The sequence below is a fragment of the Primulina eburnea genome, chromosome 7, assembly GCF_022965805.1.
Source record: "Primulina eburnea isolate SZY01 chromosome 7, ASM2296580v1, whole genome shotgun sequence".
Lineage (NCBI taxonomy): Eukaryota > Viridiplantae > Streptophyta > Magnoliopsida > Lamiales > Gesneriaceae > Primulina > Primulina eburnea.
This window is the reverse complement of record NC_133107.1, coordinates 20,196,452-20,268,540: the sequence shown is the minus strand read 5'-3', so window position 1 is coordinate 20,268,540 and position 72,089 is coordinate 20,196,452. Positions and strand designations below refer to the sequence as shown.

General features: G+C 35.5%; 1 protein-coding gene, 1 long non-coding RNA gene and 1 pseudogene across 2 annotated transcripts; 1 reads left to right on the top strand and 2 right to left on the bottom strand.

Annotated features, from left to right (window-relative positions):
• Nucleotides 1-34,378: 34,378 nt before the first annotated feature.
• On the bottom strand, nt 34,379-35,271 carry LOC140837295 (uncharacterized). The gene is made up of 3 exons (XR_012119280.1): nt 34,920-35,271; nt 34,767-34,840; nt 34,379-34,678 (listed from the first exon to the last, which is right to left on the bottom strand). It is a non-coding gene; the product is annotated as an uncharacterized lncRNA (long non-coding RNA).
• A 53-nt stretch (nt 35,272-35,324) lies between these two features.
• LOC140835768 (zinc finger BED domain-containing protein RICESLEEPER 2-like) lies at nt 35,325-37,002 on the bottom strand. The gene is made up of 2 exons (XM_073201178.1): nt 35,437-37,002; nt 35,325-35,330 (listed from the first exon to the last, which is right to left on the bottom strand). Exons 1-2 carry the CDS (start codon nt 37,000-37,002, stop codon nt 35,325-35,327), a joined length of 1,572 nt encoding a protein of 523 aa, XP_073057279.1.
• Nucleotides 37,003-63,062: 26,060 nt separating this feature from the next.
• Nucleotides 63,063-66,387, top strand: LOC140837309 (metal transporter Nramp3.1-like; annotated as a pseudogene).
• The last annotated feature ends 5,702 nt before the right edge of the window (nt 66,388-72,089 follow it).

Below are 72,089 nucleotides of genomic sequence, written 5' to 3'. Positions count from 1 at the left end.
TCCAGTGGCCATTTGGTTGACCATGGGACGATCTAGACATCCAGTGGTAGGGTATGAACCGTGGCTAAGGGCCATAGGCCAACCAAGATCCATACCATTCCACAAAACTTGAAACAACACATGCTGTCAAATGAAGGAGTCGAAGGGGGGTGCAGGGCTGTTCTTTCATTTTAATTGAAAACCGATTCACCGTGGACCAAGCCACCAAAAGGGCGACTTAGTCACGTCTTAAACATGCTAGGGAAGTGATCTAACCATGGCTATAGGCCCCTAGGGCAGCTAAGATCAGAATCATTTCCTTCATGACAGAAACTGAATTTTCGAACACCATTTCTGCATTTATGGGGAGCTTGCTGTCATTTCGACTTCCAGCAGGCGTGGGGCTGAACTAATGGATCGACACGGTCCTAAACCATTCTAGTACATGTCTAAGGGTCGCCTTGAGAGCCTGGAGTTGAACCATAACCTGTAGCAACTGAAACAGCAGCAAACGTGAGAGCACAAGGGGAAAACCGAAAATCTGCTTCATGGTTTTGAAATGTTTTGTTATGTATTTCGGTTTTTACATGAAAGGGGGATCATGAAACATAAAAGTATGATAGTATGACTTGATTGAGGTTTGAAAGAAATCTAGACATGCCTAGTTATTTTGTTTTGAAGAAAACACAAGTAACACGATGCGGCACGGCGGAAACGGAGTTTTGTTTCTTTCTAGTTTACTTGATTATTTTGCTGCTACTGCCTCACGATTTTCTGCTGGTTTCTTCTGGAATTTCGAAGGTTTGGTGTAGAGGATGCTAAGGAGATGAAGGGGGAGGTTTGCTAGTTAAATGTGTCAAGAATGTATTTAGATGGAAGTTGCATGTGAGAAGATTGATTGTCAAAGAAAAGAATTATTTCTTTCCCTAGGAATTCACGATTTGCTGCTGGCTCCTACAGGATTCTCAAATGTAGGGACGGAAAGAGATACTAAGGAAGGGAGGTGGATGATCACAATGGAAAATAAAAGGAAATCAAGGAGTGTATATAGATGGGAGGTGCAAGCAAGGAGTTTGATTGCAAATCAATTTATTTCTTTTCCTTCAAGCTGAACGTGAATCATGGAGTTGATGGGTTAGGTGATGGCCGAAGGTTGCTTCTAGAATGCAAGGTATTATGGTTGATTTAAGTTTTTAAATTCCTAAGGCTTTAACACTAATATATATATATATATATATATATATATATATATATATATATATATATATATATATATATATATATATATTAGTGAATTATTAGTTTAATTTAGGATAATCATTTTGCATGGCATGACTAATAATTTACTAACATGCTAGATTGTACATTTCTTAAATAAAATAGGCCTAGATTAACTTATCTAAATTGTTTAATTTAGGCTTTTAAATTAATTATTGGACATAAATGAATTTATTTACTATTTAACTTCAATTACTTAAATAAATCTCTAAACATCCTTTTACCTTAAAATAATTTATTCTTTATCTTAAATTAAGTCTAGGAACATTTTCTTATTATTAAATTTTTATCTCGATACTCCAACTCTGGTCCGGTCTCACTGAATTAACTGAAAAGAATAAAATTAAACTGCTGGCTAAAATAATTAACTTCAAAGAAAAGCATTTAAATATTCATGCAATGAAGTCAATTAAAAATTTAAAATACTAGAATTATGCATGGCTTATACGTAGTCTAATTATGGGTTCTAAAATAAATATGATCTCATAAACACATTCAATCACTCCAACTTCTCTTCTTCTCTAAAAATTATTCTTCATCAAATTTTTCGAAGAAAAAAGAAGATGGATTTCTCAAGGTTATTTTTAATTATTTTGGTTATCATACTCACGAGTCTTTTATTTATCGGAGAATATCCTCCTCGTATGTTTTCTTTATTTTTACAAATGCTTGTACTTGTTGTTTATCCATTACTTTGTATTGCAATATTCATTAACTAATAAAATGCATCGTAATTTTTTTTAGTACCACCATGTCAAATTTGACAAAGCTCGAATTTGTTGCGCTCGACATCACGGGAAAAAATTATATGCCATGAACTCTCGATGTCGAAATGCATCTTGAGTCATTGGGTCTAAGTGAGACAATAAAAGAAAATGGCATATCGACGTCACAAGAAAAGGCAAAAGCCATTATATTTTTTGCGTCGACATCTCGACGAGGGATTGAAATGTGAATATTTAATTGAAAAAGATCTCATGGCTTTGTGGAAAGGATTGAAAGAAAGATTTGAACATATAAGGGAAGTTATACTTCCGACCGCTCGTGATGAATGGAATATGTTAAGATTCCAAGATTTTAAGAAAGTCAGTGATTACAATTCAGCGATGTATCGAATAATCTCGCAGCTAAAATTTTGTGGACATGAGGTCACAGAATCGGAAATGCTTGAAAAAACATTTTCCACGTTTCATGCATCAAATATTACTCTACAGCAACAATATAGAGTACGTGGATTTGCGAGATATTATGAACTCATCGCCTGTCTTCTTGTGGCGGAAAAGAACAACGAGCTATTAATGAAAAATCATCAGTCCCGACCCACTGGATCAACAGCATTTCCAGAAGTAAATGCTGTAAGTAAAAATGAATTTAAACCTAGAAACCAAAATCAAATTCAAATACAAGGTTTTGGTCGAGGTCGAGGTCGAGATCATGGACGTGGACGTGGAATTGGCCGTGGTCGTGGTCGAGGCCGTGGTTTTGAAAACAATAGAGATAGTTATTTTTATAACTCATCTCAAAAGAGCGTCCCAAACCATCCACAGAAAAAGCATCATGAGAATACAAGTGTTAATGAAAATCACACTCAAAAATATATGAAAGTTCTTGTTTCAGATGTGGTACTACAGGACATTGGTCCAAAATTTGTCGAGCCCCTGAACACCTTTGTAAACTTTATAAAGAATCATTAAAGGGGAAAGAAAATAAGACCAACTTCACTGAACACAGTGACCGTTTGAGTGATTCAACTCATTTTGATGCTGGTGATTTTATGAATGATTTCTCTGGAAATGATCAATATGTTGGTGGGATAGAAATGAACAATATTGATGCTGCAGATTTTCTCAATGATTTCTCTGAAAATGAACAATATAATGGTAGAATATAAATGTACAATAATTTATTTTTCATGTATTCATGTAATAATATTTTATTGTACAATTATGATATGTGTTATATTTACATATGTATTGTCAGTAATTTTATTTCATTACATATTTTTTTGAAGTTCAAATATGGAAAATACTATGAGCAAAGCTGAAGTTTGCATACCCGATAGTGGTATAACGCACACTATCCTCCGAGATAAAAGATATTTCTTGGAACTAAAACCAACAAAAACAACGGTGAATACAATATCAGGTCCTGTAGACTTGATTAAAGGATGTGGTAAAGCACAATTTTTGTTACGTAATGGTACAAAATTTTTTATCAATGATGCTTTATATTCACCACAATCGAAAAGAAATTTGTTGAGTTTTAATGATATATATTCCCATGGGTATGATACTCAAACAATGAATGAAGGGAATGAGAAATATATGTGTCTTATCACATATAAATCAGGAAAGAAATATGTAATCGAAAAACTACCAATGCTCCCTACTGGATTGCATTATACACATATAAGTCCGATTGAATCAAACATGGTAGTTGATAATTCTTCAATATTAACTAATTGGCAAGATCGATTGGACATCCTGATTCAACAATGATGCGAAGAATTATAGAAAATACACATGGTCATCCGCTGAAAGACCAGAAGATCTTTCAGAATAATAAGTTTCAATGTAAAGCATGTTCTCTTGGAAAACTTATTATAAGACCATCACCAGCCAAATTCCAAACTGAATCACCAATGTTTCTTGAACGTATTCAGGGTGATATTTGTGAACCAATCCATCCACCATGTGGACCATTCAGATACTTTATGGTATTGATTGATGCCTCCAGCAGATGGTCACATGTATGTTTATTGTCAACTCGAAATGTTGCATTTGCAAGATTACTTGCTCAAATAATAAAATTGAGGAATCAATTTCCCGATTATACAATCAAGAAAATTAGACTTGATAATGCTGGTGAATTTACTTCCCAAACTTTCAATGATTATTGTATGTCTATGAGAATCATTGTTGAGCATCATGTTGCTCATGTACATACACAGAATGGATTGGCTGAATCATTGATTAAACGTCTGCAAATGATTGCTAGACCAATGATTATGAAAACAAAGCTCCCTATTTCTATATGGGGACATGCAATTTTACATGCTGCTTCATTAATTCGCATCAGACCAAGTGCATATCATAAATACTCCACATTGCAGCTTACATTTGGTAAAGAACCAGACATTTCTCATCTGAGAATTTTTGGATGTATTGTGTATGTGCCTATTGCACCACCACAACGAAAGAAAACGGGACCTCAAAGAAACGTTGGAATTTATATCGGTTATGATAGTCCATCAATCATTCGATATCTTGAACCTCAGACAGGCGACGTGTTCACAGCACATTCTGCTGATTGTCATTTTAATGAGGAAATCTTCCCAATGTTAGGGGGAGAACAGAAACATACCGAAAAAGAAATTACATGGTATGTATCATCATTGTTACATCTGGATCCAAGAACAAAACAATGTGAAAAAGATGTACAACAAATTGTACACTTGCAAAGAATAGAAAATCAAATACCAGATGCATTTGCAGACACAAAAGGGGTAACTAAATCATATATACATGCTGCAAATGCCCCTGCTCGAATTGAAATTCCAAAGAAACAAATGGAAGTTACTCATGATGTCATTAAACGCCTGAAGCGTGGAAGACCACTCGGTTCCAAGGATAAAAATCCTCGAAAAAGAAAATTCATAGAGAAACACGATGATCACAAAATAAAGAATGATGTTCCTGAAGAAAACACATAATTATCACAAAATAGAGAATGATGTTACTGAAGAAACACATGATGATGAAAATGTTCTGTCAGAACCACAAACTGACGAGAATCATGAAATCTCTATCAATTACATTAATACTGGAAAAATATGGAACCGAAAAGATATAGATGAAATTGATGATATATTTTATTATAATGTGGCAATCGACATCATAAATGGTAACGAAGATCATGAACCAAAATCTTTTGATGAATGTAAAAATCGGCAGGATTGGATAAAATGAAAAGATGCCATCCAGGTTGAATTAGATTCACTAAATATGTAACGTACCGTACTTTTCATACTCAAAATTTGCGGAAAAATTAAAATTTTCTTAAATACGAAAATAAAATCAATACGGTCGTCACTACATCATCCATTCACAATAAATGTTTTGCTAAAAGAAAGGTTTTCTCAAAACGTCTCGCATCAAACATAAAATCAGAGTAATTCAACTTTTGCATAAAACTTAAACATTGCGGTCCTCGGGTTTAGCCTCCCGCTCAGTCCAAGCCTGCCCCTTGGTCGCCACCTCCTGTTTCCTCATCAACATACTCACCTGCATCGATCAAGTCTAGTGAGTCTAAAGACTCAACACATATAAACTGGAATAACGAGTACTACGTAATAAAACCACAAGCAACTTTAAAATAGAACATACATACTTGAAATTGAATTTGCATACTAAAACTTGAACATACGTACATAACATAGACGTGCCATAACTTGAAACTTTCATAAACATTCTTGCATACTTGAACATACTTAAACATACATACTTCATCATTTTGCGTAGAGGATGTTTCAAAGCAAGTGACCCATACATAAATAAACGCCTGATCAGACAAACCACAGTACTGGGCTGACAGGGACGTATCCACTGCCACATACATGAGATCCCCGTTCATAATTTAACGGGCTGGTTGGTCCCCGTTCATAATTTAACGCTTTCCAACCATGATCTAACTCGTTCATAATTTAACGGGGGGGAGAGGTCCTCGGCCACGTTCACCGACTTCCAAACCCATTCATAATTTGGTCACAAGACATTTAGCATACCTCAAAAACTTAAAATATTTTCTTGCACGTCATACATACTTACTTGGCGTTGAAGGATTCATTGGACTTCGATCGGGACCGTCGCTGCTGTACATACTAGCTTGAATTTGCATACTTAACTTGCATAACTTAACGTAGAAATCATACTTACTCTCGAGTTCAATCATTACTTAGGACATTTTATAATTTCCCATGACATGACCTTGATAACCCTTGCACTAAACCAGGACATCAATCTTAAAAGCAACGATATTATTTTTCCCGAAAACGTGAGTACACTGACCCCGACCCCGGGCCCGTGTACAGGTCCGTCTACCTACTGCAAAGGGAATGCCCGGAAGAAAGAGGGCACGGACCCCGTGTCGGGATCCGGAGACAAGTCCGTGTCTGTGCGGTGAAAGGTGTCTCGAAGAAAAGGGAAGGCACGGACCCCGTGCCTGCATCCGTGTGAGGGTCTGTGCCCGTGCGCAAATTTGACACCGCGAAGAAAACAAAGGCACGGACCCCGTGTCAAGGTCCGTGTAGACCTCCGTGTACCTACGTGACTTAGAAGCTCGCGAAAAGTCTGAACCTGTTGTGCTAACTCCCTCAACTCGGTGTACAACCCAATAATCAACATCACGAGCTCATCTTAGGCTACTAAATCAATGACTCGAGCCTATACAACTGTCCCAAAACAACCATACATCACAATCAACCCAACAAAACCCGTGAACAATACTTTTTGACACAAAACGGTTTTATACGACATTCAATCTCCCAAGCACCTAACGACAAGAAACGATGCTTCAATAAATATCCCAACATCATAAATAATATACCTATACGCAGCAACGATCACCCGTCAATCCCCAACAAAGCTTGCAACAATTAAACTTGAAGAGCACATCAATATCATAACTTTTCTGAAAATGCAGTTTGAGCAGTCCCACGAAAAACATCATAACTCACTCAATTTTCATCCAAAAATCTCGAATTTTATATCAAATCGATGGCATCGAAAAGTTCTACAATTTCATAGTTGAAAGTTTTCTCAAAATCCCGACGGAAAAATCGCAGTATTTAAAAAGAAAGTAAAAACGTGATTTTAGATCTAAAATTAATTCAAAACTGATCCGAATCGTTTTCTGCTCAAACGACGAACGTCACACATATATTTTTACGCATAAAACAACGCGACACATAATATGACATGATCGATGCAGAAAGAACAGATTATACGTGCCTTTTGATATTTAAAAATACCGTAACGGCGTCACCGAAGTGGAGATAGAAGCGAGGTTGATCCGGGAGGAACGTGACGCGATTTTCTTGCAATAAAATCGAAAAAAAACCTGCTGGAAGGTAAAGGGGAAGGGGGCGGCTGCTAGGTTTCTTAGAAACCTAGGTTTTCTTCAAAAAGAATTGAAATAGAAATATGTTTGTGTGTGCGTTGTGAGTTGCCGTGTCTTAGTGTGTGAGTTAGGTGTGTGTAAAAGTGTGAGTGTGTGAGTTTAGTGGTTAATTATGGGAATTAAATTGCTTAATAATAAATTGACCACTAATTTAAAGTTAATCAAACACTAACTCCCTCAATTGCCTTAATTAAAATAACAAACCCACACAAAACGCTAGATTTAAAGGTTTTAAACTCTAAAATCACTAAATAAATAAATTAGGCTTTTAAAAATACTAAACTAAATAAATTATTTAAAATACCTCATCTTAAACTTAAAATAAAATACCACTCTTTAAATTGCTAAAAATCGTCACCGGTTCTTTCCTCGATCCCGCCTCGAGTAATCGCCTGAATAAAAAACGCGAAAAACATTTTAACATGCATCAATTAAACATAAATATTAAAATAATGCAATTTCTTAAATCGTGAACTAAAACTCAAATCAATGAATTAAACATGCATTAAAATCATTTAATAAAATACATAAGGAATTTAATAACTTGCACGCACGTGGTTCACGTGGACCTCAAATTTTCGGGACGTCACAATCTATCCCCCTTAGTTTGAATTTCGTCCCCGAAATTCGCTTATCCTCGATAATCCAAAAGTTAGATTTTATTTATTCTAGTATCCAAACAATCTACGCTACTGCTGCGCTACTCTGAAAAATATTTTTAAATCCTAGGTTGTCCTTACGTCTCTTCAATCCTAATTAAATTGCCTACCAAAAACCTCGCTTGCTAATCGCAACTTAAAACGACTTATGGTAACTTAGTTTTACTTTACTATGACCTCGAAATTGACTTTTCTCACCTTTCTCAATATTAGAAATGGAGGTTCAAACTTATCGTATCTTACTTTCCTTATATTATACCCATAATGTTCATCGACCTATTATATCAGCATTTATGCAGTTCAACCTAATGAATCTTAGCACCAAAAGTTACTGATCAACTTCTATCCTTGGTACTACACTCAAAAGTTAAACCTTATTTTAACCCGTAATAATATTGACCTACGATCCTTGAATCGAGTCTTTACCTTACGATACCAAAATTATGTAATTAGCTATTTTCAAGTACATCCCCAAATAATAAATTGTTGTTAATCTTAAATTTCGAGTACCGTTAATCCATAAAACCCCAAAATATACAATATCGATCATCTCCTTAAATAACAAAAACTTTCTAGAATCAATCACATGCTTAAACTGTTTTCTTTCCAATTACAATATAGTTGAGGCCTAAGACACTTGGACCTTCCTCATTGGAACGAATGTCTCACTTAGACGTATCCCCAATACTCAATTAATTCTAGCGTATAAAACTTAATAAGTTTCTTTTGTTAATGATGGACTAACTCTAATAAATCAACTCCACTTATAACCAATATAATTCTAGAGTCCCCATATCAAGCTTTTAGATTTCTTACTCAATAAAAAAAATCTTAATATTCATTCATTGATAACTTATGTTGAACACTACTAATTCCTTTTTTGTTTTTATTTCACCCAAAAATTTCGTATGAACAAATATCCCATAAATTTGAAATTCAACCTTACGCAACCCAATTAGTTTTGGGATAACATAATTTCAATACACATATTCACTTATTTTCAAGTTTCTTAATAACTTACAAAAATTTCTCAAGACAAGATGTCTACCTCAATTCTTATATGCGCATATCGATTAGCCTAACCATCGAACATACCCAACTTTCCAGAAAAATTAAATTCTAGCAAAGGTATAGTCCTAATTGTTAAGATCAGGATTGAAACTTACGACACATCAAAATTAATTTCCCAAAAATTTGCTAATTCAATGTCTAGTCTTATAACTTAGTTAACCGATCAACTTTACCTTAAATCTTCATTACTCTGAATTCTTAATTTGTCACATCATTATTTCACCTACGTTTAACTTTTCAAGCCTAAGGTTGATCCATCCAACAATGTCCCTGATTACCATTTCTTATAACCTTATAACCCAAATGTTTCGAGGTTCTAAATATCTCTTCGAGCATAAATCATTAAAAATTTCTATTTTTTAAACCGTTCGATCTCACTTACTGATAACCTAGTCTCCAAATTTCTGAAAAACTACAAAATTAATACTTATTTTCCTCGAAAATTATTGAATTTTTCCTCAATCTCGAAAATTCCACAATTACTCATAAGTCCTCGGCGTTCTCAATTTCATTTTATAGGTTTCTCGTATCATAAGGTTCAATAACCTTAAGTTTATTAAACCCAAAATTTAATTTTTATAACCCGTCTTACATTTCTATAAATACTTAAAATCCCCAGTGTTCCTCAAAAATTCGTATTTAATCCTAAAAAATTTCGAACTTTGCAATTTGGCCCTTAAAGTTCTCAAAATTTATATTTTTGGCCCTACAACTCTTCGAAATTTGCATTTTTGTCCCCAGAAAATTTTCGATTTAACCCCATTAACCTTACAATTCTCGAACTCAAAATTAAATCCAAAATTTGGTAAATTCAAAGATAATCCCTTAGAATTTTGTTTTGCACTTAGGTCCTTAAAATTCGCAATTCATGCAATTCAATCCTTAAATCTAACTAAATAGAGCATGCATCCTAAATAAATTCTACGTCTTTATACTTCCAGAGATCGTAGTAGTCTTCAAATCATTAATCCTTACATGAAATCCTCAAAATTAACTAAACTAGCAACCCCGAACCATCTATATTTTCTTAGATATCTACATGCCACAAAAGCATTCATAATTGTCAAGTTTAACTTATGACCCACAAGTAGAACATCGGTATTACTAACCAAAAATCAATATGCTCAAATCATTAATAACAATTCGTAACCAATAGTCAAATTCTCAAGCATGTCCAATACCACAAAACCAGCATGCATGAAAGTCATATAATTTCACATTCATGTCGTAACATGCAATAAAACTTTAAAGATCCATTCTCAAATCATAACAACAGACAAACCTGTACTCTAAAACGTATGTCGTGTAAACATACAGGTGATATAATTAAAACATGCACATGCTGAAATCATGACTTGATGATTACTACTTAAAAGACTTTAAAACTTACAGACTTGAGGTGTGACTTCGTGAGCTTCTTGCGACTGGCAGTAGGCATAACCCTTTACAAGAACACCGCTCTGATACCAACTGTAACGTACCGTACTTTTCATACTCAAAATTTGCGGAAAAATTAAAAATTTTCTTAAATACGAAAATAAAATCAATACGGTCGTCACTACATCATCCATTCACAATAAATGTTTTGCTAAAAGAAAGGTTTTCTCAAAACGTCTCGCATCAAACATAAAATCAGAGTAATTCAACTTTTGCATAAAACTTAAACATTGCGGTCCTCGGGTTTAGCCTCCCGCTCAGTCCAAGCCTGCCCCTTGGTCGCCACCTCCTGTCTCCTCATCAACATACTCACCTGCATCGATCAAGTCTAGTGAGTCTAAAGACTCAACACGTATAAACTGGAATAACGAGTACTACGTAATAAAACCACAAGCAACTTTAAAATAGAACATACATACTTGAACTTGAATTTGCGTACTAAAACTTGAACATACGTACATAACATAGACGTGCCATAACTTGAAACTTTCATAAACATTCTTGCATACTTGAACATACTTAAACATACATACTTCATCATTTTGCGTAGAGGATGTTTCAAAGCAAGTGACCCATACATAATAAACGCCTGATCAGACAAACCACAGTACTGGGCTGACAGGGACATATCCACTGCCACATACATGAGATCCCCGTTCATAATTTAACTGGCTAGTTGGTCCCCGTTCATAATTTAACGCTTTCCAACCATGATCTAACTCGTTCATAATTTAACGGGGTGGAGAGGTCCTCGGCCACGTTCACCGACTTCCAAACCCATTCATAATTTGGTCACAAGACATTTAGCATACCTCAAAAACTTAAAATATTTTCTTGCACGTCATACATACTTACTTGGCGTTGAAGGATTCATTGGACTTCGATCGGGACCGTCGCTGCTGTACATACTAGCTTGAATTTGCATACTTAACTTGCATAACCTAACGTAGAAATCATACTTATTCTCGAGTTCAATCATTACTTAGGACATTCTATAATTTACCATGACATGACCTTGATAACCCTGGCACTAAACCAGGACATCAATCTTAAAAGCAACAATATTATTTTTCTCGAAAACGTGAGTACACGGACCCCGACCCCGGGCCCGTGTACAGGTCAGTCTACCTACTGCAAAGGGAATGCCCGGAAGAAAGAGGGGCACGGACCCCGTGTCGGGATCCGGAGACAAGTCCGTGTCTGTGCGGCGAAAGGTGTCTCGAAGAAAAGGGAAGGCACGGACCCCATGCCTGCATCCGTGTGAGGGTCCGTGTCCGTGCGCAAATTTGACACCGCAAAGAAAACAAAGGCACGGACCCCGTGTCAAGGTCCGTGTAGACCTCCGTGTACCTACGCGACTTAGAAGCTCACGAAAAGTCTGAACCTGTTGTGCTTAACTCCCTCAACTCGGTGTACAACCTAATAATCAACATCACGAGCTCGTCTTAGGCTACTAAATCAATGACTCGTGCCTATACAACTGTCCCAAAACAACCATACATCACAATCAACCCAACAAAACCCGTGAACAAGACTTTTTGACACAAAACGGTTTTATACGACATTCAATCTCCCAAGCACCTAACGACAAGAAACGATGCTTCCATAAATATCCCAACATCATAAATAATATACCTATACGCAGCAACGATCACCCGTCGATCCCCAACGAAGCCTGCAACAATTAAACTTGAAGAGCACATCAATATCATAACTTTTCTGAAAACGCAGTTTGAGCAGTCCCACGAAAAACATCATAACTCACTCAATTTTCATCAAAAAATCTCGAATTTTATATCAAACCGAAGGCATCAAAAATTTATACAATTTCATAGTTGAAAGTTTTCTCAAAATCCCGACGAAAAAATCGCAGTATTTAAAAAGAAAGTAAAAACGTGATTTTAGATCTAAAATTAATTCAAAACTGATCCGAATCGTTTTCTGCTCAAATGACGAACGTCACACATATATTTTTACGCATAAAACAACGCGACACATAATATGACATGATCGATGCAGAAAGAACAGATTATACGTGCCTTTTGATATTTAAAAATACCGTAACGGCGTCACCGAAGCGGAGATAGAAGCGAGGTTGATCCGGGAGGAACGTGACGCGATTTTCTTGCAATAAAATCGAACAAAAACCTGCTGGAAGGTAAAGGGGAAGGGGGCGGCTGCTAGGTTTCTTAGAAACCTAGGTTTTCTTCAAAAAGAATTGAAATAGAAATATGTTTGTGTGTGTGTTGTGAGTTGCCGTGTTTTAGTGTGTGAGTTAGGTGTGTGTAAAAGTGTGAGTGTGTGAGTTTAGTGGTTAATTATGGGAATTAAATTGCTTAATAATAAATTGACCACTAATTTAAAGTTAATCAAACACTAACTCCCTCAATTGCCTTAATTAAAATAACAAACACACACAAAATGCTAGATTTAAAGGTTTTAAACTCTAAAATCACTAAATAAATAAATTAGGCTTTTAAAAATACTAAAACTAAATAAATTATTTAAAATACCTCATCTTAAACTTAAAATAAAATACCACTCTTTAAATTGCTAAAAATCGTCACCGGTTCTTTCCTTGATCTCGCCTCGAGTAATCGCTTGAACAAGAAACTCGAAAAATATTTTAACATGCATCAATTAAACATAAATATTAAAATAATGCAATTTCTTAAATCGTGAAGTAAAACTCAAATCAATGAATTAAACATGCATTAAAATCATTTAATAAAATACATAAGGAATTTAATAACTTGCACGCACGTGGTTCACGTGGACCTCAAATTTTCTGGACGTCACAAAATAAACGTAATGTTTTTGGACCTATAGTCCTTACACCTAAAGGTGTAAAACCTGTTGGATACAAATGGGTTTTTATTCGAAAGCGAAATGAGAAAAATGAAATAGTAAGATAAAAAGCTCGACTTGTTGCACAAGGTTTTTCTCAAAGGCCTGGAATTGATTATGATGAAACGTATTCTCCTGTGATGGATGCAATTACGTTTCGGTATTTGATTAGCTTGGCGGTATCTGAAAATTTAGAAATGCGTCTTATGGATGTTGTTACAGCTTAATTATATGGATCACTTGATAGTAATATATATATGAAAATCCCTGAAGGATTTAAGATGCATGAAGCACAAAGTTCAAAACCCAGGGAATGTTATTCTGTGAAATTACAAAGATCATTATATGGGTTAAAGCAATCAGGTCGAATGTGGTATAATCGACTAAGTGATCACTTGATGAAAAAGGGATATGTAAATAATTCAATATGCCCTTGTGTTTTCATTAAGAAAACAACATCCGGATGCGTAATTATTGCTGTATATGTTGATGATTTAAACATCATTGGAACGAATAAGGAAATTCAAGAAGTTGTGTCGTACTTGAAGGAAGAATTTGAAATGAAGGATCTTGGAAAAACCAAGTTTGTCTGGGTTTACAAATTGAACAAAAAGAATGTGGAATGTTTGTTCACCAGACAAATTATACAGAAAAGATCCTTAAACGTTTTAATATGGATAAATCAAATCCTTTAAGTACTCCAATGGTTGTTAGATCATTAAACATAAAAAAGGATCCATTCCGACCATGTGAAGAAGATGAAGATATTCTTGGTCCAGAAGTACCATATCTAAGTGCTATCGGTGCCCTTATGTATCTTACAAATTGTACAAGACCTGATATATCTTTTGCCGTAAATTTGTTGGCAAGATTTAGCACATATCCAACAAAGAGACACTGGAACGGAATTAAACATATATTCCGTTATTTACGAGGAACGACAGACTTGGGACTTTTGTATTCAAAAGATGCTAATCCAAGTATAATTTGTTATGCCGATGCTGGATACTTATCTGATCCACACAAGGCACGTTCCCAAACTGGATATGTTTTTACTCGTGGAGGCACTGTAATTTCTTGGCGTTCACAAAAACAAACGCTCGTAAAAACTTCATCAAATCATGCCGAGATTATTGCACTACATGAAGCAAGTCGTGAATGTGTGTGGTTAAAATCAATGACCCAACATATCCAAATCTCATGCGGATTATCATTCGACGAGAAACCTGTGATACTATATGAAGATAATGCTGCATGTGTTGCTCAAATGAAAGAGGGATACATAAAAAGCGACAGAACTAAACATATTCCTCCTAAGTTCTTCGCATTCACCAAAGAGCTAGAGAAGAATAAATGTATTGATGTTCGTCACATTCAATCAAGTGAAAACTCATAAGATCTCTTCACAAATGCACTTCCTACGTCAATATTCAGAAAGCACATATATAATATTGGGATGCGCAATCTACGAAATTTGTGAAGAATTGTTCGTGTCAACATGAGGGGGAGTTACGTGACTGCACTCTTTTTCCCTTGCTATGGTTTTTATCCCAATGGGTTTTTCCTAATAAGGTTTTTAACGAGGCAGTATAAAAACACATAATGAAGACAATCATTATGATCATCATCACAAGGGGGAGTGTTGAAAAATATATTTAAAATGTGTGTATTGAATATTTGAATGTTGAATATTTGAATGTTGAAAATAAGAGTTGTAAATATTGAAAATTAGTATGTGATGATGTAGGTAATGATGTATTTTATTTTTGGATTATTTGTAAAGATTTCCTATAAATAGATCTCTCATTTGTGAAGAAAATCACAATTGAGTAGAGAGAAAAATATTATAAAGTGTGTAGTTTGGTAAATTTTGAGAGTTTGAGATTTTTACTTTTTACCATAAATTTTTACTTTTTTTACAACACATTGATACTTTTTATAAATTAATTATTCTCTTAAACTAAAAGAAAATTTGCATGAAATATTCCTTTTCATTGTTACAAAATTATCTATTGAGCTTCGAATTTTATTTTTACAGTTTCCTTTGGAATTTCGATTTTACTTTTTATGAATCTATTCCTTTGATATATAGAAAAATATTCATATTTTAATATTCGATAAATTTATAACTTCTCTATGACTCTGTCCGATTTTGACCACTGTGTTAAATAAATAATTTTTAAAAATTAATAAGATAAAAAAATTAAAGACTATTGTATAAAAGTATGCTCTCGTCAGTTTCATAAATTAATAAATCTCTAGGGATTAATTGAATGAAAGTGGCAAACTAAACATAAGAGGTCAATCGGTAGAGGTGTGGATCATCCATGTGTCAAACAAAGGAGACGTGGATCACCTACAGCGGTGGTAAGATGTTGTGCTTACATAGCATTTTTTTTAAAAGTTTTTTTCCTTTTTTTCCCACTTATTTCTCTTTTTTTTTCTCTATTGTTTTCATTCCATTTTTCTCAATTTTTTTTCCTTCTTCCACAAACATTATTCACACAGTTTTATATAAAATAATATAAACATTTTAATTCTTTTATGTTAAATTAATAATTTTACAATTAAAAATTACTATATTAAATTTTTACATGTGAAAAACCGTATTATGTTTTTTGAATTTAATGAGTATTATTAATTTTCTTTTTGTAATATCCCAAGTTTTTATTGTGCTATGATCAATGATTTCATGTTTTATGGTTATGGGATATTCATATATTGATATGGTCAAGTTTTAGTGTTGTTTATAGTTCATGTTATTGTCAATGGGTTAGAGAAATTATAGGGGCCTAGTTGTTGATGAATATGGGAATGGTCAAGTTTTGGTGATAGTTTTATGCTTGATTTTTAGAAGGAGTTTGGTTGTTAAAATTCATAATAATTGAGTGGAATAAGAAAAGGTTGGATATTAATTCAAGAAAAGTCATTTTTTTAGGAGTTCGGGTCGGGCGTCGCTATGCGGTGCAGCGCAGCAGCGCACCCGCGCTGCCTCTGCCGAGACAGCAGCGCACCCGCGCTGCCTGTGCGGGCAGCGCCCGCACCCGCGCTGCAAGGAGGCGCGCGGGTGAGGCGCTTCATATATTTGGCCGAAAAGTGTGGTTCCGAAATGCGATTTTAAGGTTATGAATTGATTTTTATATCAAGGTATTTAGAAATATCTTCATTCTTCATTTTTTCCATTTCTCTCATACGTAACTCTCTTTTCTTCTCCAAAATTCTTTCTTCTAAATCTTCTCCAAGTTCAAAGATTTTGAGGAAATCTTAGCATCTCCTAGTCTAGGTGCTAGCTGCAAGGTAAAATCTTAATTATTTATGGGTTTTGTGAAGAATTGTTGGGTTGGATGGATGCGTTGACTTCATGGATCTAAGTATATATGATGTTAATTCATAGTTTTTATGGTGTTTATTGTTGTAGGGATTCTATTGAGGTCATCTTTGCAATCAAGTGTTGATTGGGTTGTAAGTAGAAGCTATTTCTTGTGCTCACATGATATATATGTATCCAAGCCATGTTTATTGATGTCTAGCTTCTTTTATGGTTATATTATGCCATATTCATTGTTATATATTCAAAGATCCAAGAATTCTATTGATTCCATTGTTAAAGAAGCTAGCAAACTATTGTGCCTATCAAGTGTTTGATGAATTGTCCCAATAAATTCATATGCTACAATCCTTTGTGCATATCAAGTGTTTGATGAATTGTCCCAATGAATTTCATATGCTACAATCCTTTGTGCATATCAAGTGTTTGATGAATTGTCCCATTGAATTCCATATGCTACAATCCTATGTGCATATCAAGTGTTTGATGAATTGTTTCAATGAATTTCATATGTTCCAATCCAAGGAAATGATAGTAATTCATGCATGTCATTGGCCAATCACATGAAGAGTGTCTCTCACAGCCTGGTATATATTTTCATATATCACAGAGATGCTATACATAGATTATCTCTCACAGTCCGATATATATTTATATATATCAACAGAGATAATATTCACAGGTCACAGATTACAAGTTACAGACTATCATTTCATTTCATGGTTATCTCTCACAGTCCGATATATATTTATATATATTAACAGAGATAACATTCACAGATTATAGATCATTTAGCTATTTTTTCATATTCATGCTATGGTATACCATCTATATTATTCTTTCATTATTGTTCATTGAAGATGGTATTGTTCACTTTCATTGCTATTGAGATATTTCAAGCCAAGCCATATAAATATGTATTTGTTATGTAAAGTTCTCTACTTACTGAGTTTTATCTCATTCCAGTTATTTCATGTGATGCAGGTAATAAAAAGATTTGAAGCAGATTGTCCAAGGAGAAGAAGTCATATAGCTATTGAAAATGGAACAACTTTTATTTGGTTATGTTAATGTTTTATTGGTGTGAGTTGAACATTTAAAGTTTTAAAAATATCATGTATTTTATTATATGTATTGTGGGTATTTGATTTATGATGTATTGAATTTATGTATTGTTTGGTTTGTATTTTATGAAAATGGTTACAATGGATATAAAGTATATTTTCTTTACGATAAATGCTTCCGCTGATGTCAAGTTATATTTCATTTTAAAATAATTTTAAGTGGGGTGTTACACTTTTTCAATGTACAAAATTTTTAACAATATAAAACTATTAACATGTTAATGCTTAAATTCAAATTTAGAACATTTCCATCATGCAATATCAAAAACTAAAATTCAACACCACATTTCCATAAAAATAAATAATTCAAAACGTAAGTTTTGAGACTTCATTTCAACTTCATTTTCGCATCAGCCCAAAAAACATTAGTTATATGTTCTTCCACGTCCATCTGATTAGCATGGTAAAATGATGGATTTTTAGATAATTGTTATTGAAATTATCGCATCAGACAACCAACTTCCCCATATACCATACTTCTTTGTCTCTTGAATCGAATATAATTTTTAGCATCCAACATTGTATAACCAAGACCATCTATTCTCCTTGCATGATTACTTATCAACTGAAAATTTGATTTTTATTTAAGCCCAACACCCTCTCCCAAATCAATTTCATAGGTTTGAACTTCTGTAATTTTACGTTGAGAAGATAACATATGAACTGTATCTTGAAGTTAGAGTGGATGATTATGTTCTTCGATAAACTCATTAACTTTATATTTACTATCCACAAATGTGACGCTCATTCTTACTTTACAATTTATTCGAGTCTCAAGCCGATGATTGAGTGTCAATGAACCTCTTTTGTCTTTTTTACGAACACCCTCCTTCCAACAAACATATTTATACGAAGTTATAAATCTGGTGTTCTTGTTAAAATAATGCTTCCTAACTCCAAATCCAATTTTCCCGCCATATACAACCCAAAACTTTCAAGACTCGTCTAGACTATCAAATTCAATATCAATCTTAGGCTTGAATTCGATATTTGACTATAATACATCAAGAATATGAAAGTATCAATAAAATTTTTTGCTTGGTTCAGTCTCAGTTTTAATGGAGGTGACAAAAAATGCAATAAATTTCTCTGTTACATATTAAATGCAACAAATTAATAATAAAACAATATTTTTTCTCAACTAATATCCAAGAGCAATAAGCCAAAATGCAATAAATCAAGTACGTCAATTATAACAAGTGTCAATCAAAATTGTAAACCAGGCAAATTGTGTCATGTACAAGAGAACGATGAAATAACCTAATTGTCTTATTGATCTGCATGAAGTATAAAATTATTGCCCCATATTCACCCTACTAGATGTAAAATTCATACAAAATTCATATTCAAATGATATCCTTATTAGTGATAAATATAAGATTCTTACTGAAAAAAATTTAATTTTAGATTAGATTATAACAATAATATTTTTCCTGATATTTTACTAACTATTAAATATACATCACAGCCAATTTTCTAAACTATGAAAAAATGAAAGAAAAATTCATAATTTAAAATCCCGATACGTTCTTCAATATTTTTTTATAATTATTGATTAAATATTTGATATATATTATATATATATATATATATAATCTACTAATTTAATACAGATCAGAACCATATATTTTCTTTTAATAAAAATTAAAATAATGTTAAAACAAAGCCACAAGCAAGAAAGTCATAAAAAATTTATCATCATTACCAAGAATTATTGAATATCATGAGCTAAAACCTAATCTTACATGGTTATACATACATACATATTTATATAGACACACACATATATATACAAACTATATATATCACACACAAATCTCCTACAACAATGATATTTAAAGGTATCATCTGTATCCGCAAGCAATACACAAAATTAATAAGAGTTTCATATCAATATCACCATAAAAATACAAACCAACAAAATCAAATAAAAAATTCGATAGCCAAACAATTAGAAAAAAAAAAATAGACATTTAAAGGAACAAGAAAATCGAACCATGTATGTTATAGTATATCCTGTAAAAATAAAAAAATAAAATAAAATTGAGTGAGAGAGAAAAAACGAGAAAAAGAGGAAAATGGACAAAAGAAGACTAGATGAAGTAGTCGAGAAGAAAAAATGGAGGAATAATGTTTGTGAATAATGTTTGTGGAAAGGGAAAAAAATAGAAGGAAATGGAGGGAAAACAAAAAAGAAAAAAAAAAGAGAGAAAAAAGTGGAAAAAAAAAAGAGGAAAGGAAAAAAACCATGTAAGCACAGCACATAATGTGCCACTGTAGGTGATCCGGGTCCCAAACAAGGTCAGCAGTAAGAAATATTGTATAAGTTGTTGGATCATTTTACCATATTTTCCTCAAATGGTCTTATTAGAGGATTTCTATTATCATTGTAGGATTCTTCGATTAAAAATTATAAGGTTTTTGTTCAAAATAGGATATTCAGTTAGTATTTATTTTTTTTTTGAAATAACCATCACATAAAGTATTAAGCCAAGTCTGAAATAATTATAGAAGAAATTAAAGTAAGAGAGGGAGATACCTAGGGGTGTCAAAATGCAACACAACCCGTCAACTCGACACGACTCAACACGAAAAAATTCAAGTTCGGGTTGGGGTTTTCGAGTTCGGGTCGGATTCGTGTTGGGTGTGTTCGGGTTAGTACCAGGTTAGACAGGTTTCGGGTTGGGTCGTTGTAATGCCCGCGATTTAAGTACTGTAATCAGACGTTGATTAATTGTCAGAATTGTGATTAGCGAATATCACACGAGCTAAATAAGACATGAGAGGCGAAGTCGGGCGTTGGTGCATTGTAAACCAAAATATTAAGACAGAACTTTTGGCGCTCGAGCGGTAGAAAGAGACTGCCCGAGCGCCAATGCACCATAAATGGGAAAGTTGGACAGAACGCCTGGCGCCCGAGCGGCAGAAAGTTCCCACCCGAGCGCCAGTGGTGAACAAGTTGATCTTCGGACAGAACATTCCACACCCGAGCGGCACAAATTAACCGCCCGAGCGCCACCTCAATTTTGTGCAATTGTGCCACGTTTCACTTGCATGCACGGTGAGTGTATATATTTATGTATATATATAGGATTCTTTCTTCAGAAGTAAGAAAGAAAAGAGGATTATGAAATAATCCTTACGTCTTTTACTGTATAGATTTGTGAATTGTGAAAGATCCGCCCGTCCGAATCGTAATGCGACTTCAGTACGATGTTCCTATCGACACAGGCTACAACTGGACGTAAGTTTTGTTACGTTTAGACATGATTTGAATTTAAGATATTGTCAGAATTGAATATGAATCAGATATGGTGTTTCTGCTACAGTAGACATTGTATAATTGAAGTCAGATTGAAGAATAGACTGTTTATGTCATTGTTATGATTTTTGGAGTTGATTTGATTGAGATTCGATATCAGATTTGTACTATTGTTATTGATTATGAGTTCTGGTATTATATTAGTGATGTTTAGATTGACGGGGATATCGAGACTGTATAGTTATGCCGTCGAAACATCAGTTGATTTAGATTGACCAGATTCAGTAATGATTTTGATTGTATCTTGTTCAGATATGGATCAGATTATGTATTGATTTGAGTATTGATCAGAACATGTATTGAATTGAGTTAGATATTGTTATTGTGCCTGTTTGATTTTATCATTCCCAGATTGGGTATGGACAGAGATGAATGTGAGACGTCATCTTCGTCAGATTGGGAAGATAAAGGTATAAATAAATATTGATTCGGGAATTGCACAACTCGAGTTAGGTTTGACTTGAGTTTCCCAAAATCACATACTTTATTTTATTGCATTGATATTTGCAGATTATCAGATTGATATGTTAATCTATTGACTTATAGCAGAGTCATAGTTTGAGTTTAGGACAGATCAGCCTAGCTAGGGCAGAACCGCCGAGTCTTTGTCAGAACCACGAAGACTCCAGACTTACGGTGTATCGATGAGCTTAGATGTAGATCGACGTCTATTGTAGACATTCGATACAGCATACCAAAGTCTAAATTAGATCGGGATCCCTAGATTAGAATGAGAGATGAGTCGAGTCTTAGATATTGAGACTAGAATTTGATTTACAGATCCGTATTAATTTATGTTTCGTAGATTACGATTCATGTTTTATTTACAGACTGGTATTAATACATGTTGTTTGATTATGCTACATGTGATAAGATATAATTCATGCTTTTATGTTAATTCAGTTAACTGCATGAATACATTATTTATACTGGGATTTATTCTCACCGGAGTTATCCAGCTGTTGTCTTGTTTTGTATGTGTGCATGACAACAGGTGGGACAAGATCGGGGTCAAGAGGATGATGAGAGATCAAGATTAGAGTGGTGATTCCGGACTTGGATGTAGACTTGGTTTAATACTTGAAAATTAGTAGTTTAACCTTAGAAAAGTTTGAACAATTATTGTACATTATTGTACTTTTATACTGAGATGTATATTAGTTGAATTCCATTACGTTCCGCATTTACATTTTAAAAAGAAAAATTTTTAGACCCTGTCTATTTTAACTGATAATTAAATCCCAAAGATGATTAAGAAGATTAGCGTCAAAGTCCCCACAATAGATGGTATCAGATCGATAGATCCTTTAGACTGAGATAGAAGAGAAAGAGCGGGGTAGATTGAGTTTTCTTTCCTTGCATGTGATTGCTAGCATGAGATTTATATTAATGTTGATTGACATGGTGTATGCTAGCATGAGATTATATTTTACTACTTTAAAATACATGTTATCTAATTATCTGATTTGAATTGGTAATATGTATTATTGAGTATGAATCAGATTTGATTCTTGATCAGCAGTAAGATGATCAGAGAAAGACTGGTATAGATTTATAGTATTTGGGTACTAATGTTTTGATAATCAGATATACCTCCACAGAGAATTCCAGAAAGGGGTAGTACTTTGACTGAACAGTTAGATGTATCAGAGACTCAGATGGAAATACGGTTGAAACAGTTTCAGTTATTGCAGCCGCCGATTCTGAGTGGTATCGAGACGTCTGAAAATTGTGAGAACTGATTTGATGACATAGAAATATTGTTCGATTTACTTGGTTGTACAGATGAACAGAGAGTTAAAATGGTGCCTAACCAGTTACGAGAAGCCGCCAGGAGTTGGTGGATTACAAGTAAAAGAATGTTAGAACAGAGAGGTACAGTGATTTCGTGGGAAATATTCAGAACTGAATTTTATCGAAGATTTTTCTCAGTTTCGTACCGAGAGGACAAGAAAGCAGAGTTTGAGAATTTGATACAAGGTCAACTGAATATTGAAGGATATGTTGCTAAATTCTCTACTATACTGCGTTTTGCTCCTAATGTAGTTGGGAATTATGAAGCTGTAGCGGCTCAATTCATCAGAGGATTGAATTCGGAGATAGTTGCATTGATGAATATACAGCGACCTTACCATTTTGCTGATGCCTTGAGTAAAGCGAAGAGAGCGGAGGCGAGTCTGATTAGAGAACTAAAAAGGGTGTGTGCGATGCAACCCCAGACACAGCAATCCCCTCTCCGATTTGATCGCGGCAGCAGGAGTGGAAAGCAAGATTTGCTGAAAGCTCGAAAGAAACAGTTTAAGAAGTTAGGGAGCGGACTGAGCGGTTGATCTAGCTCTAGTGGTTCTAGCCCGAGTTATATTGGAGTGTATTGCAGGATTTGTGGAGGAAGACATTCCACGGAGCAATGCCAGGGAGTTACTGGTAGTTGTCGTATCTGCCGACAGCCGGGGCATTTTGCTAGAGTCTGTCCACAGAGAGATTCCCGAAGATTTCAGGGATCAGGACCATCTGGTGGTAGTGACCGAGGAACAGACCCAAGAGGCACTTGATGATATAGTGGCAGGTACTGTTCTTTTATGATTATATTGCATATGTATTGATATATACTAATGCATTCCCTATGATTATCGTTGCATGAGTTGCATTGAGATATGTTGTATATGTTGAGTCTGTTTGTACTGTAGTATTGATTCCCTTACTTTTTGGGAAAGAAAGATTGATATCAGAGATTTCTGTAAAATATTGTATACTACAGTAAGATGAGAATGAGATCAAGTTAGATTATGATGTACTTGTATTTTCTGATTTGACTGCATTATTGATATTAATATGCTGAACAAGTACAGAACATAGAATCCTTTTAGGAGAGTATAAGATTCAGACTTTATAAGACTAATAAGTAGGAATTCTACGGTAAGGATTCTAGATTTAGAATCCCTTTGATATCTGTATTGTCTATGACTCGATTGATACAGAAAAGAGCAGATGATATCCTTATGTATTCAGTAGATGTACTGAAATCGAGCCTGGCATTGGCAGCTTTTCCAGTGATGTATGAGTTGGCTGCTGTTTGCCCAGATAAGATTTCAGATTTGCTTGATATCAGAAAGATAAATTTCAGAATTGAATCGATACCAGGTATTGTTTGTTGTTTTAGAATTCAGTACAGAATGATATTGAATGTACAAAATGACACTGAATGAATTGAAAGAATTAAAAGATCAGTAGAAAGAAACCGACTAGGAGATACATCTGATTTAGTGTTTCTCTTTGGCATGTTTCAGTATGTTCAGAGATATTTTGATGATTTCATGCTCGTCGTATCTATGAGATTTTGATATAATTGCAGCATCTGATTGATTGAATCGAATATCTGAAGATTGTATTGAATATTCCGAGAACTGTGATTATTGTATACAAAAATTATTCAGACATGAATCCTGCTTGAAACAGATTGTATTCAGAGTATGCGATATCTGAAGTTAGTATACCGATTGATTCTGATACAGTTGAGATCATGATCAGTGACTGAAAATGATACCGATATCAGAAAGATCAGAAATTTCAGAAATGTCAGAAATGTCAGAAATTTATTTTTGGTCTGAGTTGACAGATTATTCTATACGATTGTTGTTTTGTATCTGCTTGTGTATTGTTATTGTTCTAAAACAGTATTTGAGATAGCTTATATTGTTTGGGGGCATATTATATTTGCAGATGATATATAGCAGTTGATCAGAACAACGTGAAGACGTGATTGATTAGTCAGAATTGACAATATTGCCAGAAATTGTCGTTTTATGAGTTTACTGAACTCACTAGATTAGTATATGTTATTGATATGGTGAATCTAATGTGATAGTACTGTTATTTTGAATTCGTGTTTGAGACATATTTTTGTGAACCGTTGAGATTATATACCGTTCAAACTGAATCAGAGTTGAATTCGAGAATTACAGCAGTCCAGAAATTTGATCAGGATGTTTAGAACTAGATTTCGATAATCAGAGCAGAGCATCGATCAGAGTGACAGATATGTGATTTTTGTTGTATGAGAATGATTATCTTGTGATGTCAAATGTTTCAGAATTGTATAACAGAATTTGATATCGATAGTCAGAACCGAATACTAGGTAAGTATTTTTCTTTAATTTATATTATTAACTGATTTGTTTGTATCAAGTAGTTCAAATTTGAAATGACAGATAGGGTCAGAAGCACACAGACATGGATTCAGTATTCGTTCAGGTAACAGAAAGTGTATGATTTCGAAATGAGACCATTATAATACTTTCCAGATTATGATATGATATGATTGTGATTGACAGATTGTTCAATCTATATCTATTAGTTTGTACCAGATAACGTACAAACAGGACGAAATGACACAGATTGATGTCAGAGAAGTGGTCAGAGTAACCAGAATGCCGAAGTAGGGTATATCAGATTGTGATTTTGCTTGAGTTTGTACTTGGGGCAGAATATATCCCAAACTTCTTCGCATGCTATCCAAATCTGAGAGATTATTTATAGAACTGTTGTTCTGGATGCTAGCACTAATTGATATGACCAAGAAGATGATGAGAGAAGACGACTTTAGAGTGGTGATTCCGGACTTAATGTAGATCTGGTTTAATACTTGAAAATTAGTAGTTGAACCTTAGACAAGTTTGAATAATTATTGTATATTATTGAACTTTTATACAGAGATGTATATTAGTTACATTCCGCAGTTATATTTTAAAAAGAAAAATTTTTAGACCCTGTTTATCTTAATTGATAATTAAATCCCAAAGAGATGATTAAAAAGATGATTAGCGTCCGGGTCCCCACAGTCGTGGGTTGACACGAATTTTTTTTTTTTGAAAATATTACCTATATTTTTATATATTGTATATTTATATGATAAATTTTCATCATTTAATATTTATTTTGTATATTTTTTTTAACAATTGTTTATTTGATTTAGTAAATATACTTTAGTTTTTAAAATTGAACTTTCAAATTTAAATCGGAAATTTTGTTATTATGTATTTAAATTAAAATATTTTTTTTTATTTTTTCGATTTTTTTTAATTAATTTTTTTTAAAAAATAAATAAAATTCAGGTTATGCGGGTTAGACGGGTTGAGTCGAGTTAGACGAGTTCGTGTTCGGGTTGCTTCGGATTTGGGTTGGAAAATAATAAAAAAAATCGCGGGTTGCCGCGAAACCAACCCGATTGACACCCCTAGAGATACCTTTTTCTAACTGAGTAGTCCTGGAAACAGCTTCCCTAGCCAAAGAGTGGGTAGTCGGTGAAACGTCTCGCGTTCTTTTGTTTAAAATGTAACAGAAATTTTTTTTTTTTTTTAAAATTCGGTCCTCCCATGAAAATATTTTAATAAAATATTTTGCCCATGATCTAGAACATTCGCTAGCTAGCATTTTAAAATCAAGTGAATAGACATAAAAATAAAATCATCGCATGAGTTACCAAACCTAAAAAGCAATACTCGTGAAACATATCCTCCTCTCCAAAACCACTCTAAAGCATAAATAAATAGTCTTAATAATCTTTTAACGTAAAAACGTAATCAAAATCATGAGTGCGGAAATATTAGAAGCGCTGGTCCTCGGGTTGTGTGCACCTTCAGTCTAGTCATCTCATACGTCAAGTCCTCCCTCAACCTCACCTGCATCCATCACAACCTAGTGAGTCTAAAGACTCAACATACCAAATCTTTGTAACAAATAATACATAATAAAACCACATGCAACAGTGAAAAATACTTGTACTTAAAATATCATTTTCATGAAGATGCATAAACTTGAACATGAACATTTCCGTAAACATTTTCATGATGCATAAACTTTAATTAAAACATTTTCATGATATACATAACATAAATCTTAACTTTTTCCTTTTCCTCAACATGACATGACATAAAACATTTTTCATGATCATAAACATTTTGCTTTTCCTTTTCCTTTTCTTTTGTTAAATTCAGATCGTTAATTGTGACTTTCCTCAATCCTCAAAAGTCGATGGTACCATCTACATGAAACCACAGTACTGGGCGGCGGGGACATCAGCGGCATAAAATCGTCAACTAAGCCTTGGCATATCCTCAAATATATCCTCATATCCTCATTAGTCACAATTACTTCACTTTCGTCAACGTTTTATATTTTCCTCACTTTATAAAACCATGCTTAAATATCATTTTTTCCTTTTGAAACAAGAATATAACATTTCCTTTAACGGGATCGTTTCCTCATAAAAATCCATAAACATTTTAAAAGAGACCTTTTTAGCATATAAAATCCATAAATCCTTTAAATACACATTTCAACATCAAAAACATTTAAAATATGCATTTAAATCATAAACCTTTTAACATAATAAATCATAACCTTTTAATTAACATTTGACATAATAAATCGTACACATTTAAAATCCATGTCATAAAAGTTCATAACATTAGAAATAATCATATTAGCATATAAAACAACATTCAGGACACTGCCATGACCTTTACTAATTTCTCGGTGTAAAAAAGACCGTTTTACCCCTGGACGTGACATTCTACGATTTCGACTTTTTTCTTGATTTCATGACTCTAAGATATCTCAAATAATTATTTAAGCTTACGAGAATCTTTTCGTAATTTTATTTAGCTTAAATAATAGACTTTTTCATTTATTTTTAATTAACTGTTTTGACGGTGTTTTAATCCCGAAAAATCCCAAAATTTAATATAAAATTCCTAAATTCAAAATTTAGTCTTTTTATATTATTTTAGCTTTTATGAACCATGACTCGACCGCCGTGAACCATTGCCCAATTTTTCTTTATTTAAAACCCTCATTTGACACCTAAACTTTGACCCTGAGCCAACTTTCGATTTTCACGAGTTACCCTCGAACCATATCGATCCAAAACTTGACAAACAACCTAAATTAACCTACTGGATCCTTAAACCACCAAGAATCCCATCCCAAAGCCAAAAACGAAACCTCCCCATAAACCCCTATTCTGGCCGAGACTCCTTGGGGTGGTAGGACTCTTCCTTTGCTTCCAGGACCTAGCTGGCGAGCCTAGGCCCAGGACCACTTGCCCTCACACCTTCCTAAGACTCTAAAGACTCGTCCTAGCCCAGCCCCTGAGCCCTGGACCAAGCCCTAAACTCCTTACCAATCACACGAAGCCTGCACAGATTTGTGCCACTTCTCGGGTGGGAGTCCTTGCGTGCAAGGACTCCTCCCTGCCCTTCGATCCTGAGTCCTAGCTTGGCTAGGACTCTCCCTAGACCCTTAACAGTCCCTGGCCCCAGCCCAGGCCAAGCCAGCCCTCTCCCTTAGTGTTACCCGATCGCCTTAACCCCCAAGGCAGAAATCGGTACCTGCGTGTTCTTTTCCTTCGGTGGTCTTGTAGTGATCTAGGCGTGAGTGTGTGGTCCTAAAACATGCATAAACCACTCTTGATCTTACCTTATGTCATGGCAGCCCCTTAGCTACACAATATACAAGTTTTTGAATTCATAAATCATGTTTTCTCATGCCTTCATGCCATGTTACGAAAATTATTAAAAATAATCCATGTTTCCTCATGCATACAATGATTCAAAACATAATATGATATGATGGATGAGAAAAGGAAGATTTTGGTGGGCCTTTGCGTTAAATACGCTCGAATATGCGTTGACGACGGAGAACGGGAGACGCCTTTGGCTTGATCTTGCTCGCCCTTCGAAAATTTCACCTAGCTTGCTTGTGTGTGCACTGCCGTGTGTGGTATGAGAGGGGTGGGGGAGAGTTTCAGATTTTTGAAAGAGTGAGGCGTGAGTTTTCTTTGCAAGACTAGGGTTTAATGATTTTTAAATACCAATTAATCAACTAAATAAACCTTAGGCCTATTAAGCCCCTAATTAAGCCCACTAATGCTAATTATGATTTAATAAAATTATAAAAATGGCTTTGATAAAAATAAGTTCACGAATTAAATAGCCGGACTGCTTAAAAGCTCATATTTTGATTGAAAATCCAACACCGATAAAATTTACGTCTCGGCGTAAATAATCACCTCAAAACCCCATATTTTCAAAAATAAGAAAAACCATCACCCTCAATTTTAAATAATTAAAAACAATTATTTAATAAAAACATTTTACATTTTACAGCCCTCGGTCCCCGTTCCTCGATCGCAACTCGAATAACCTTAAAAATTACATTTTAATGCAACAATGTAGAAAAATATATTTTAAACATATCAATATGCTCAACAATATTAATTAATGCAATTAAAACAATTAATTGAAATGCACAAAGAATTTAATAATTGCATGCATGTGGTTCGCGTGGACCTTTAAATTTTCGGGACGTTACAATCTTCCTCCCTTAAGTTGAATTTCGTCCTCGAAATTCGCTTATCCTCAATAACCCAAAGTTTAGACTTAGTTCTAGAATCCCAAAAATCCACGCTTCCGCTGCGCTATTCTGATAAAACTTAAATTCTAGAAGGTCCTACGTCTGCTTGATCCCAAATAACTTTTCCCTTCTAAATCCTTATTTCAAATGGCAACTTAAAAGACCCATAATTACCTAATGCTATACTATTATAACTTCGAATTTCTATTTTTTTCTTAAAATTCTCATTAATAAAAGATGGATAACCAAACTTATCGTATATTATTTTCCTTATTTTATACCCAATATGTTCATCATTTGTCATATTTCAATCTTAAAACCCCAAACGCATCCGTTGACGCTTAGATTTTTAAGCCTAATATTGATTTATTCTTAAAAATCCTTGATTAACATTCCTTATAACATTATAACCCAAGATGTCTCACGGTTCTAAATATTCTTAAAAGTCTAAATCCTCAAAATTCTTATCATTTAGACCATTTAATTATCGCTTAATGCTAAACTAGTCTCCAAATTCCTTAATATTTACGAAATTAATTCTTAATTTCCTCAAAAATTATCTTAATTGGTCTTTAATTTCAAAAATCCTACAGTTATCTTACTTTTCATCAACTTAAAATCCCAATTTATCTATTTTCTTATTCCCAAAGTCGTCGTGATCCTTGAATAATTATTCCTTACGGCTAATTCCCAAAAATTAATTCGACTAGTAACCATGAATCATAAATATTTTCTTAGAAAATCAACGTATCCCAGAAGCGTTCATAATATTCACGATTAACTTATATCCCAAAAAGGTAGAACGTCAATGCTAAAACCCAAATATCAACATAGTCCAATTCCACCACAAATCCAACATGCGTTGAAAAAAAAAAAAAAATTTCTTATTTCATATCGTATCACGTATAAAAATTCTAAAGCATATAAAACATATATTATCATGAAGTTACTAAACATGTGGCGTAAACAATTAATTCATGTACTTGTGCAGGTAATATCATAAAATCATATAAAGCATGTAATACTTACAACTTTGAAGCTTGACGACTGATCTTCCCGGCGCTGATGGTGGCACAACCCTTTACAGAACCATTGCTCTGATACAACTGAAACGTCTCGTGTTCTTTTGTTTAAAATGTACTAGAAATTTTTTATTTAAAAAATTCGGTCCACCCATGAAAATATTTTAATAAAATATTTTGCCCATGATCTAGAACATTCGCTAGCTAGCATTTTAAAATCAAGTGAATAGACATAAAAATAAAATCATCGCATGAGTTACCAAACCTAAAAAGCAATACTCGTGAAACATATCCTCCTCTCCAAAACCACTCTAAAGCATAAATAAATGGTCTTAATAATCTTTTAACGTAAAAACGTAATCAAAATCATGAGTGCGGAAATAGTTGTAATGCCCGGAAATTTAATCCGAGTAATCTGTAATTATTGATTTATAATTTGATATGATTACGAAAGGATTAATCGGGACACGAAAGGAGAGTTTACGCGACGGGTGTAATGCTTGGACAGAACTAGTGGCGCCCGAGCGGAAAAAAAATGACCGCTCGAGAGCCAATGTTCAAAAAGGTATTGTTCGGGCAGAGAAGGTGGCGCCCGGGCGGTAGTTTTGACCGCCCGAGCGCCAAGAATGTTGGTGCGAGACAGAACCTCCCGCGCCCGGGCGGTAGGTTTTAACCGCCCGAGCGCCGAGCTCGCGCCCGAGCGGTAGATTTCCACCGCTCGAGCGCGAGACGTGTTTGGCCAAGGACGCGCCAAGTGCCGAGATGCATGCGTGAGTTGTGTATATATATATATATATATATATATATATATATATATATATACACATGCATTTCATTTTTCGGGAAAAGAAAAGGGAAAGCCGAGAGAAGTTTAACCTCTTGTGATTCCAATTCCGACTGTGTAAAATCCGTCCGTCTGATTTTGATTCCGACTTCGGTATCGAGTTCCTAGCGACGTAGGCTACAACTTGACGTAAGTGTTGCTACGTTTTGACATGTTTTGAAATTATGATTTTGTCAGAATTAAATAGGATTCATATAAGATGTTCTTGACATGTTAGACATCGTAGAATCGAAGTCAGATTGAGAAATGGACTGATTATGGAATTGTTATGAATTGTTAGGGTATATTGATTTATACCAGACAGATTTGAATTGTGATTGAATTACAGATTGTAATGGATATGAGTTATGATTTGTAATTGATGCCTATTGATTTGGTATTGACGGGGATACTGAGATTGTACCATTATGCCGTTGATTTTGAATTAAATCCAGATTAATTAGATTGTTAGTAATTTGAAAGGTATATTGATATGAGATTATTGGTATTACCATTGTCAGATTGAGGGATTGACAGAGTTTGGATTCCAGACCGAAACCGACAAACGAAAGGTATAAGTCAAGGTGTATTGGGACATCGACTCAAGTAGGATGTACTTGAGTTTCCCTAAATCACATACTTATTATTTGTTTATCATTGTATTTAATGATTTGATTTAATTGCTTGTTCTATGGAGTCATAGGAGCATGCATTAGACGAGTAATCTTGTGACAGAAGTACCTGATAGTGGCAGGTAACCACGGGTACATTGCACGATGTCACAAGATATGGCGATAGACCATAGTCTATGACGGATGCGTCTGGACACTGGATGTTGGTTATATCGACTTGGATAGAACTGGAGTCTTTTCTATTACTGTTTGTCGATATAGGAATGCCACATCTGGACACTGGGATCCCTAGGCTAGGATTGAGTCTAGTCTAAATCGTGGAGTCACGAGTATTGTCGACAGATCGATATTGTTTACATTTCTGATTTTGATTTGTATTACTGTCACATGTTTCATGCTTTATATTGATTATATGACTGCATGTTCGTTGATTTATACTGGGATTTATTCTCACCGGAGTTATCCGGCTGTTGTCTTGTCTGTATGTGTACTTGACAACAGGTGGGACAGGTTCAGGGTCCAGGAGATGAGGAGAGATCGTGATTAGAGTGGAGGCTCCGGACTTGGATTGTATATAGGGTGTGAACACTTAATAGTAGTTGTTGAACCTTAGTTTGTACTGATTTATAGACGGTACATGACTTGTACTTTATTATATACTGAGTTGTATATTAGATTGTTGTCACAACGTTCCGCATTTTAAAAAAAAAAAAAAATTTAGACCCTGTTTTAGAATTGATTGATTAGTCCCAATGACGATTAAGAACTTGATTAGCGTCCGGGTCCCCACAACAGGTGGTATTAGAGCGATAGATCCTTGAGATTGAGATAGGAGCTAGTGAGTGGGGTAGATTGAGATTTTCTTTCCTGCTTTTGATTGCTAGCATGATTTATTGTTTTATAATACATGTTTATCTGTTTATCTGATTTGATTTGAAAACATGTGTTATTGAATATGAATTGGAGCTAATTCTGGATCAGCAGCAAGATGATCGGAAGAGGATTGAAATCGGATTTTGTTTGGGGTTACTAATCCTTTTGAGTTTCAGATATGCCTCCGAGAAGAGTACCGGAGCAGGGTAGTACATCGAACCCTCCCATGGACGTTACAGCCACACCCATGGAGACACTTTTGAAAAGATTTCAGTCTTTCCATCCACCTACGCTGAAAGGAACCGAAAATTCAGTGGATTGTGAAAGTTGGCTGGATGATATTGAAATGATGTTTGATTCGTTGGAATATACTGATGAGAAGAGGGTGAAACTGATAGGACACCAATTGCATGACATTGCCAAGAACTGGTGGATCAACACAAAAAGGGCATTGGAACACCGAGGTACGATTATTACCTGGAGTGTATTTAGAACTGAATTCTATCAGAGGTTCTTTCCAGTGTCATACAGGAAGGACAAGGGAGCCGAGTTTGCGAACTTGAGACAGGGCCAACTTAACATCGAGGAATACGTGGCCAAGTTTTCTTCACTGTTGCGCTTTGCTCCACATGTGGCGGATCATGACGAGGCTTTGGCGGATCAGTTCATTAACGGCCTGAATCCGGAAATATTCACCTTGGTAAACACGGGAAGACCGAACAATTTTACCGATGCTTTGAATAGAGCCAAAGGAGCCGAAGCCGGTCTGATGAGACAGAGAGGAGCTTCGTTTATGCTTCCAGCACCGGGATTCCAGCAACCACCTCCTCGATTTGAAGGTGGCAGCAGTAGTGGCGGAAAGAAGGACTTCTTGAAGACGAGAGGAAAGCAGTTCAAGAAGTCAGAGAGCAGTTCTTCTAGTTCTGGGAGTCCTCGACAGAGCCAGAGCTATACCGGACCTATTTGCAATACTTGTGGAGGGAAGCATTCCACTGAGCAGTGCCGAGGAGTGTTTGGCAGCTGCCGTATTTGCAAGCAGCAGGGACACTTTGCTCGAGTGTGTCCTCAGAGAGGTGCCCAGGAATTCCAGGCAGCTGAGTCATCTGGATCAGCGACTCAGGCAGGTAGACGACCATCTGCTGTTCATTCTTTTCAGCCAGCACCGTCTACCCAGTCACAGCAAAGGCCAGGAGGAAGCCAGACAGTGAGCCAGCCTCCGAGACAGCAGGCCCGAGTAGGGGTGTTCATCGGCCGGTTCGGTTCGGTTTTTAAACAATTCGGTTCGGTTTTTCGGTTTTCGGTTTTACATATGCCTAATCCGATAACCGAACCGTTTTAGTTCGATTCGGTCCGGTGTTCCCGCAATTCGGTTCGGTGTTTTCGGTTTGGTTTTTTCGGTTCAAGGAGCACTCAATTTAAATGATAAAAAACACATTTATAAAAATAACAATTCAAGACAAAAATAAAACAAAATGTTAAAATCAACACCAGAAGTTTCATCATTTCTCCTGTCAAAAGTAACAAAATAAAAGGCAACAGAGTTATGTTTTGGAAACTAAAAAGCAACAGATTTACAATTACAATTGATAAAACAACTAGAAGAAAATGAAAGACATGTTGTCATGTTTTGGCAGCTTTGCTTCTTTGGTACTTTCAATCTTTCATCCTGGTAGCACCACATACATCTATCAAATCTTGGAGAACAACTCTTATTAGTTATTAGAAACAGAACAAAATTGAAAAAGAAGAAGAAAACGACAATTTAAAATATGTTTAACTTACCAGTTACCACGTCTATTGGAATTGAACCTATATGTTGGTTACACAAGAATCTTTTTCGTTGTTGGTCCGAAAATCTATACAAAGTAAAAATATTGATCATCAATCAATAAAGAACAAAATAATTATAATAAAATAAAATACTCCAAATCTTACCAGATTCAATTCGCTCAAGATTATTCAAATCCTCCTCTATTTTAACCGGTGAAGATTCTTTTCTAAGCCAATCTTGAAGACAAACAAGAGTTTGCACTAACTTAGGAGTTAATGAACTTCTAAATGAATCAAGAACACGTCCTCCTGTACTAAATGCACTTTCTGATGCCACAGTAGAGATAGGAATTGCTAACACATCACGAGCCATCTCAGCAAGAATAGGAAATCTGGGTGAGTTAACTTTCCACCAAAGTAAAATATCAAAACTTACATTTGCAACCTCAATTTCTTCAGCAAGATACTTGTCTAACTCAGTTTTGGCATCTACTCTTCCACTCTTGGCCTTATGTCTCAAGTATTCTTGTTGTATTATATTTCTTTTATGGGTGCTTCCAGAATTTATACTCAATGCTTCCAATGTGTCAATAGATGAAGTAGATGAACTAGATGCTACCTCAGATATTTTTAAAGTCATCTTTCGATATTCTTCAAATAAAGTAATCATGTATGACTTTACTTGATCTGCCATTTTCTCTCCTTTTTCTTCCCCATACATCCTCAAAAATACAAAAGCAACATAATCAAATTTGAAACGAGGATCAAACACACACGCAATAAAAATCATCTTATTCATCTTTTCTGGAGCACCCCAATACTTATCAAATTTAGCTTTCATCTTCTTTGCCATCATTCTCAAATTAAAATCATCACTTTCTGTTGACATTTTCAAAACACAAGAAAGCTCACCAATTTCATGAAATTGAACATTTGAAGTGACATACAATGACCCTGATACCCTCAAAGTAAGGTTGAAAAATGATTCAAGAAACTTCTCCATGTTTCTGATATTTGCCCAATCATCACTTGTCAATGCCCCTGCAACCTTTCCATCTTCACAAACATAACCAAGAAGATAATCCAACAATCCCGAGTCATGGTCAGCATATGTAACAAAAGCATTCTCAAATTCTTTTGCCGCTTTCAACATCAGATACGTAGAATTCCAACGAGTAACAACATCTAAACACAAAGTCTTTTTACTTGTTATTTTTTCAATTTCACAACAATCCTTAAAATTTTGAATCCTCATAGGAGATTGCCTAATATATTTTACAGCTTGTCTAATACGTCTCACAGAATCACCAATTTCTTTCAAACCATCTTGAACAATGAGATTAATTATATGAGCCACACATCTCATGTGAAGATGTTGACCGTTCATCAAATTAAATCCCCATTTACTGAGTTGTTTTGACATTTCTTTCACAGTAACATCATTTGAACTAGCATTATCAACCGTGATAGTGAAAACTTTATCCAAACCCCAATCAAGAAAACATTTTGTGATCGCAACTGCCATATCATCACCTTTATGACTGAATACAGGACAAAAATTTAATATCTTCTTATGAAAGTTCCAATCTTGGTCAATAAAGTGAGCAGTGATACACATATAATTAATTCTCTGTATTGAAGTCCATGTATCGGTCGTAAGACAAACTCTTTGATTCATACCTTTGAAAAGAGTCTTAAGTTTATGCTTTTCTTCCAAAAAGAGTTCAAAACAATCCCTTGTCATTGTAGCACGAGATGGGATTCGAAATTGAGGTTGTGTCACAGTCATAAAGTACCTAAATCCTTCACCCTCGACAAAACTAAAAGGTAATTCATCCACAATTATCATCTTAGCTAAAGCTTTCCTACTTAATTCTTGATCATATTTCCAAATGTTTAATGTTACTTCACTCCTTTGATCATTTGAAATTTGTTGAAACCCAATTTTTGCTTGACTGGTTTCCATGTTGTGGGGATTTTGCTTACATTTTTTCAAATGATTACCCAAAGACGACGTACCATTAGAAGTTGGATCAGCTGCATAATTCGAACCACAATAATTACACTTTGCTCTAAAAGCCCCACAAGAATCAGTATATTTCTCAAAGTGTTGCCAAACAACAGATCTAGATTTCACGGTTTTTCTTTTTTTACTGACAGGAATCGAATTTGTAGACGAAGTAATAGGCACGCTGCCATTTCCATTTGAACCTCCACTTTCATCAATTGCAGCATTATTTTCTGCCATCTATTAGGATATTGAAAGAAATACAATGAACTACAAAAAAATAGAATTCCATATACGTAATAAGATCGTGAGAATGAGAGATAAAGTAAATAAATAATGACAAAAATAAAACTGATATAAACATATTTAATCAAGAAGCTATCATCAATCCATCATCAATTAATTTTTTAATCATTTAATCCAATGTGTTTAACAGTTTAAGTGAATTCAGCATTAATCATTTTATTTTTATTACATCGGGCTCGAAGTTATTTAAAAATCAAGTACTTAAGATCGAATTCAAACAATGGGAACAAGAAGACTAATTGTTGGAAATATGCTATATTAAATTACGAACTGCAAATAGTTGAAGTAAAGACAAGAAGAATTAATTATTTAATTCTTCCACATTCAAGCAGTCTTTTTTGTCGACTTTGGTCTCCTCTTCCTATTTGAAACTTAAATATCAAATTATTTTGTATATGAGATCAATTGACTTTCGAAGCACAACGCGGAAACATATATATGTGAGCAAATTTAGTTTATTTTGTATAAAATTAAGAAAACAAATTTATCATAAAAAAATTACCATGAGCAATATAGAGAGCACCAAGAGGCAACAGCAGGCTAAGTAGCCAGCAGCTGCACAACACGTTCGATTCTTCTTCTTCAATCGAGATCTGTGAAGTAGTGATTTCTTGAAGGCCGAAGCAACACGGGCTTTTTCTCCATCTTGATTTGTGCGGGCGGTGCGGCTGATATTCTTAATCTTCAAAAGATCTAGAAGCCCTAAATAATTAGTTTATTATTTACACAATTATTTTTAAGTTTTATTTTTAATTTATAGGTTAGGGCATGTTTGGGGTATATAATATAATAAAAAAATAAAGAATTTTCATATATTTCGGTTTTTCGGTTATTTCGGATTTTTTTTTAAAAATCGAAAACCGAACCGAAAAACCGAAAATATGTAAATTCGAAACCGAAACCGACCAAATAACCGAAATAACCGAACCGAAAAAACCGAAATTTTCGGTTCGGCCGGTTTTTTCGGTTTTATCCGAAATTTGAACACCCCTAGGCCCGAGTGTTTGCCCTGACTGAGGAGCAGGCACAGGATGCACCTGATGATGTTGTGGCAGGTAACTGTTTCATTTCTGGTTATCCTGCGTACGTATTGATTGATACTGGTGCATCACATACATTTATTTCTGAGAGGTTTGCATTGAGTCGTGCATTACCAATTGAGTCGTTGTCTGTAGTAGTGTCTGTTTCTTCCCCGTTAGGAACATGTTTGATATCAGTGAAATCTGTGAAACCTTGTATACTGCAGTACGATGGACATACGATTGAGCTAGAATGTATTGTGCTTGGGATATCTGATTTTGATTGTATTATAGGTATTGATACATTGATCAAGTACAGGGCTACAGTCGATTGTTTCCACAAGATAGTGAGATTCAGACCTTAGATGGCTGAAGAGTGGAAATTTTATGGTAAGGGTTCTCGAGCTAGAATTCCTTTGATATCTGCAATGAATATGACACGATTATTGCAGAAAGGAGCGGATGGATTCCTGGTATATTCAGTTGATTTACTGAAATCGAGCCCATCATTGGCGGACCTGCCAGTGGTGTGTGAATTTGCTGATGTCTTTCCGGATGAGATTCCTGGATTACCTCCGATTCGAGAAATAGACTTCAGCATTGAGTTGATGCCAGGAACAGTTCCGATCTCGAGGGCTCCTTACAGGATGGCACCGATCGAATTAAAAGAATTGAAAGAACAGTTGGAGGATTTACTGGCCAAGGGATACATCCGACCCAGTGTTTCTCCTTGGGGTGCTCCAGTACTGTTCGTAAGAAAGAAAGACGGGTCGATGAGACTTTGTATAGATTACCGGCAACTGAACAAGGCAACGGTAAAGAATAAATATCCATTGCCCCGTATTGATGATTTGTTTGATCAGTTGCAGGGTTCTTCGGTGTATTCCAAGATCGACTTGAAATCTGGATACCATCAATTGAGAGTCAGGGACTCTGATATCTCTAAGACTGTATTCAGAACCAGGTATGGACACTATGAATTTATTGTCATGCCATTTGGTTTGACGAATGCACCAGCAGTATTTATGGGATTGATGAACCGCGTATTCCAGAAATATTTGGATGATTTTGTTATCATATTCATTGATGATATATTGATTTATTCAAAGAATATGATTGAGCATGCTAATCATCTGAGGATTGTGTTGCGAACTTTGAGGACGGAGAAACTGTATGCTAAACTGTCGAAATGCGAGTTCTGGTTGAAACAGGTAATATTTCTGGGACATATCATATCAGGAGACGGGATATCTGTTGATCCCAGCAAGGTCGAGGCAGTGATTTCTTGGCCAAGACCGACATCTGTACCAGAGATTCGCAGCTTTATGGGTTTGGCAGGATATTATCGCCGATTTATTAAAGATTTCTCGAGCATTGCCAAACCAATTACACAGTTGACTCAGAAAAATACTCCATTTGTTTGGTCTGAGGAATGTGAGACCAGTTTCCTCGAGTTGAAAAGGAGATTAACCAGTGCACCGGTGTTGACTATCCCGTCAGGTACTGGTGATTTTGTTGTTTATTGTGATGCATCTCACTGAGGATTGGGTTGTGTTTTGATGCAGCGAGGGCATGTGATCGCTTATGCCTCAAGACAACTGAAACCCCATGAATCTCGATATCCAATTCATGATCTTGAATTGGCAGCCATAGTCTTTGCGTTGAAAATATGGCGACATTACCTCTACGGTGAGAAATTTGAAATCTATTCTGATTATAAAAGCTTGAAATATCTCTTTTCACAGTCAGAATTGAATATGAGACAGCGGAGATGGCTGGATTTATTGAAAGATTTTGATTGTGAAATCAAATACTATCCGGGGAAATCTAATGCAGCAGCAGATGCACTAAGTCGAAAGGTATGTTCTCTATCCTTATCGACTATAGGAGTCTCGAATTTGATTGAGGAATGCTGTTTGTCTGGACTAGTATTTGAAACAGATAAGAGACCAATGAGATTATATACTATTCAAGCGGAACCAGAGCTGATTGTGAAAATTAAAGCGGCTCAGAAAGGTGATCAGAATATACAGAAATCGATTGCTATGGTTAGGGCTGGACATCGATCGGAATATCAGGTGAGAAATGGTATTTTGTATGTGAATAATCGTCTTGTGGTGCCGGATGTTTCGAATTTGAGACAGCAGATACTGACAGAGGCACACAGCAGCCGATTTAGCATTCATCCTGGTGGCAGGAAAATGTATAATGACTTGAAGACACAGTATTGGTGGAAGCAAATGAAAGCGGACATTGCTACATTTGTATCAAAGTGTCTCAATTGCCAACAGGTGAAAGCTGAGAGGAAGAAACCCGGAGGATTGTTACAGAGTTTGTCTATTCTTGAATGAAAATGGGATCACATTTCCATGGATTTTGTAACACAATTACCGAGATCCTCCCGAGGTTATGATGCGATTTGGATCGTAATTGATCGAATGACCAAATCCGCATGTTTTATTCCATACAAGATGACATATAGATATGATCAGATGGCCGATATCTATGTTAAGGAAGTGGTGAGATTGCACGGAGTGCCGAAGTCGATTGTTTCCGACCGTGATCCTCGGTTTACCTCGCACTTCTGGCAGAGTCTGCAGCAAGCTCTCGGTACGAAATTGCATCTTAGTACCGCATATCATCCACAGACTGACGGACAGTCAGAACGAACAATTCGAACCTTGGAAGATATGCTGAGAGCGGTAGTGCTCGACTTTAGCACTGGATGGCAAGAGGCATTACCTCTTTGTGAATTTTCGTACAACAATAGCTATCAGACGAGTATTGAAATGGCACCATTTGAAGCGTTGTACGGAAAGAAGTGTCGATCGCCTCTTTATTGGGATGATATCTCTGAAGTTCCTGAGACTGGACCTGATATGATCAGAGATATGACTGAAAAAGTGAAATTGATTCAGAAGAAAATGAAGGCAGCCAAGGACAGACAAGCCAAATATGCCAACCTTCGACGTAGACCGTTGGTATTTGAGGTAGGAGACCGAGTGTTTCTGAAGATTTCACCTTTCAGGGGTGTTGTCCGATTTGGAAAGAAAGGGAAGTTGTCTCCACGATACGTCGGTCCATATGAGATTCTCGAGAAGATAGGAGATCGTGCCTATCGACTAGCATTGCCGCCTTCTTTATCTGAAATACATGATGTTTTTCATGTATCGATGCTGCGGAAATATCTCCCTGATGATTCACATGTTATTCAACCAGACGAGACTGAGCTGGATGAGACATTGAGTTATGTCGAAAAGCCGATCCGGATTATCGATCGTAAAGAAAAACAGCTCAGAACAAAGATGATTCCGTTGGTGAAAGTGCAATGGACTCGTCATGGCGTTGAAGAAGCTACTTGGGAGACGGAGTCTGATATGAGACAAGAATTCCCAGCATTATTTCACTGATGTAAATTTTCTTATACAGTTCTTGTAATTATACTCCTTATTGATATGATTGAATGCTTGTGATTTCGAGGGCGAAATCGTATCTTAGGGGGGAAGAAATGTAATGCCCGGAAATTTAATCCGAGTAATCTGTAATTATTGATTTATAATTTGATATGATTACGAAAGGATTAATCGGGACACGAAAGGAGAGTTTACGCGACGGGTGTAATGCTTGGACAGAACTAGTGGCGCCCGAGCGTAAAAAAAATGACCGCTCGAGCGCCAATGTTCAAAAAGGTATTGTTCGGGCAGAGAAGGTGGCGCCCGGGCGGTAGTTTTGACCGCCTGAGCGCCAAGAATGTTGGTGCGAGACAGAACCTCCCGCGCCCGGGCGGTAGGTTTTAACCGCCCGAGCGCCGAGCTCGCGCCCGAGTGGTAGATTTCCACCGCTCGAGCGCGAGACGTGTTTGGCCAAGGACGCGCCAAGTGCCGAGATGCATGCGTGAGTTGTGTATATATATATATATATATATATATATATATATATATATATATACACACACACATGCATTTCATTTTCCGGGAAAAGAAAAGGGAAAGCCGAGAGAAGTTTAACCTCTTGTGATTCCAATTCCGACTGTGTAAAATCCGTCCGTCTGATTTTGATTCCGACTTCGGTATCGAGTTCCTAGCGACGTAGGCGACAACTTGACGTAAGTGTTGCTACGTTTTGACATGTTTTGAAATTATGATATTGTCAGAATTAAATAGGATTCATATAAGATGTTCTTGACATGTTAGACATCGTAGAATCGAAGTCAGATTGAGAAATGGACTGATTATGGAATTGTTATGAATTGTTAGGGTATATTGATTTATACCAGACAGATTTGAATTGTGATTGAATTACAGATTGTAATGGATATGAGTTATGATTTTTAATTGATGCCTGTTGATTTGGTATTGACGGGGATACTGAGATTGTACCATTATGCCGTTGATTTTGAATTAAATCCAGATTAATTAGATTGTTAGTAATTTGAAAGGTATATTGATATGAGATTATTGGTATTACCATTGTCAGATTGAGGGATTGACAGAGTTTGGATTCCAGACCGAAACCGACAAACGAAAGGTATAAGTCAAGGTGTATTGGGACATCGACTCAAGTAGGATGTACTTGAGTTTTCCTAAATCACATACTTATTATTTGTTTATCATTGTATTTAATGATTTGATTTAAATGCTTGTTCTATGGAGTCATAGGAGCATGCATTAGACGAGTAATCTTGTGACAGAAGTACCTGATAGTGGCAGGTAACCACGGGTACATTGCACGATGTCACAAGATATGGCGATAGACCATAGTCTATGACGGATGCGTCTGGACACTGGATGTTGGTTATATCGACTTGGATAGAACTGGAGTCTTTTCTATTACTGTTTGTCAATATAGGAATGCCACATCTGGACACCGGGATCCCTAGGCTAGGATTGAGTCTAGTCTAAATCGTGGAGTCACGAGTATTGTCGACAGATCGATATTGTTTACATTTCTGATTTTGATTTGTATTACTGTCACATGTTTCATGCTTTATATTGATTATATGACTGCATGTTCGTTGATTTATACTGGGATTTATTCTCACCGGAGTTATCCGGCTGTTGTCTTGTCTGTATGTGTACTTGACAACAGGTGGGACAGGTTCAGGGTCCAGGAGATGAGGAGAGATCGTGATTAGAGTGGAGGCTCCGGACTTGGATTGTATATAGGGTGTGAACACTTAATAGTAGTTGTTGAACCTTAGTTTGTACTGATTTATAGACGGTACATGACTTGTACTTTATTATATACTGAGTTGTATATTAGATTGTTGTCACAACGTTCCGCATTTTTAAAAAAAAAAAAAAATTAGACCCTGTTTTAGAATTGATTGATTAGTCCCAATGACGATTAAGAACTTGATTAGCGTCCGGGTCCCCACAATAGTAGAAGCGCTGGTCCTCGGGTTGTGTGCACCTTCAGTCCAGTCATCTCATACGTCAAGTCCTCCCTCAACCTCACCTGCATCCATCACACCTAGTGAGTCTAAAGACTCAACACACCAAATCTTTGTAACAAATAATACATAATAAAACCACATGCAACAGTGAAAAATACTTGTACTTAAAATATCATTTTCATGAAGATGCATAAACTTGAACATGAACATTTCCGTAAACATTTTCATGATGCATAAACTTTAGTTAAAACATTTTCATTATATACATAACATAAATCTTAACTTTTTCCTTTTCCTCAACATGACATGACATAAAACCTTTTTCATGATCATAAACATTTTCCTTTTCCTTTTCCTTTTCCTTTTCCTTTTCCTTTGTTAAATTCAGATCGTTAATTGTGACTTTCCTCAAACCTCAAAAGTCGATAGTACCATCTACATGAAACCACAGTAGTGGGCGGCGGGGACATCAGCGACATAAAATCGTCAACTGAGCCTTGGCCTATCCTCAAAGATATCCTCATATCCTCATATCCTCATTAATCACAATTACTTCACTTTCATCAACGTTTCATATTTTCCTCACTTTATAAAACTATGCTTAAATATAATTTTTCCTTTTGAAACAAGAATGTAACATTTCCTTTAACGGGATCGTTTCCTCATAAAAATCCATAAACATTTTAAAAGAGACCTTTTTAGCATATAAAATCCATAAATCCTTTAAATACACATTTCAACATCAAAAACATTTAAAATATGCATTTAAATCATAAACTTTTTAACATAATAAATCATAACCTTTTAATTAACATTTGACATAATAAATCGTACACATTTAAAATCCATGTCATAAAAGTTCATAACATTATAAATAATCATATTAGCATATAAAACATTATTTAGGACACTGCCATGACCTTTACTAATTTCTCTGTGTAAAAAAGACCGTTTTACCCCTGGACGTGACATTCTACGATTTCGACTTTTTTCTTGATTTCATGACTCTAACATATCTCAAATAATTATTTAAGCTTACGAGAATCTTTTCGTAATTTTATTTAGCTTAAATAATAGTCTTTTTCATTTATCTTTAATTAACTGTTTTGACGGTGTTTTAATCTCGAAAAATCCCAAACTTTAATATAAAATTCCTAAATTCAAAATTTAGTCTTTTTACTCGACCCCCGTGAACCATTGCCCAATTTTTCTTTATTTAAAACCCTCATTTGACACCTAAACTTTGACCCCGAGCCAACTTTCGATTTTCACGAGTTACCCCGAACCATATCGATCCAAAACTTGACAAACATCCTAAATTAACCTACTGGATCCTTAAACCACCAAGAATCCCATCCCAAAGACAAAAACAAAACCTCCCCATAAACCTCTATTCTGGCCGAGACTCCTTGGGGTGGTAGGACTCTTCCTTTGCTTCCAGGACCTAGCCGGCGAGACCAGGCCCCGGACCACTTGCCCTCACACCTTCCTAAGACTCTAAAGACTCGTCCTAGCCCAGCCCCTGAGCCCTGGACCGAGCCCTAAACTCCTTACCAATCGCACGAAGCCTGCACAGATTTTTGTCACTTCTCGGGTGGGAGTCCTTGCGTGCAAGGACTCCTCCATGCCCTTCGATCCTGAGTCCTAGCTTGGCTAGGATTCTCCCTAGACCATTAACACTCTCTGGCCGAGCCCTGGCCCCAGCCAAGGCCAAGCCAGCCCTCTCCCTTAGTGTTACCCGATCGCCTTAACCCCCAAGGCAGAAATCGGTACCTGCATGTTCTTTTCCTTCGGTGGTCTTGTAGTGATCTAGGCGTGAGTGTGTAGTCCTAAAACATTCATAAACCACTCTTGATCTTACCCTATGTCATGGCAGCCCCTTAGCTACACAATATACAAGTTTTTGAATTCATAAATGATGTTTTCTCATGCCTTCATGCCATGTTACGAAAATTATTAAAAATAATCCATGTTTCCTCATGCATACAATGATTCAAAACATAATATGATATGATGGATGAGAAAAGGAAGATTTTGGTGTGCCTTTGCGTTAAATACGCTCGAATATGCGTTGACGACGGAGAACGGGAGACGCCTTTGGCTTGATCTTGCTTGCCCTTCGAAAATTTCACCTAGCTTGCTTTTGTGTGCACTGCCGTGTGTGGTATGAGACGGGTGGGGGAGAGTTTCAGATTTTTGAAAGAGTGAGGCGTGAGTTTTCTTTGAAAGACTAGGGTTTAATGATTTTTAAAAACCAATTAATCAACTAAATATACCTTCGGCCTATTAAGCCCCTAATTAAGCCCACTAATGCTAATTATGATTTAATAAAATTATAAAAATGGCTTTGACAAAAATAAGTTCATGAATTAAATAGCCGGACTGCTTAAAAGCTCATATTTTGATTGAAAATCCAACACCGATAAAATTTACGTCTCGGCGTAAATAATCACCTCAAAAACCCATATTTTCAAAAATAAGAAAAACCATCACCCTCAATTTTAAATAATTAAAAACAATTATTTAATAAAAACATTTTACATTTTACAGCCCTCGGTCTCCGTTCCTAGATCGCAACTCGAATAACCTTAAAAATTACATTTTAATGCAACAATGTAGAAAAATATATTTTAAACATATCAATATGCTCAACAATATTAATTAATGCAATTAAAACAATTAATTGAAATGCACAAAGAATTTAATAATTGCATGCATGTGGTTCGCGTTGACCTTTAAATTTTCGGGGCGTTACAGTCGGATTCACTTATCTATAAACAAAAACGAGCTGACACTAAGAGAAATAAAATTTTCAATCTTCAAAAATAATGCCTAGTTTAGAAGAATGTGATTGCGTATTGTTCAGTGCCTCGATGACCACAAGAGCATCGAATTCCAAAATAATGTTGGGACAGTCAAAGCTTTTCATCCAACTGAGAGCTTCTCAAATACTATAACACTTCTACCAATGTGGAGTTGAAATGCACACGCAATGTTCCATGCATTGCAGCTGATACTACACCAAGGGAATTGCGTACAACACAACCATAGCCAAATCGCGGTGAATTATTAATGACAACAGCGTCTACATTGCACTTAACGACAACATCTGGAGGTTTAATCCAAGTTCTTGATCCAAGTCATTTAGTATTCTTTACTCACTACAACTTATAAACAAAGGTGTGAAAAGAAGAATGTGTAGAAGTAAGGGGGCAGAGTAGTTTGTTAATTATGAGTGGTACAATAGTTGGAAAAGAATTAGTTAGATGGTAGTTAAATTATTCATAATATTTCTATTACCTTAATATTTTGTGATTGACAAAATAACATTGTTGAGTTCTTTCAGATCCAGCCAATTTTCAATTGTATTTTCAGGACTTCAGACCGCTAAATCAGTTTAAGTGATTTAGATAAGAGCATCAGAAGATCAATTCGTTCTGACAAAAAGTCAACTCTTGATGCAAGTCATTATCTGTCAAAATGACCGGCAATACACACATTCAAACGTTGAAAGTCCAACCGCATCGCCACCGATCAGAAATGAATTATTTCAAAAAGAGATACTTCAAGACAATCCATTCAACGTATGTCCTATATAGAATGATTATACATGATCATACCAACTCCCAAGTTAACTATTTTGGACATGGTGTGTTATGAAAAGCAGGAGCTTAAAGTCGAAAGAGCACAAGGAACATTAGGAATTTATTGATATGTTCGGCAATTGAAATGGACATATTCATTCTATCGGGTGATAGTACAGATTATCGTTGAGCAACAAATCCAATCATTTGAGTGTTTAAACTATATATTTAGATTTCAAAAAGAAGATAACTAAAAAAACTATTGATTCAACAAATTCATCTTAAGCCTGCATATTTTATAAGAAGTTCGAGCACACTCAAGCTTTCAATCTCAAGTCGCTTGCTTAGTACACTCTTGTCAATTTATATCAGACCACTAGGGGACATCTTGTGCTACACCAACAGCTCAAGCTGTCAAGACTGACTCTTGGGTTATTATTTTGTTTTTTGGTGAACTGAAGGTTCTTAAACATCTAGATTTTTAAAGTGATCCCAAGGAGTTTCAGCCAAGACAGTGATAAGTTCTAGCTGAAGTAACACAAGATATTTTAAAAATCAAAATATTTTAATGGAGACCTTCACAAGTTAAAAAAAGGGTGATGTATGAATTTTATCTCCGAACATCCATAAAAATATTTGTGTTATTTCATTATGCACTTTACATTCTTGCGAATCATTTTTAAAGTCATTTCTTGTTAATTTGTCAAACTTTTTTATATAGTTCATCACTACTTAAGCCACACCGTTGCCACACTTACTCATTCTTTAGAAATCTAGCAAAACTAGCCGTTTAAAATACTTTTTTACAACCTAGAAATTGTTAAGAATGGTTCAAAGTTTAGAAACTTTTAAAAGAGTTATTCGCTCTCCTCTAAATTTTAATCAGATTCCCACAAGTTGTATCAGTTCAGGTTTTTTATTAACTCTGAAAAATATATTTTAAAAATGACATCTTTTAACAAGATTTCAATGTTTTCTGAAAAAAACTATTATAATGAAAAAATATGTAAGCAGACATATTTAGCAGCTCAAGATGATGACATGTGGTATGTCATCACCATCAGTCCAATCAAGATTTTGAAAGCCAATACAGCAGTTGCGGTGACCGAGGGTGCACCACAGATGGTCGAGAAGCATCAGTTTGAATGGACTACATATGACAAAAATAAAGCAAACCTTGACAACATGGTCAAAAACATCTATTACAAGAGTCTGGACAAGAACATGTTCAGCAAAATCAAAACTTGTTCAATAGCTAAAGACATATGAGAAAAGCTGACCAAAATTTATGAGGGCAATGATCAAACAAGGGAGAACAAGCTGACTGTTGCAATCCAGAAGTTCGATAATGGCAAGATGAGTTCCAGCGAGGCTCTTAATGAGTTTGATGAAACATTTAGTAGCATCAATTGAAGCAACTTCTCTTGGTGAAGAATATTCTAACCACGAAATTTCATTGAAGGTTATGATAATGGGATGAAAAACCGGTGGCTATGAAGGAATCTAAGAATCTCAACAAACTCGAGCTGCAAGACTTGTTTGCCGATCTTAAAGCCTATGAGTTTGAACAGGGGATCCGTACAGAAAAAGATTCATCCACTTCACAACCAGCTAAAGCTCTAGCCGCCATAGCCCCAATTCCAACCGCCAACAAAGAAGCTTGTAGCAGAAAATCTGCTGACCAAATAAGTAATAAGATTATGTCTTTATTTGTAAAAAAAATTGAAAATTTATGGATAAAATGCAGTCTAAATTCAATTCTTATCGTAAAAAGATCAAATTGCTGATAATCAAGCTTGCTTTAACTACGGAAAGAAAGGCCATTTGAGGAAAAAAAAAGGTTCAAAGACGAGAGAAGATCTTACAAGGAAAAATAAAGATCAGAAATTGTTGATTGCTGACGAGAGTAAGAGAAAATTGGCTAATTTGAGACTTAGAACCATCAAGTTCAGAGACATCTGCCAATAAAAGTTATGATGAGAAGGTTCAATGTCTCATGAACATCAATCTACAAGTCACCAAGTACGACATATGTTACAATATAACTTTCATCAATCATCCGACAAATTCAAAAGTTTGACCATTTGGATTTATAACTTTAAACTTAGTGCATTCGAATTTCATTAAGCTCAGACGAGTATAAAATCAATATGCATCTTATAATACATAACAAAGCATAATTTAAAAATTTTGAAGAGATAAAACTCATCAATGTGTACATGCAACTATACATATATTTATATCACATGACTGTGAGGCCCGGGGCCGAAGAGGACGGGGGGGTGATCGCCGGTGCCATCAGTTGCACGGACAATGAGCGGCTCCTGGCAGGCTTCTAGGTGGAGGGAACATGAATGAACCGACCCACACGGGAATGAGAGGGACTCCGAGACTGTTCAATGTAATGGACTGTACAGTTGAAGAGGGCTTAAAAGATTTGATTTGTACTACTCATATCACGAAGGTGCATCTTCTTTTCGGTAGCTCATCACATAAGAACTCCAAAGTTAAGCGTACTTGACTTGGGGCAATTTTGGGATGGGTGACCTCCTGAGAAGTTTCTCAGGGTGCGTGTGAGTGAGGACATAAGCACGCTGGAAAGACCCGTCTTGATACAGTGAGGACAATTGTCGAATCTGGGGCGTTACAAGTGGTATCAGAGCCAACCTCTCTTAGTACGGTGTGGTTCGGGGACGAACCAAGCGGAAGCTGGTGGCATGCGAGGCCCGGGGCCGAAGAGGGCGGGGGGTGATCGCCGGTGCCATCAGTTGCACGGACAATGAGCGGCTCCTGGCAGGCTTCTAGGTGGAGGGAACATGAATGAACCAACCCACACGGGAATGAGAGGGATTCCGAGACTGTTCAATGTAATGGACTGTACAGTTGAAGAGGGCTTAAAAGATTGATTTGTACTACTCATATCACGAAGGTGCATCTTCTTTTCGGTAGCTCATCACATAAGAACTCCAAAGTTAAGCGTGCTTGACTTGGGGAAATTTTGGGATGGGTGACCTCTTGGGAAGTTTCTCAGGGTGCGTGTGAGTGAGAACATAAACACGCTGGAAAGACCCGTCTTGATACAGTGAGGACAGTCGTCGAATATGTGGCGTTATAATGACTTTGTTCAATCTTCTTTTGTTTATACCAAGTACTCAACTTAATTTAGGAAAAATTGAAAAGCCTAAAGAAACTATGCTTGCTTCAATTTGTTTCTTACCAAAAGAATTTTAAAAACATTGCATGAACATAAGACATGTCCCACTTTATCAAACCGTCGTCGATTTACTTCAGCGACGTTTTATGCCACATCCGTCGCTATTAGCGACCGTTTACTCAAATACCGTCGCACAAGTGTCTATAAATGCCCGTGTCCTAAGTCATTTCTTCACCCCTAAGTCATTTCCTTAGTTAGTTTCACTTCTCAAATTTTTTTTCCTCCACGTTTTGTCTACGATTTTCTTTAAACTTAAATTTTAAGTTAAAGATTATAAATATATTAATTTAGTAAGATTGTTAGTTTATTTTGTTAGGTTTATCAAATTATAACCGTAATTTTTTTTTTATTTTACGAAAACCATAGCGACGGAAATCATAAAATATACCGTCGCTAATTAACGACGGTGACAATAACACTAACCGTCGCTAATGAGCGACGGAAAAGAAAAATCGTCGCTAGTAGCGACAGAATTGTTTAGAAAAACCGTCGGAAAATATTTGTTTTACAACGATTTTTCAATGCTACGACAACGATTTTTCACCGTCGTCTTTAGACGTCTACGACAACGGTTCTTCACCGTTGTCTTTGAGCGCACCTTTTAACCACAGTGCCTTTAACAACGGTTTTACAAGACGTTGTCTTTGATGTCTACGACAACGATTTTTCACCGTTGTCTTTGAGCGCACCATTTAACAACAGTGGCTTTAACAACAGTTTTCTTGTAGTGCTATTATACCAAAGTTATTGGGTCTAGCTTTCTACCCAATTATTTATATCAAAAGATTTAGTTTCTAAAGCCTAAAACTCCCAAAAACTCACGTTCAAAACGCAACAATGATTCCCCGTTTTAGAGCAATTCACATTGGTTTTGGAAGGAAAAAAGCAACAATGATTCCCCGTCTCTCCGACAACGTCCTTCACGTCTAGAATTGAATATTCGTGTGTGATTAGCACGCCTTATTCCTTTTTTTCTCATCGTTCATACTATATATGTGTGAATATACATGTTTGCATGAAAAATATGATGCCCTCTCATTTATTTTTGTTTTTATGGATTACACATGGGAAAAACCTAATTTTTGTGCATTATTCTTGATGGTTCTTGATGGTATGAAGGGGCTGCTGATAAACATAAAAAATTGTACATTAATTAAATTTTTTATAATAAATTTATATTATTTATTAAATGTTTAAATATTATATGTTTTATAATAAATTGTATAAAATATAAGTTGTTGTGTAATTATAAGTTTTTATTAATTTTACAGGTTCGATAAAACAAGAATCTTGGACCTGTAGAAAGTTGATTTTGATATTTACAATATTGGTGGTAAGCATGAGATACAAATCTTCTCACAATTGAGATCAAATTAGCAACAAATAAAGTTACCAAAGTAGTGACAGTTTTATTATGCTCTAGCATTTTGACCATATCTCTCAAATTACTTGGTCAAATGGCAAAATAAAAATACTACAATTCAAATAACTCAATTATCTACATTTTTTGTTTTATGTGGAAAAACAAACTCGGATGGGAGATTTTCAAAAATGATGTGTATGATGACATAATTTCTTGGAACACCGGTGAAGACTTAATTGTACAAAATAATATTTTATTTGTGGTTGTCTCCCCAAATTTGGCTATAAATAGGGATGCATTGTAATGTATTGAGATATCTCATTTTATGAACAAACCCTTGAGTTCATAATATTTCTCTCTTTGTTTTTCCTTTATTTCTTAATTTAAATATATTTAGCATGTTAATTCCATATTCAAAGTTTTACACTTTGAATAATGAGTAGCTAACTTCCCAAAGTTGAGATAAAAATGTGAAACTCTTGGTATGATAATAAGGTTATTAAAAGGTAATAATCTATGTTTTATATTATTTAATCATTATTTATTGTTTATGTTATATTTATTTCTTTAAGCATTATTATAAGTGGGAGTTTTGATTTATTGTTGCTACATGTTACACTAAATTCTTGGAACCATTTAAATGCTAGATTGGTATTACCAACCATTTTAAGTGGATGACTTGATTTATTATATATGAATATATCATAATATTAATTTCTCGGTACCATTTAAATGTTTGTGGTTTTACCAACCATTTAAAGTGGGAACCTTGATTTAGTGTTTACAAAAATATATATTGCACAATAAATACTTGATAACATTTATAAGTTTATATATATATATATATATATATATATATACCTATAAGATTATAATATATAAAATAATATAAATATTATTATTTAATATTGAAACTATTTTATTAAGTGAATTTCAAAAATGTTCATTAATGTTAACTTTATTAAAATACCAAAGAGTGGATCATCTAATCTCAACTACTTTAATTAAAATTTTAACAATTAAAAATTACTAATTAAATATTCAAACAATTAAAAGAAAATAAAAAAATCAAAGATATTGTGGTGGACTTGTAATTACCTTATCTTCCATGATGATATGATAGTCAGACTCACCGAATTATACTACTTGTGGACAATCTGCTCTTCGAAGTGCAACAATCAAAGTCGCATCAAGTTTTTGGCACCGTTGCCGGGAAAGTATAATTTTATTTTAAGTCTATTTAATTTTGTTTATAGTTTATTTTTCTTTCTTTGAATTTATCGCTTTCGTGTGTTTTTCTTCTTTTGTATTTGCATGAGTATTTGGTCACGTACATTTAGTGGTCGACTCATTTGAAATAACCCTTTATTTTCACAAAACATGGTGGAGTACCCATCCAAGAAAATGAAGATGAAATTCAATCTCAACAGGATCATGATAGACGAAGAACACTTAGAGATCACATGAATCCTACACGCACTAGTGCACCTTCATGTCTAGTTTTTCTCCTGATGCATCTCATTTCAATTTTAAGCCTGCTATTATCCAACTTTTACCCAACTTTCATGACTTAGATTCTGAAAATACATACATGCATTTACGAGAGTTTGAAGAAGTATGCAACACATATAATGATTTAAATTGTAGCATGAACACCGTTCGACTTAACTTTTTTCCTTTTCCTTTAAAAGAAAAATCTAAAACTTGGCTACAAAATCTTAGATCAGGATCCATTCAAACTTGGGAATGAATTGCAACAATTTTCGAAAAAGTTTTTTCCATCTCATAGAACAAATTCTTTCAAAAGGCAAATAATCATTTTCACTCAAAAACAAGGAGAAGATGAACATGATCTTCAAGCCAAATTTACCTCTTTGACAAGAAAAGTTGAGGTACTTGAATTGAACAAGAACGGTCAATTAAAATATGTTCAAGAAATTACGTGTCACATCTGTGATACAAGTGAGCATTCTACAAAAGATTCTCCCACTTTGCCCTCTTTTAAATAATGTCTCCATGAACAAGTCAATGTTTTGAACAATTTCAAAAGGCCAAAATTTGAACCATTTTCTCAAATTTACAATCCAGGTTGTCGAAATCATCCAAATTTTAGTTGGAGAAATGATAATGATGTACAATTTTCACAACCACATTTCCAAAATCAACAAAATTTTGAAAATTATTCACCTTATGTTCCTCCACATAAAAGGAATTTGGAAGATACATTGAGTTATTTCATGGCAAAGCAAGAGTCTATCAATACTCAAACTGCTCAAACCATGACATATTTGAAAAATACTCTTACTAAATTTGTATTTGCATTTAATATTCAATAAAAAGTTAAATTTTCTTCACAACCACAGCCTAATCCCAAGGATCATCATTCACAAACTGGGATTTCTGGAACTCAATCGATGGATCAGGTAAAATCTGTTATTACCCATCGTTTGGTAAGGTTGTGGAAAAATACATTCTTGAACCTTGTGAAGATGATGATAAATCAACTCCAAAGGGTAAATAAATGGAACCCATAACTTGCGAAGAGGAGCTTCAGCAGATAGTATCACCACCATTCCCTCATGAATTGAAAAATACAAAAAAATCACATTTTAATTCTGATATATATGAAATTTTTAAACAAGTAAAAATTAATATTCCTTTATTAGATTCAATAAATCAGGTACCATCATATGCAAAATTTTTGAAAAATTTTTGCACTGTGAAAAGAAAATTGAATGTGAAAAAAAATAATTTTTATCCGAACAAGTAAGTGCAATCATTCAAAATAATAATACTTTGAAATACAAAGACCCTGGTTGTCCTACTATTTCATTTATTATTGGAGAATGAAAGATTAAAAAAGCTTTGCTTGATCTTGGAACTAGTGTAAATTTACTTCCATATTAAGTTTATCAAGAACTCAATCTAGGTGAGTTAAAACCTACTTCGATAAAACTTTTACTTGCCGATAGATCTGTTAAAGTGCCAAGAGGTATGGTAGAAGACGTGATGGTCCAAGTTGATAACTTTGTATATTCTGTAGATTTCATAGTTTTAGATACACAACCTATTGAATCTTATAATGCAATCCTGTAATTTTGGGTCGTCCATTTTTAGTAACTTCTAATGTTCTAATAAATTATAGGAATGGAATAATGAAGTTGTCATTTGGTAACATGACCTTTTCTTAATGTTTTTAATCTTTGCAAGCAACAACATGACAAAGGAGATGAAAGTGAAGATGAAAATCTTATTGAAACTCTTGTGGAAGAAAAAATTAAAGAAATGAGTACTCGTGACCAATTAGATATTTGTTCAATTGAAACTGTTAAAGAAAATATTGAAATTAATCTTGATGATTTTATCAGGTATCACTCGTTACAAGGATCAGAGAAAGAATTTGAGAAAAAAATATGAGAACAAAGATGAACCACCCATATTGGAGTTGAAACCCTTGCCAGAAGAATTAAAGTATGCTTTTCTTGGAGAAGATGAAACATATATAGTGGTAATTTCTTCCAAACTAGCAAGTGATCAAGAAGTAAATTAGCTGATATGCTTAAAAGACATAAAAATGCAATTGGTTGGACACTAAAACATCTCATGTGAGCACAAGGAATGAAGAGAACCAATGTAAACCTTGATTCTAATATCTTGCTACAAATCCTACAACAATAAACCATATATTGAATCATCAACAACTTAATAATCCAGCAACCATACCATAAAACCCATAAAACCAACAAAATCAATAATCCCATAATTTCCCCCTACACCATAAACCAAGAAATAACCAAAGCCACAAGATTACCTTAGCTCCTTGAACCCAAAATGATCTTGTTCTAACTTCAATAACCCAACTAGGAGCTTGAATCAAAGAAAGGAAATGAGAACCCTAGCTTCCCTTGAGCTGAAGAACCGAGAGAATTGGGAAAGAATGAAGAAAATTGAGCCAACTCTTGTATTATATCACTTAAATTTCGAAAACACGACTTTACTATTCACGCACCGCATGTGCGCTAACTTTTCCACCGCGGGTGCGCTAGGTAGTCTGTACCACTTCCGAAAATCCGAAAACAACGACCGCGAGTGCGCTGCTCAATGGACTGCGGGTGCGCTGGAGGTTCTGCCCAAACACCACGGGTGCGATGTCTTTTCTACCGCGAGTGCGATCACCCTTCTGTTCAAATACCGTAGGTGCGGTAGCTTTCCTGGCGTGCGGTAGCTTTCCTGGCGCGAGTGCACTCTCCTCTGTAGCCAACAATATACTTAGCAAATTAAAATGGAATAGCAACGTCGTTTCTCCTCATATTTTGGCAGCACTCTCAACAAGAAAGTTGAACCACTATATCTCATCTAACCATTCTGATTGGCCTCATACCAATTGGCTCAACATACAATTTATCATGAATTAAATCGTAACAACGCTACAACATAACTACACATCATCTATAATCAACAATACTATAAACCATAAATCTCAACTCTTAACATTAAAACTATACTTAAACTTGACCAAATATTCCATAAGCATAAGAAATCTTAAACCGTACCGTTCACCAAGCTTGGATATTACAGCCTAGGAACCGAGCCAACCTGCAAATCAACAAAACAAGCAAGGAACGTGACCTGCACAGGATGGCCGAGAATGGCTTATGGTTCTCAAAAGTATTTTCTTGTGGTTTCTTGCTATAAAATCGAAACCATGCACATATATCATACTAAAAATATGTAATATACTTGATTGATGAGAAAAAGGGAGAAAATACACATGCCTTAAGTTGTTTTTACAATAAACAACACGATACGTTGGACCGAGAGACACAACAATGGAAATGAAGAAACCTTGTTATTGTTGATGTCTTGGCCAAGAATGGGAGCTGATAAACCTCTGAATTTTTGTTCTAGTGGGAGTGGAGAAGGTGGTGAAGGCTGGTGGTTAATAAAGTGGTGCATGGGTGAGTAAATGATGTCAAGTTGGGGGGGGGGGGGGGGGAGGGGGGGGCATGCATGCACCATTCATTTGTGTTGTTGGGGGAATTAAATGGTTTGGGATTGTGTGGATTGGAAATCACCGATAGTTGGATTCCAAATTAGTGTAGGATTTTGTTTAAGTTTTGCTACGTAGAATCCTAAGTTAGATAAGCTTGATTAAAAGGTTAATTAAGCATAATTTTGATGAATTAAGAAGCCTGCAATAAAATTGGTGATTCATTAATTAAAGTAGACTTAATTCCACTTGATTTCATTAAATTAAATTATTTCTTGGCTCGGAATAAATTTAGGAATATTTTGGATCATAAAATTCATCTCCGATTTCTTATCTCCGGTCCGGTTTCGCGTATATATCTAAAAAGATAAAATTTAAAATATGCGATTTAAAATCCTTAAAAATAACGTAAATTATTTAAATGCAATTAAATAAACAAATTCTTAAAATAATAATCATTTAAAATTAAATAATAGAAATTATGCACCTATCTACGCATATTGGTTTTTTTTTTCGGGTACTACATAAGGCGTGTCTTTGCGTATTTTATGAAATAAAAATGATTTGATATGCGAAGAGCGTTGGCGGAAAGACGTGGGATGGAATCTTGCCTAATTCCCTTCAAAACTTACGTGAGTTTGCTCTCAAAAACCGTGCGCTTGTGTGTGTCTGTTTCTGATGGAGAGTTCTAGGTTTCTTGTGTTTTAAACATGTGGTTTGAAGTGTTTTGTGGTTTAAAAACTCCCTAATTTGATATACATAATTGGGTAGGAGTTTAGGTCTAATAACCTTATTGTAATAGACCCATTATAATGGAGGTAAAATATTTCGTTTAGGAAAGTTTTCGAAAATATTAGTCGTGTTCCCAAAAAATCTTTATTTTCTTCAGAAATCGATTACCAGTAAAAAATATGACTCAGCCTATAAAACACCTTAAAAGTTGTCATTTTCGAAAATACACCTTAAAATATACCATATAATAAATAATTAAAATAATCATTTAATAAAAATATTTTCCTTTTATGGTCTCCGGTGTCTGTCCTCGACCGCGTCTTGAATAATCCTTAAAACACATTTTTATGTATTCTAATATAAAACCCTATTTTAAACATGTAAACATGCCTATCACATTCAATATATGCAATTAATATAATTTAATTAGTCATTTTTATTTTTCCTAAATTCGCATTCAGTTGGGTTACGTTATCGCATTTTGAACTTTTAAAAAAATAACTTCAAAAATATTGATGAACACATGGTTAAACTGACTAGAAATAGTCTTCGGTTTCAGTGTTCGAGTTTAGGCAAAGAACTGGAATTTTATAGTTGTTGAATGTGTTTTTATCTAATTAAATTCAATTAGAAATAATAAGAATGTTAAATAAAAATATAATTATTAATTGTAAAAACAGGTTAATAATTTAGATAGGGAATTTGTTGGAACTTTTCAAGTTCGCAATCTTTGCTTAATTTTGATGCTAACAAAACTTTTTATTTTGTTTCTAATAATCTACCTTAGTGTGCAGTAAGCTGGAACTGAAATAATCAGTTACGAGCCAAAACTAAAGCTGTCGAGGAATGCTAACTGAAGACGTCCAACTGATCGCGTAAACTGAAAACAGTAGAACTGAAGTGCCAACTGAAAGACTAGTTCAACTGAATGTCCAGCTGATGAGCAGTTCAGCAGAAGACCTTCAGAAGCCCGGCCAGCTGATGAAGTGTTCAACTGATGAAGAGCCCAGCTGACCAGTTCAACTGAAAGAGTGAAATCAGTTCAACTGATTTCACCAGCCCAACAGAAGACCAGTTCAACTGACCAGTTGAAAGCATCAGTCAGAGTCAATCAGTTGCAGATCAAGACAAGCTTAATAATGGAATCCAGCTAAGCACGAAGGTACAAAAGCTATTGTACTACCACAGTACAATAAGAGACGTTGCATCAGAGCTTAAAGCCAAAAGTTCCGGAAAGATGTCGAGGAACAAATTCAAAATGCAACGGACACATTATTGAGTCTTACTGTACGGTCAGCCAAACGCCTATAAATAGAAGCTGAAGTTCAGTGAAGACTAATACTGAGAAAAACGAGAACAGAGAACAAGGGCACGCTTATTACATATCAGCTTGTTAGAAGCAATCAGCCCAGAGGGAACACCTCATTGTATTATCAGCTTAGATTAGAAGCCTTTTTCCCTCAGTGTGTGAGAACACTTTCGGGTAGTGTTCATTGATCAGTTCTCACACACACACACACACACTCACTCATCATCTCAGATTCCGTCTTGCACACAGACGTAAAACATGTGTATGTAGTCTTTGACACATAGACGTTAAACAAGTGTTGGCTGGAAGGTGCTGCCTTCAGTCGTAGCTAGGAGTTCAGTTAGGCAGTGGGTAAGTCCTAAGCTGGGTGGGTTTGTACAAGTAGTTGTATAAATCAAAGTCTTCTAGTGTATCCTACCCGAGGAGGTAGAAGGGGTGACGTAGGAGCAGTTGAAGTCTCCGAACATCCATAAACATATCTTGTGTTTTGTTTTCAGTCTAACTGTTTAACTGTGTTGTTCTTAATTGTTTCATCAGTCCAGCTGATATCAGTTCAGTTCTGTCCATAACCGAACTGATATAAGCTCTAACTGACTTCTTTTCTTCAGTTAACCAGTTGCACAAGATATATAAAATTGATCAGTTTGTTTTCTTAACGAAGGATTATTTCGAGTGTCTTCCGCTTGGTTTTTAACCAAACTCGATTTAATTCATCGGTGTATACGATCTTAGAACACGAGCTATTGCAGCTCATTGGAAGGTTGAGTTTCTTTGAATATGCATCAGTTCATTATTGACTGATGCTGATCAGAGACTATTTCGATCCAACAACTGGTATCAGAGCTAGTTGTTCTAAGAAAGACATTTGAAAAACTGATCTAAAATGTTTTTAAAATATTTATAAAATGTTTTAAAGTATTTTAAATTTGTTTTAAAATGGTATTTAAAATGGTTTTCAAAACCCTTTTAAAAATTTTATATCTCATGCGTTTTTCTGAGAAGAGAGGATTGGTTCTGCAATTAATATTGTAACCACTTCGCTCGACTCCGTTTTTCTTATTTTAGCAGCTTGCAGGTTTTGAGGTCAACTGACAGGAGAACAGCAAAACTGATATGCGAACAAGATTTCAGTTGCAAGCCTACCAGTTAAACTGATCAACAGACGAAACCCAACTACCAGCTGAAACTGATGAGTTAACTGGAGCTTAATCATCAGAAGTGCCGCCGCTTAACTGCCATATCAGATCAGGAGAAATGATCAATGCGGTTCAGCAATCAGTTGAGTCCAATTTGCATCAGCTAAACCAGTTGGCTAGCACAGGACCTCAAGTTCAAAGCAGTTAGCTGTTCATCTATCAAAAGGAAATTAAGACTTTGCAGTCTTTCAAGGATTCAAGGCAACCGATAGTTGGTACATTTAGTTCTATTATGTGTAAACTGATTGATAACTGATGTTGTTTAAAATCCAGCTAAATGTAGTAGCAGTTTTCCCTTACATAACTGGTGTGCTTAATTGTAATACAAGGGAAGTTTATTTGTTTAAATGAACATCATGTTATTCAGTTTGTTTAAATGTATCTGAACTGATAATCCCAGTTTTGTGTAGCCTTAACTGCTTGCATGATTATTGCTGCTTTAAAATAATTTTAAAATCGTGTGACTATTTATATTTTTAAGGGGGAGTTTTCCTTTAAATTCATATTTTAAAATGATTTTTCAATTCAGTTGTTGAGGGGGAGTTTTTTTTTTTTTAAAAAAAATATTTTTCAAATTTGTTATCCCTCAAACTGAAATTATCTTAGTTTCTTTTTAAATTGTTTTTCTTATTAATTCAGTTAGTAAGGGGGAGCATTCACTCCTGGAACTGAATTTTTGTTTTGATTGCTTAAATGTTTTTGATTCTCACAAAGGGGGAGAATCATATCACTTTAACTGTTCAAGTTTTGTGATCATCAAAAAGGGGAGATTGTTGGAACTTTTCAAGTTCGCAATCTTTGCTTAATTTTGATGCTAACAAAACTTGTTATTTTGTTTCTAATAATCTACCTTAGTGTGCAGTAAGCTGGAACTGAAATAATCAGTTACGAGCCAAAACTAAAGCTGTCGAGGAATGCTAACTGAAGACGTCCAACTGATCGCGTAAACTGAAAACAGTAGAACTGAAGTGCCAACTGAAAGACTAGTTCAACTGAATGTCCAGCTGATGAGCAGTTCAGCAGAAGACCTTCAGAAGCCCGGCCAGCTGATGAAGTGTTCAACTGATGAAGAGCCCAGCTGACCAGTTCAACTGAAAGAGTGAAATCAGTTCAACTGATTTCACCAGCCCAACAGAAGACCAGTTCAACTGACCAGTTGAAAGCATCAGTCAGAGTCAATCAGTTGCAGATCAAGACAAGCTTAATAATGGAATTCAGCTAAGCACGAAGGTACAAAAGCTATTGTACTACCACAGTACAATAAGAGACGTTGCATCAGAGCTTAAAGCCAAAAGTTCCGGAAAGATGTCGAGGAACAAATTCAAAATGCAACGGACACATTATTGAGTCTTACTGTACGGTCAGCCAAACGCCTATAAATAGAAGCTGAAGTTCAGTGAAGACTAATACTGAGAAAAACGAGAACAGAGAACAAGGGCACGCTTATTACATATCAGCTTGTTAGAAGCAATCAGCCCAGAGGGAACACCTCATTGTATTATCAGCTTAGATTAGAAGCCTTTTTCCCTCAGTGTGTGAGAACACTTTCGGGTAGTGTTCATTGATCAGTTCTCACACACACACACACACACTCACTCATCATCTCAGATTCCGTCTTGCACACAGACGTAAAACATGTGTATGTAGTCTTTGACACATAGACGTTAAACAAGTGTTGGCTGGAAGGTGCTGCCTTCAGTCGTAGCTAGGAGTTCAGTTAGGCAGTGGGTAAGTCCTAAGCTGGGTGGGTTTGTACAAGTAGTTGTATAAATCAAAGTCTTCTAGTGTATCCTACCCGAGGAGGTAGAAGGGGTGACGTAGGAGCAGTTGAAGTCTCCGAACATCCATAAACATATCTTGTGTTTTGTTTTCAGTCTAACTGTTTAACTGTGTTGTTCTTAATTGTTTCATCAGTCCAGCTGATATCAGTTCAGTTCTGTCCATAACCGAACTGATATAAGCTCTAACTGACTTCTTTTCTTCAGTTAACCAGTTGCACAAGATATATAAAATTGATCAGTTTGTTTTCTTAACGAAGGATTATTTCGAGTGTCTTCCGCTTGGTTTTTAACCAAACTCGATTTAATTCATCGGTGTATACGATCTTAGAACACGAGCTATTGCAGCTCATTGGAAGGTTGAGTTTCTTTGAATATGCATCAGTTCATTATTGACTGATGCTGATCAGAGACTATTTCGATCCAACAGAATTTCATTGTAACTTTAGAATAATTATTGTTTGATCAAACCCAATACGAAACAATAATTGATGTTTGGTATCGTTGTGTGTTCTCGGTCATTTTATTTGAATTTGAATTTCTCCTAAGCTTAATACGTTATTTAATTAATTTGTGTTATTGTCTTTAGAATAATTTAATTTATTTTAATTAGTCTAATTATTCACAAAAATCACTTCTTTTATTTAGCCTATATTAAATTAATAATTTATATCATAGTAATTTGATAATAGTATCTGTGAGAACAATTTGGACTTCATCCAACTATATTATTACTTGACCTAGTGCAGTTGCTAGTTTTCCCAACTAAAATCTTTGGTCAATATTATATTATCAAAAATTGATAATAATTTAATTATGAAAGAGTAGAAGTGAAATATTTTAAATAATGCAATAACAGTGTTTCAATCCAAGTAGGGTTATTAATTTGATTACTAATCAAAACTTATAAATATTTCGGTAAGAGTTAGATGAAATAAATGATAATTTTTACACACAAATTTTGTGTACCAAAATTTTTCTCTCTCTATATCTTCTCAAAATTTCGGCCAACCCCTAAGTTTTGAAGAAATTTTTTAGGCCACTTCTTCCATCGTGTACCAACGCCGCATGCCAAATTTATAAAATTTGGGCAAGCCAATATCGATGCAAATTCGTGTAAGAATTCTTTGTAGTTTACACGAATAACAAAATCTCTTATTTTAACGATAAAAAAAGAGAGGAAGATTCGTTCGAGACAAATTAACTCTATTAATCTCGAAGATGTCCAACATTTTTAAACATAAAAATTTAATAAACTAAACATCCTAATAGGATTTATTTAAATTATATGATTTTGAATGAAAGTTTTGAACGTTCGCTGTTCCAAAACTGTTCCACAGCCACCACGTATATGAATTTTCGCCGTCACCTTAAAAATCTCCGCTTCCATAACTCCCGAAATCCCAGTAATCCAATGACCCCAACGCCTCAAAATGACCATGCATCCTCGGGTCATCCCCCCCACCTCCCAGAATCATCGTCCAGCGAAGAAGAGTCGCGCCTTTTCCTATCCTCACCGCCATCCCCCACCGGAAAAACCCAAGAAACCAACGCCGGAGATGATACCGCATTTGAACCGAGCGATAAGATCCTGGTTGTCGATTTCGAATTGGAATCTTCAGATTCCACCAGCGTCCCACCATTTTCGTTCAAAAAACTATGGCTGTTTACGGGTCCCGGATTCTTGAGTATAGCTTTTTTAGATCCCGGGAATTTAGAGGGGGATTTGCAAGCTGGTGCGATCGCGGGATACTCTTTGTTGTGGCTCTTGATGTGGGCTACTGCAATGGGTCTTCTGATCCAGCTTTTGTCGGTGAGAATAGGCGTGGCCACGGGCCGTCATTTGGCGGAGCTTTGCCGCGAGGAGTATCCGTATTGGGCGGTGGTTTTGTTGTGGTTCATGGCGGAGCTGGCGTTGATTGGGGCAGATATTCAGGAGGTGATCGGATGGTGTATAGCTTTTGGCATATGATATTTTTCCGATTTCCGTGTTTCGCAATTATGTCTGTATAGCATTAACTTGAGATAGCTCCGTTAATTTTTGCAGTTGCCTGAATATAGCTAAAGGAGAATTAAAATATTTCTTGGTTTTAATGGTTTGCAGCATCTGCAGTTTACTTTATTACTTAGTTGATTGTGACGTCTTTGTGGAGCCAACATTACTTTGGTGGAGAAAGTAACTGGAAGTCCACTTTATCTCTTTGGTATTGATACTTGGTAGGGAAAGCTTTTATCTTTTTAAGGAGGGGACAAGCCCGGGTGCATTTTTCTCAGATAACGCTTGGAAGTACTTTTGTCTCTATGCTCATGTGTACGATATGATCAAGTAGCAGTAGTATTTTAAACTGTTCAGTGGCATTAAGTGGGTTGGGTCTAAGAATTTACTTTATGTGATGACTGATGAGACTTCATTTGGTTGTTGAGGTAGTTTTTTTTCCCCCACTGTTGTTTATATTTTGCAGCTTTTTATTTTTACTTCTTGAAAACTACGGTGTGAGGAAATTGGAAGCTGTGTTCGGTGTTCTTATTTCAACTATGGCCCTATCATTTGCGTGGATGTTTGTTGATGCTAAGCCAAGCACAAAAGAGCTAATAATTGGTTAGATTCTTGATCATTGTTTTGATGAACTTGACAATAGAAAGGAAAAAGCAATCGATTAAAGTTAAAAACAAAGTATTGATACGGAACAGAGCTTAATGGGAAACTGAATGCTCATGTACTTATCAGGTCTTCTGATCCCAAAACTGAGTTCAAGGACAGTCCGGCCAGCTGTGGGAGTTGTGGGCTGTGTGATAATGCCTCACAATCTCTTTTTGCATTCTGCTTTGGTGCAGTCGAGGGAGGTTGACCCTAACAAGAAAGGTCAGGTCCAAGAGGCTCTCAACTACTACACCATTGAGTCAACGGCTGCTCTTCTCGTCTCCTTCATGATCAATTTATTTGTTACTACTGTCTTTGCTAAAGGGTTCTATGGAAGTAAACAAGCAGATAGTATTGGCCTCGTTAATGCCGGACAGTATATTGAGGAAAAGCACGGGGGAAGCCTATTTCCTATTCTATATATATGGGGTATTGGGTTATTGGCTGCTGGCAGAGCAGCACAATAACTGGCACGTATGCTGGACAGTTTATAATGGGAGGTTTTCTTAACCTTAGGTTGAAGAAATCGTTGAGGGCGTTGATTACTCGGAGTTGTGCGATTTTACCAACTATAATTGTAGCACTGGTTTTCAACAAATCAGAATCATCTCTAGATGTACTGAATGAATGGCTGAATGTGTTGCAATCGATACAGATTCCTTTTGCGCTTATCCCACTTCTCACTTTGGTGTCAAAGGAGCAGGTGATGGGAGTTTTCAAAATTGGTCTGACCCTTGAGGTAAATTCTACCATGCATCTCCTTCTTTTCTATTATAGACCCGATCTCCGGTTATGTTGTTGTTTGGGATGATGGTATTATAAGTTAAAAAGAGATTACATTCATGACAAGGGGCAGTTTTTTTCCTTGATTTGCACGTCTTTCTTTTCATACACCTGACGTGTTACATTTGGAGTTCAAAGAGCTCTAGGATTTTTAAGTAGTGGAGTAATATCATGCTGCCAGCTGTATGCAGAGAAATTTGCTAAACCAGACGAGTTTCAGTTAATATCTTGACTAACATAAAGTCCAGTAAAATTGTTACCACCAATATGAATCCTCCTATATCCGACAGTGGGAATGACATCTCCACCAAGCCAGTTTTGCTGCAGCCTGGTTAATATTTGTTATGTTAACCCGTGTGTATTTATGTTCATATTCATGTTTGCTCCTTTGCAATGACATAAAAAGAACTCAAGTGTACATCGGATGATTTTTGTAAATTAAGAATGTTTTGTGAAACCAACATTTCTTTTCGATTTTCCTCTCTGGTGAGGAAGATATGGGGTATTTGATTAATTTTTCTTTTACTTGTTTCACTGCAGCGGATTGCATGGACGGTGGCTGCCTTGGTGTTTTTCATTAATGGGTATCTTTTGCTCAACTTTTTCCTCTTGGAAGTTGACGGACTGTTGGTCGGGTTTTTTGTTTGTGCTGGAACTGTAGCATATGTGGTATTTATATTATATCTTATATCGCATAGAGGTGAACTGTAGCATACGTGGTATTTATATTGTATCCTATATCGCATAGAGGTGGCAAGGTGGCGTGCTTCCCAATCGGCTAAACCAATCACTCTCCAAGGGTTGTTCTTGTGCTGAAAATTAAACCGATGATTTTCGTTTTCTGGTTGAGAAATTCCGGATGCAGCCTTCTCAACTGAAGAATACTTTTGCCAACAAGGCCTCGACGTTGGTGGCAGCTAAAACCTGAGATATTCCACTGATCATTCATGAGATTTTTGAGATCTCCATAGCTAAAAGAAGCACGTCATATACCTCTAGGGGATCAATGTTCTCTCCTAGTACCTTAACCTATGTACCAGATTTCATTGAACTCCATTTTTTGTACACGCGGTAACTAACCACGAGTACGATAGGTTTCTTGATCACCAGATTTCTTCTAATTTGTTTAGTTATCTAGACGCGGCTGCCACACATACATCTTCTTAGAATCTATTTCACTTTATGGTAAATTGGGTTTTAGAATCATGAGGATGGTTACGTTGACTCGAAAACATGACGACTATAGGGAATAATGTGACTATTGCTGTATACTATATTCATATGATCTTTTTTGTGATACCGTTATGTCGAATTCTAATGGCAAATCGAGGACATCTATGTGGAACTTATATTAAAATAGGTGTCCATCGAGTCAACTTATGGCTGAGTTTTATTGAATTTTATGTAAAAATAATTTTTATTTTAATAATATTTTACGGTTTTGTCTAATTATAACAATTATTTTATATGTCTATTCATACAAGGTGCATAGATAAAGTCCTTGAATATACAATAAGTACCATGAGGTTTGTCTCGTAACGTAACATCATAAAACTCGTTAGGAAGTATACTGTATATTCTAAACATGTTCATTGTCGAATTAGCCTCCTAAAATAAGGGTAAAATTTTCTTGAGCCTGAGAGTAGCATCTGTAATGTAAACGTCATGTTTTAATGATAAGAGCATAGAGATGTCTGTTTATACAGATGCATGAAAATTTAATGAAGCACTAAACAAACCTACCTCGTACTTTCTAAGTGGTTATCCCTTATCTAAGAGAATATTCTGCAGTTATGGTTGTACACTATTAGTCTTTTGACCCGAAAACTTGGAGGCTCTGCTTACTAGCATAACACTTTGACTCGTTTACCGACTCCATTGAGGGAGGGTCATCAGTAGCGAGGTTGTGTAGTTTTGAAATACGTAAGAGTCAATACATTGTAGTTAGGGATATGTTGTTTACCTATGGGTGAAGATATCCTATGTGATCTGAATAGTTAATAGTGTAAGAAATCTCTGATTAGAGTATGACATGTACACTTTGGAAAGGTGTTTTCTTAGTTGTACATAATGTCACTGTTATGCTCAAAGATATATCAAATTGTTATCGAGATCATTTGAAACTTTCAATATACCAATGACTGCAGATTCGATTGAGAAATATAATTTAAAAAGACCATACTGTATGCTAACCAAAACTTAAGGTTCTTACAGGCAATATCAGTGATACCTATAGAATCACAGGGCGATGCAACTAGAGTCTCTTACCATGATCCAATGTGTAACGTCCAAAGCCAACTCACGTAAACCACATGCATGCAAATGATTTAAATTTTTTAATTGTTTTATTCAATGAATTTTAAATGCTTGCCTGATGCATAGTAGATGATTAATTGAAACGTCTACTCATTTTAAAATTCTACTGAATAATTTTTTTTTAAAGCTAGACAAAAAATACACACGCTCAAAAATATTTGAATAAGTTGAACAAGCTTTTAAAAGGTCATACGAACTCTAAATAAAAATAAATGCACTTAGTTAAATCTTAAAATGAAATCAACAACGTAAACTAAGATTCAAAACATTTAACCATATTTTTTAAAACCATGTCTCGTAAACATAATATGCGGAAGAACGCAAGGTCCTCGGGTTATTTAGTGCACCCCCAACTCAGTCTACTAAGTCTTCGACGCCTCCAGTCTCTTCATCGATATGCTCACTTGCATCAGTCACACCTAGTTAGTCTAAAGACTCAACACAACTATGTTGGAATTTTTCAAGTTCGCAATCTTATTTTTGATGTTAACAAAACTTGTTATTTTGTATTACTAATAATCTACCTTAGTGTTCATAAGCTAGGATCAGTCACGAGCTATTTACATCGCAAATTGAAGACTCAACTGATCGCACAAACTGAATCAGTCTAATTTTTACGTCAATTGAGCAGTCCAGCTGATTATCCAGTTGATAGGTGATTCAGCAGGAGAACCTCAGAAGTCTGGCCAGCCGAAGGAGTGTTCAACTGATTAATAAACCCATCTGATCAGTACAATTGAACGAGAGTGAAATAAGTTCAACTGATGAGTCAACTGATTTCACAAGCCCAACTGAAGATCAGTTCAGCTGACTAGTTCGAAGCATCAGTCAGAATCTTTTAGTTGTAGATCAAGACAAGCTCTTTATAATGGATTCCAGCTATACACAAAGGTACAAAGGAATTGTCCAGTCAAAGGACAATAATGGACGTTGCATCAGAACATTAAAGAGAATCGTTTCAGAATGGCACTCGAAAAGTCGAGACACCAAATCCAAGAAAAGAAATTTCAAAATGCAACGGATACAATAAATGAGTGTCACTGTACGATCTAACTTCACGCCTATAAATGGAAGATGAAGATCAGTGAAGACAGAGAGAGAGCCACGATGCAAATACCAGAGAGAGTGTAGTAAAAGAAATGGAATGCTTATTTTCTCATCAACTTTCAAGAAGCAATCAGCTCAGAGGGATACCAAAGACATATCAGCTTAGTTTAGAAGCTTATCTCCCTCAGTGTGTGAGAACATCCTTGTTCGGTTCTAACACACAAACACTCCCACAACCACTCAAATACAGTCTTGCACAAAGACGTTAAACTTGTGTATGTAGTCTTTGACACATAGACGTTACAGAAGTGTTGGCTGGAAGGTGCTGTCTTCAATGGTAGCTAGGAGTTTAGTTTAGTCAATAGTGCAAGTCCTAGCTGAGTGGGTTTGTACAAGTAATTGTATAAATCAAAGTCTTCTAGTGGATCCTACCCGTGGAGGTAGAAGTGGTGGCGTAAGAGAAGTTAAAGTTTCCGAACATTTATAAACACATCTTGTCTATTTAATTGATTAACTGATGTTTTCAAATTGTTTGGATCAGTTAGAGTATCCTTCAGTTCAGTTGTCACCATAACTGAACTAATGAATGCAAAAACTAATCTACACTTTCTCAGTTATTCAATTTACATGAGTTAAAATGTTTTCTAATATAACAGTCTTCTTCACAAAGGATTACTTTGAGTTTCTTCCGCTTGGTTTTAAACCAAACTCGAATTAATTAATCGGTGTTAACATTCTTAGAAAACGAGCTATTGCAGCTCATTGAAGAATATAGTATTCAAAACGCTTCCAAAGGCACTAGCACACTCGATCCTTCCACCTGTAACGTTAACACAAATATATATACATAACATGCAATAATGAAAAATACTGTAATAAATATACATTTCATGATCTTAAAAGAATAACGTAAACATGTCATAGAATATCATGTGTCAAAACACGTTTCATCATATCATCATATAAATATACATTTTTTTTAATCAAATCCAGTTTATTAGTTGTGACTTTCATATCAGCTCTATCGTATCAGCTTTATTCGATAGATCCATCTACGTATAACCACGGTACCGGGCAAAGGGGACATCGGTGACACTCTCACCTGTCAACTGAGCCTTGGCCTATCATATCATCATATCATGTCAATGGAAATACGATCAATGGGCTCCCTCTGAGGCCTTCTCCCATAAACGGGCTCCCTTTGAGACCTTTCCCTCACGATATCTCTAATCATATCATCATATATTTAGTGCCCAATTCGGTACACGTATAACTCATGCATTTATTTAATTTTTAAATTTCTTATTTAAATTTTAAATCTTTTTTTATGTTTATGTGATGCACGTTAAAATATTTTTCAAGTTTCATGTTTCAGGCGATTATTCGAAGCGGGATCGATGAAAAGACCGTTTTGGTATTTTAAAATGTGGTATTTTTAATTTTTAGTCAAGAATGGGGCGTTTTAAATAATTTGTTAAGTTGTTAGTATTGTAAAGCCTAATTTAACTATTAGGTGAATTTTAGAATTTTAAAACTTTTAAAGTCTAGCACTTGTACCTCTTTATTTTTAATTAGAGATTGTGTTAAAGTTAAGGGAGAGTTAGTATTTTAAATTAGTTTCTAATTATTAATTAAGCAAATTTTACTGTCCTTAATTTACTAAAACACACGCACACACACACTTTTACATACAGATGTACACGACTAAACACACACACTCACTTCACAATCTGTTTTATTATTTTTTTGAGAGAACAAAACTAGGGTTCTAAGAGAAGAATAGTAGCCGCCCCTTCTTCTGGAAATCCTGCGAGAGTTAGTCGAGTTTTCTTAAAGATTTTTAGCGCCACGTTCGTCCTGGATCAATCCTCACGTCATCTCCGCTTCGGTATCGTCATCAAGGTATTTTTGAATATCATAATGCACGCATAATCTCTCTTTTGCTGCGTCGATCATGTCATATTATGCGTTGCGTTATTTTATGTGTAAAATTAATGTATGATGTTCATAGTTTGATCAGATAATTGACTGGATCGATTTTGAAGGAAAATTTTTAGATCTAAATCACGTTTTTACTGTTCTTCTTAAAACTGCGAATTTTCGGTCGTGAATCTGAGAAAACTTTCTATGTGAAAATTGTATAAATTTTTGATACCTTCGATTTGATATAAAATTTGAAATATTTGGATAAAAATTGAGTGAGTTATGACGCTTTTCGTGGGACTGCTCAAACTACGTTTTCAGAAAATTATGTATGGATGTGTTCTCGAGATTTTATTGTTGCAGGCTTCGTTGGAAATTGACAGGTGATCGTTGCTGCGTCTAGGTATGCTTAGTATGATGATGGGTTGTTATTTGACGTGTCACTTAGTGTCGATAGGTACTCGAATACACTAGAAGCCGCATGAAGTGTTTTGATGTGGAAATTTGAGTTTATGAATTTGTTGCTAGTTTAGGGTGCGTTGATGTTTGAGACATTCTATGAAGTCGAGTATGGATCATAGTGTCCTAGGTTGAGTCTCGAGGCGTTGATCACAGCATGTGTAATCGAAATTTGGAGAGTATAAGTTTATGGGTCGCGAAGTCCAGTTTACTCGGCGCCCGAGCGGTAACTTTTTGCCACCCGAGCGTCATTCTTTCTGTCCGAGTGTTTTTCCCCGTAATCTCGGTGCCTGAGCGGAAGTTTGTTACCGCCCGAGCACGGACACTGGCGCCCTAGCGGTATAGTTTCACCGCCCGAGCGCCACCCCTTCTGTCCAAATATTTTGTTCCTGCTTCTTTTCAAGATTTAATAGTACGTGTATATCTTTTATTGTTGGGAAATGTGCACACATCTTTTAGAGATTGTTCTGGGTTCAAGGTCGTGAGTTAGTACGACGATTTATTGAGGTCAAGGCGCGAGAGATCTAGAACGTCATAGGATATTTAATTACTTCGGTGGTGAGCACGAGTACCTACGTCTAAGCTATGAAATGTAAGTACATGTAATTGCGTTAGTATGTGAAGCAGCGGCCCCGATTGAAGTCCAACGGATCCCTCAAGGTCAAGTAAGCATGTTGACGTGCAAAAAGAAAATATTTTAAGTTTTTGAGGTACGCTAAATGTATTATGACCAAATTATGAATGGGTTTGGAAGTCGGTGAACGTGGTCGAGGACCTCTCCGCTCCGTTAAATTATGAATGGGTTAGATCGTGGTTGGAAAGCGTTAAATCATTAACGGAGACCAACCAGCCCGTTAAATCATGAACGGAGATCTCATGTATGTGGCAGTGGATACGTCCCTGTCAGCCCAGTACTGTGGTTTTTCTGATCAGGCGTTTATTATGTATGGGTCACTTGCTTTGAAACATGCCTCTACGCAAAATAAAGTCGTGTATGTTTAAGTATGATCAAGTATGTTAGCATGTTTATGAAAGCTTTCAAGATAAGGCACGTCTATGTATGTATGCAAGTTCAAGTTCATTTCAAAGCCATGCTTCAAGTATGTATGTCCTATTTTAAAGTTGCATGTGATTTTATTATGTAGTACTTGTTACTTGCAGTTTATACATGTTGAGTCTTTAGACTCACTAGAATTGATCGATGCAGGTGAGGATGTCTATGAGGAGACATGAGGTGGGGACCAAGGAGCAGGCTTGGACTGAGCGGGAGGC

What these genes read in the sequence shown, in the direction of transcription:
- LOC140835768 (XM_073201178.1), bottom strand. Translation starts at nt 37,002, where the DNA reads ATGGCAGAAAATAATGCTGCAATTGATGAAAGTGGAGGTTCAAATGGA.